The 72089-nt window shown below is 38.4% G+C and overlaps 2 long non-coding RNA genes and 1 pseudogene across 2 annotated transcripts in view; all 3 read right to left on the bottom strand.

The window, feature by feature from the left end:
• The window catches only part of LOC122648842, a 1351-nt gene extending 1137 nt beyond the window's left edge, over positions 1 to 214 (bottom strand). Inside the window, exon 1 of the long non-coding RNA XR_006331136.1 lies at positions 103 to 214. This is a non-coding gene — a long non-coding RNA (uncharacterized LOC122648842). The remainder of the gene's footprint in view (positions 1 to 102) is intronic.
• Positions 215 to 29355: 29141 nt separating this feature from the next.
• On the bottom strand, positions 29356 to 49916 carry LOC122646420. Its single transcript, XR_006330615.1, has 3 exons — positions 49902 to 49916; positions 45678 to 45682; positions 29356 to 29554 (listed from the first exon to the last, which is right to left on the bottom strand). It is a non-coding gene; the product is annotated as an uncharacterized LOC122646420 (long non-coding RNA).
• A 22123-nt stretch (positions 49917 to 72039) lies between these two features.
• LOC122655511 overlaps positions 72040 to 72089 on the bottom strand; it is a 3237-nt pseudogene continuing 3187 nt past the window's right edge.

The raw sequence follows: 72089 nt of genomic DNA, 5'->3' as shown, positions 1-72089 counted from the left end.
GACGATTAAGAGAAAAAAAGATGAGTTCTTGATAAATTTTTTAAAAAAAAAAGAAGCTAAAACCCTAATAAATATACAGAGAGAGAAAGGTAATGGAGCAACCTTTGGAGAAGATGAAACGGAGAAAGTCTTGGCATCGAATGAGAAGATCTCAAGTACAGATGGAGAAGAATCACCGCGCCTCGACTTACCCAAGATCACTAGATGAGCTTTATCGATCTGGCCTTCGAATCCATGAAGCACATGTGACTGAGCCCTTGTGCAAAGGGCTGCCTTCCATGAATCCACTACACACGAACGAAGGCGATACAGAATTGTAGTTGTTGATAAACCAGAAGAAGAAGAGACTCTTTTTCTGAGTTTGAAAATTTGAAATTCTCCTGCAACTGAAATCGAACTACGAATTTGTCGACGAAGAAGACAGCTTTTAAACCTCAATTTAAATTTCAACTAACGAAATTCGATATTAGGGATTGGATTCATCATGATTCATGAATCATGATCATCATATAACAGAAAGGAATATTCTGAAATGATTCCCTTTTATTTTTTGTGGTTTGACTTTTAATTAAATGGGAGAATTAAGAAGAAAAACCCAATCATAACTCATAGAAATGATTCCCTTTTAGTAATTCACTCATTCATATTATCCTTGTATGGATGATCCCTGTAGTTACCAAAAAAAATATATATATATGGATGATCCCCGTAAAAATTTGTCATCTAATTAATATTTTTTCTTCTCTTATCATCAAAAAATTCACTCATTCACAAATCACAAGTTCCGTTCACTTTTAGGGCTAATGCAGAGACTAGTGGGACTGGCCCAGTTTGGATTGGGCCCCTGAGAACTTAGGGTAAATGATTGGAATACCCATTTGAGGAGTGTCTGGTGGGCCTTTGATTGAAAGGTCCAAGCCAATATTTTTGGGAACTGTCTCAATTTTTCCTTGTGTGTTCTATTTTTGTGAGGGTGTCTCTACCCCCCAAAAAAAAAAAAAATCCAAACCGAAAATTGAATCAGAGCCGAATGAGGCCAGATTTGGTATAATTTCAATTTCAAATTGATTTCATGAAATAAACAACAAATAGATTGTTTGTCAAAAAATTGAAATTATTTTGGTTGTTTCAATATGAAATATTTCAAGAATAAAAAAAATCCATTTGGTAGTTCAATTCCTGAGAATAGATTCTCTATATTACTTTGGGAAGGGTGGTGGTGGCGGTGGTGGCAATGGTGACAGTGGGGTGGGGATGGTGAGATCATTTGGATAAAAAGAAATGTGGTGTTTTATTTTTAATATGAAATTACTAGTTTGCCAATCAAATTAACCATATGCTCATTAAAGAGTAAAAGTGAAATAAAATGAAATAGAAATTTTGAAATAGCTCGTTAGCTATTTCAGAATTTTCTATTCTACTTGGTTTCTATTTCATTGAAATAAGGTGCAAAATCAAGCTAAACAATTTTCCAAAATGGAAATCACCCACTGAAATTGAAATAGAAATCGTACCAAATCAGGCCTGATAAAAAATGGACTCGAACCAATATTGAATTGATTATTACTAAGTTTGGTCTGGTTCCGTTTTGAGTTATTTTAAGAATTTTCCTAATTGATTCAGTTCGGTTTTCAACAATAAATTCAATTAACAGATAATAGACTCATTAATGGATTTTTATTAAAATATAAACCCCAATAATATACCTTCATAATTTGGAACTGTTTAATAATCGATTCAATTTCAGATTGAGTTTGTACAGTCGAAATCGATTAGGAACTGAACCAGTTCACAACCTTAGAAATAAGGGTTATGTAACCAAAAAAACTATCTGAGGATTATCTTAGAACTATTATTAGATAATGAACTGTTCATGTGTTCTCCATCATTGTAAGTGCATAGTTAGTGCAAGAGTGGACTCAGAAATTCTCTCCTCGGGTATCCACATTTTTTTTTTGGGTGTAATGGAACCCACTTAAACTGTTAGTGGGGAGGGGGGCAACCTATATTATATAACACAATTTAAGTACTCCTCACATGTTTCCCTTCTTCTTTTTTTTTTTTAAAAAAAAAATCCGTACATGTTATATGTGCGTACTTGTAACTCTTTTGACGATATCTCCAAAAGCAAAGAATACAATTCACTTTTCATGAGAGACATGAATACGCCACTGCCCTGTCCACTACATTTTCTATAGAATTTTCCACTGACTTCAATTCCAAAATTACTTAAAATGAGGGAGCAACATTAAACTATCAATTACCGTGAAGAAGAAAGAACAAGCCCACAATTAGGGAGCAACTTCGAACCTTGGTTCGAAACAAAAACCAGTGAATATCTGAAATGGTTTTATCACTATCACAGGGCACTTCTGTGACCACTTGCACTGCTTCTGGTTCACATCCACCACAAGAAGATTTGGCAATCCATACGACTGTAGGTATATGACATCATCACTTCCACCACTAGCAAATTCATCATCAAACCCAGCAAATTTGAAGATGTGGGGCATCTGCGGATCCACATCCTCTACTTCCAAAGCTCTACTTCCATCCTACTTCCGTGAGCTCCCAGCATGCCACCTGGCCTGAAAACCATCCAACGTTTGTTATTTAAAGAATTCAAATTATTTTGAAATCCAGATGAGATTTATTTGAACCACCTTAAACCCCAAACCAACCCCACCCTACCGGTTCAAAACAAATCAAACCGAACTTATTTCCCTCAAACTAAACCCATTTCACTCATCTGCCTAGGGTTTCAAATTGAACGAAAATTCTCAGCAGAACCTCTCCTGAATCCCTCCCTCTCTCACTCATCCCTCTCACAACTCCTTAGTGGCGACGACGACAACAACAGCGACATCCTCTCTCTCACCCTGCTGTTGCTGCTGCTTTCCGATGTACTCGCCCTAACCTAAATCTTGATCTCCTCTCTCACTCACCCTGGAAATACTCTCTTGTGCCTCCCTCATTCTCTCAGTGTTCCAGACGACTCTTCTACTCTTTACAAACCCTAAGCGAGAAAACTAGTTGTAGCAGATTTCTCATCTTCTTGTTTGATCGGATTCTCTTTCCCTATTTACCGAGATTAGATCGAGGTAGAAGCAAGAGAGATCTACAAAGGAACAAATCGTGTCATCAAATAGGCTTTAACTCAGTAGAGGCGTGGTCGGATCGGTTTGTTCGATATTTTCTTAAGGTTAAGGTGTGGCACTAACTCTTAACAATTTTTCTTTGAAATGGTGTAATAACGTCATTATGAGGTTAGTTGCAAGAGAGGTTGGACCATTGTGCAACGGTTAGTTTAACTAAAACATTACGGGTTAATCTCTAGAAATAGCTTTTTTGTGAAATTGTGAAATAAGTACTAAGCTGTAAATGGATAATTGAAAATTCAAAATTCAATCCGCATCCGTATCCGTTTAGGGGCATTCGTATTCGATTAGAGATATCTGGAAAAAAAATCTGAATAAAAAGATAAAGGGTGAGTGGTAGCGGAACGTCCGTCCCGTGAACTTATTCTTCCGTTCTTTAATACTTACTGTACATTTAATGTGAAATTATTCTCAACCGCTGAAAGATGAACCTAGATTACTGGTTACTTGCTGTTACGGTGACAATTGATTTTAGGTCATCTCCATCAACAATGTGCTTCAAGAGACCGATGGAGAAAAGAAATACAGAGGATGAACCAAAAGCTAAGTTCATTTTTACCCGTTAATGCTTATTTTCGAGAGAGGAAGAAGGCATTTTCTCCGAGATCAGGTTTACTGAGTTTGAATACAAATTGCTTGGATGACATTTTTACGGTCCTTGTTGGCCTGACCAGTGTTGGCACTGGTAGAAGTGGGATTAGGGCCCTCAAATGGAAGATTCAGAGGTAATGATTGAGGAGGTTAACTAGTATCAAGGGGTAATTGAGGTCGTCATGGTTGAGCACCTCACCTGGAATTGTGAACTGAGGACGTGTTTGCTTAATTGCCCTCAAAGATCAACCTCAATGTTCTTGTTTTTTTTTTTTTTTTTCCCTCCTGTTTCCCTTTCCTCTATTTAGAAAATTTCTGTCTCGTCCCTAAATCTTATTGGGTTAATAAACGAAAAAGACTAGTCACTGATGTCTATGGTTTTGGTGCTCACCATATTTTGAAATCTGCAAAAGGGTCTCTTAGGTTCTTTGGATGTCTAAAATCATTTCTACGTTATCTTCATCGAAGTCCAGTACAATTTCAGTTTGAGACGGTTTCTCAAAATTTCTAACTAATAAAAACCCATCCACTGGATCGAGCAAAAAATTCTAATGAGAAAACCATCACATGAACCGATTGATTCTAGGTCTGAATCTAAAGATAATAAATCTTTTTCATCCAGGAACTCAGCTTCTGTACCGACATGCATCTTCCTTACTCTGGAAATGAACTTTAGAATCAACTGAATGTTCCTTTCCAGAAAGCTATTCTTGAGTCACAGTTTCAGGCTATGTTTCCCTTGGTGTACGGTCAATGGAATTCTCCACTATAAATCTTCTTAAACAACTTCCACTTCTGAATTAAGTTTCAGAAGATGACAAGAAACAGAAGTTATTAAAGGATTCATAATTTGAATCCGCATATTGTGATCAACAAATCCCTAAACCTGTCAGAAACCCAAGGGATGAGTCGGTATGGATGTTTACCAAAAAGAAAGATAAAAAAAAAAAAAACAGTATGGGATGGCCGGATGGGTATCGGAGTTGGGATGTGGTTTCACGGAGATGACCTGTTATCACCGTCAAAACTGGGCTGTCACCGTCAAAATGGGTCTCGGTTAGAATGAGAAAAGTGTTTCAACGATTCAGATTATATATGGTTATATCCACGGCTATCTATGAAGAACGCTCTGCAAAAATTATTCTCTCGTACGTACTGTGACTTTTTACCCTCGATAAAAATCCGAATCTGAATATTTAATTACATAAAATTAATTAAAGGCCAAAGGTTTCATACACGGTCGTATAAATCGTGTATGTGAGAGGGTGGGAATTTCAAGGCATTAATTAATGAGTGGGTATTTATGTCTTTTTCAATTTTTTGTGAGAGACTCCCTCTTGTACACGATTTACATGACCGTGTACAAAACCTTTCCCCTTAATTAAATAACGATCTTGAGGATTTTTTAAGATTCAACAAGTTTTAGAATATGAGGAAAAGAGAACTATGATCTAAAACTATGGATTGAGAGTGAATTGTATCCACTAGGGGGAGGAAGGTTCGGGTTTCACAAGACAGAGGTGTAAACGGATGGTCAAAAATATGAATTCAATCCGCATCCGTTTAGAGGTATCCGTATTCGACTTGAAAATATCCGAATCCGATTACATCCGATTCATATCTGAGCCGAATCCAATCCGTTTACAGACCTAGAAATAATGGTAAGATTACATACATTATGATTCTTCCCCAAACCCTGCCTTGATCACATGGTCAAGGAGGGAGGCCTTTATTCTTTTTCAAATCTACGGAATTCACCATAATAGGGAATCTCATGAAGATTGAAATCTTTGATTAATATGAGATAAAAGGTGTCAATCGGTACACTTACGATTTGATATAGGAGATAAAAAGGAGAAATCAAAACCGTACCATAACGAGTCAGTTTGGTCTTGAACTCTTGATACGATTTTTAATCAGTTTTTTAAATGGTTTCTTATTCGGTTTCATAAACCGTGTCTCATATATTATGAGACGCATAATATATATTGAGATACATAATTTATTATTACTATATATAATAAGATTCATATCGAAGCTATACCAATTCAGTTCAGTATGATTTTAAACGGCCAACCAATTTCAGTTTTTGACAAGTCGGTTTCGGTTTCAAGTTGACACCCTTTCCTATGAGAAAGGATATTGTCAACCACCTGCAATGGAAGTTAATTACAAAAAGGGATAGGTTTTTGCACACGGTCATGTATGGTACATGATTGTACTTTCAATCATTAGATGAGCATGATCGTGTATAATATACGGTTTCTCATCCACATCCAATGGTTGATAGTATAATTGTACACCATACACGATCGTATACGAAACCTTTTACCTTACAAAAAATCCAACCATACTCGCATCACCAATGAATAAAAGATCCTGTCTTACCCAAAAATAAAAAATAAAAAAAAAATTAAAAGATCCTCTCTTTACCATGATTGACCACGATTGAAGGAAAAGGATACGCAAACTCTGTTTCTTTGATACGTTATTTAGTTAAACACTTAAACCATCCTTGCAAGTTATCATTGAAACTAGAGTAAATTACTCCCCCCCATCCTTCGATTATGCCCGAATGATAAACCCCCTCCCTTCCATTATTTCCTCTAGTTCTCTGTCCTATTCAGTTCCCCAATTCTTCTAATAGGGGGTGGTGGATCCCACCCGGACAGAGTGTTTGGGTAGGGGTAGGGTGGTCATTCCAGCCCCCTTGTTAGAGGAACTGGTGAACTGAGCCGGACAAAAAACTGGAGGGGATAAAAATCCCCGAGTCTACATGACTCTTGACTAGGTTTTGCAGAATGTTGACTCGACTCGGGTGACGCACCCGAGTCAAAATCTGATTTTCCAACTTTGATTTATCCATGATTTTCCTTAAAAATAGTTTTTTTTTATTTACTATTTTATCCTTTGTCTGTGCCATTTCATTGATACGTTGTTGATCAAGTATCGTATTGATCAACTTCAAAATCGTGCACTATGGGCTGTATCAGGTGATATGATACCAATACCTCAAACCATGGTGTCGATCTTCCTTTGCAGCCATACAAAGAACAATCATGTCTTAATAAATCCATTATTTAAAGAAAAAATTAAATTTGATAACGATGGGGGCAAAATGGGCAGCAAATGGCTATTAGAACATGACATAAGAGTGAGAGAATCCAGAAGGTATCTGGACCGTTGGATGCAGAGGTAGTGATGGGCCAAAATGGGTAGGGGGAGCATGGTTCGTAATCTCTGATCGAATCAGTTCATATCGATCGGATTGGATCGATATGAGCTCCGATCGATATGAGCTATATTTGATCTCTAGATATGATCGATCGTGTCTAGGTATTGTGAATCGATGTCTAAATCGAATAACGAATTAAACATGGAGTTTTTTAGTTACTGTCGATAGTAGATGAGGTTAAAGAGACATAAAAATAGGGATAAATAAGTTCAAGTTAGGAATTAAGCGCGGTTACTATTTTTTTTTTCATATTTTATTTTAATATTTTTGACCGATATTAGCCGATTCTAAGACCTTTCCATCAAAATCAAATTTTTTGCAAATTTTGAGGTTCCGGATCGGTTTCAGCCTTGACCGATCCCCGGATTAAGAACCTTGAGGGGGGGGGGGGGAAGGCGAAAAGGCATGTGGTCAGACGTGTAACGTATTTATGAGTTTATCTAGGATAACATTGTTAGCAGAGGTGTGGGGTCCATCAGACATGGACCTGAAGCAAACGTTTTGTGATCGCTTTTAATATTCAGAAGGTTTTGCTCTGAAAGTGTGTTTTGCTCGTCGGAATTTTCATGCCGGTGACTCATGGCGCCCCACCCACCGTTTTTGGGGAAGGAAATGGCTCCAGCGGTGGTGTCCAGAGGTCGTGGGTAAATCTGCTTCGTGGAGGGAAGGTAAGAGAGAGTGGAGGGGAGATCCCTTACCTTGAACCTTCAATTGTTAATGGGAGAAGAGTGGCACAGTGCCCTGTTGAGGAGTTGGCAGAGGAGAAAGATAGGTGGGAAGCGGCATTGATAGGGTATGTTATTGGCCCAAAGCCAACATATTCTTCCATGCAGTGATTTGTCAAAGAAAAATGGGGGCACGTAGGAGTGGTAGAGGTTTTTGGGTTGGAGAGTGGAATATTTGTTTTCGACTTTTAGGGAAGTGATCTAAGCAGACAAATACTAGATGAGGGACCTTGGACTCTTGGCTCTCGTCCTTTAATTTTGCGGCCATGAACACCTGAAGTCTCTCTTTTAAAGAAGTAGGAATCAGAACTACCACTCTGGGTGAGATTTTATGGTTTAAATTTGCATTACTGGGGAGAGAGGTCATTGGGCCGTATTGCCAGTGTTCTTGGCCGCCCAATATGTGCAGACAAGAGAACAATTCAACATGAACGTCTCTCTTTTGGGAGGCTGTGCGTCTCTGTCAAAGCCTCTGACGGACTGCCCAATACCATTTTAATTGCCCAGGAAGTGGGTCATTGGTGGAGCAATCCATTCACTATGACTGGACTCCGCCTCTGTGTTCTGTTTGTCAAGTGTTTGGCCATGCCGAGAGGTCATGTCCTGTTGCTTCGATGAGTGATGCCCAAGTTGGAAGTGTTCTGCAACCAGAAGCAATGCAAGTCGAGGAAGGTTGGCAACGTCCAAAGGGTAAAAGGGGTCGCAACAGACGCCCATTGCCGTCGGAAAGGGAGTTCACTGCCGCTGCGTCTGGCTCTGGTTCGCAAACAACAGCCTCCGGCCGAGCAGTTCCAGCCCAGCGGTTGGAAATCAATCGACTGATGTAATTCTACGTGGCCAGTCTGAAAAGGATTCTGCAAGTTTGGATGAGACACAAAAAACGGTTAAATTGAAGGAAGTTGAGGCTGCACGTGTCTCATCGATCCAAGCCTTCTACAGGTGCTGTGGTTGAGAAATCAAATGGAGATCGTGTTACACCAGTTGTTAAGAGTGTGGACCGAATGGATGTGGACGTACAAAGGCAAGCAGTTCTTGTGGGAAGCGGCATTGATAGGGTAGTTAAGAATATGCCATTAACTATCAGAGAGGTGAACAAGGGCAGCGCAGTAGTGAAAATAATAACACTTTATCGCATATGATCGAGCAGTGATCGAAGGGAAGGTGAAGTGGTAAATGGCAACCCCAAGCAGCCTGTGGAATTGCACGCTCCAGCGCCTATTATGCCAGTGCCGACTGTAAAGCAAAATAACTCGATGGTTACCATGAAGAGGATTCTGTATCTACAATGAGTCCTGCTACGTTGAATTGTTTTGCAGTGTTGGAAAGAGACATGGCTTCTGATGATGCTGGATCAGTAAATGGGAATGATGAGGGTGCAGCTAATGTGCCTCGTGTACAAGATCGCAGTCCGGTTCGGAGTGCACCAGTGTAACGCTCCGCTACCACTGTGTCTAAATGATTAAATTTGGGGCTTGGAATACTAGGAGTATCAATGACCCTGGTAAGAGACGGGCAGTCATGGACTGGGCCGCTAATAATCAACTTGTGCTTTTTGGATTGATCGCGATGCGTGTTAAGTAGAGTAATTTTTTCAATTGCTCTACAAATGTTTGATAGTCGTTGGAATTGTTTGCATAATTATGAATTTGCAGATTCAGGGACGATATGGGTAATGTGGGATGAAGAATATGTCTCTATTACACCTCTTCTATCTACTTCGCAGCTGGTGCATGTGCAGGTTACTATTAAAGCAACACAACATGTGTTTGGTGCTTCTTTTGTTTAGGGTGCAAATTTTGCACCAAAAAGAGCCAATCTATGGAACATCATTCTTCAAGTTCGATCAATGTCACTCCATCCATGGGTTGTATTGGGAGATTTTAATTCGATTTGTTTTTCCAATGAGAAAGAGGATGGGCGGCCAGTAACATCTAGAATGCTGCAACCCTTATTGGATTGTTTATCTAGAGCTGATCTCTCTGATCTTAATTACTTGGTCTGGCTCCCCACCTAACGTGGAGTAATCGTGGGTGTGGCCAAGACCGTATTGCATCAAAGATTGATCGTGTACTTGTGGACTGTAATTGGATGGACCGGTTTCCAAGATCGTCTGTGGTGTTCCAAAATCCTGGTGTTTCTGATCATTGCCCAATGGTGGTAACGACTGATGTGCATTTCCTCAGGAAGGGAAAGCAATTTTATTTTTACAATCATTGAAGTATGGGAAAGAATGATGGCTAGGTACTTGTGGAGAGGGAATAATGAGACGGGAAAGCACAAGGTGGCTTAGAGTGTTGTTTAATCTTCACCCCAATGTCGGCAGCACGATCACATCCTTTGCAAAGGACAAAAAGAACTCCAACTCGGACTGATTAGGTAAGGACCCTGTATCAAAAAGCTTAATTCTACCATCAATCAAAAAGAAATAGGACCAGCTAGCTGTAGTTAATCCAAACCTAGAGAATCCTGCACAGATAAAAACAGGATAATTAAGAACAGGAATCGTATGTTATGTGCCTAATGGGGCCACTATAGTGTATGGACACTAGATTGGGCCAGCTTAGTATGGGATAGGTTAAAGGACTTGATTTAATGTGTTCCATCAGCTTCGGAACTTTTGACGTATTGGTCAAGTACCTAACTTTTGGTATCAAAGCTGGACACCAGGTCAAGAGTTCGAGTCACGAAAAGGGCTACCTGGAGTAAAGTGAAAGCTGTCAAGAAAGGACTACCTGCCGCCAGGCAAAAACCTTGGAGCAGAGTGAAGCCGCTTGTAGTGAGAGTCGCCGAGGACGACGGCTGCGGAAGCGTGGTGGTCTGTTATGTGCTTAATGGGGCCACTATAGTGTATGGGCACTAGATTGGGCCAGCCTAGTATGGGATAGGTTAAAGGGCTTGATTTAATGCGTTCCATCAGCTTCGGAGCTTTTGGCGTATTGGTCAAGTACCTAACATTTGGTATCAGAGCTGGGCACCAGGTCAAGGGTTCGAGTCACGGAAAGGGCTACCTAGGAGAAGGGCTACCTGGAGTAGAATGAAAGCCGTCAAGAAAGGGCTACCTGCCGCTAGGCAAAAACCTTGGAGCAGAGTGAAGCTGCTTGGAAAGGACTACCTACCACCAGAGTGAAAGCTACCTAGAGTGAGAGCCACCGAGGATGACGGCTGCGGAAGCGTGGTGGTCTGTTATGTGCCTAATGGGGCCACTATAGTGTATGGGCACTAGATTGGGCCAGCCTAGTATGGGATAGGTTAAAGGGCTTGATTTAATGCGTTCCATCAGCTTCGGAGCTTTTGGCGTATTGGTCAAGTACCTAACATTTCTGTTATGTGCCTAATGGGGCCCACTATAGTGTATGGGCACTAGATTGGGTCAGCCTAGTATGGGATAAGTTAAAGGGCTTGATTTAATGCGTTCCATCAGCTTCGGAGCTTTTGGCGTATTGGTCAAGTACCTAACATTTGGTATCAGAGCTGGGCACCAGGTCAAGGGTTCGAGTCACAGAAAGGGCTACCTAGGAGAAGGGCTACTTGGAGTAGAGTGAAAGCCGTCAAGAAAGGGCTACCTGCCGCCAGGCAAAAACCTTGAAGCAGAGTGAAGCCGCTTGGAAAGGGCTACCTACCGCCAGAGTGAAAGCTACCTAGAGTGAGAGCCGCCGAGGACGACGGTTGCGGAAGCGTGGTGGTCTGTTATGTACCTAATGGGGCCCACTATAGTGTATGGGCACTAGATTGGGTCAGCCTAGTATGGAATAGGTTAAAGAGCTTGATTTAATGCGTTCCATCAGCTTCGGAGCTTTTGGCGTATTGGTCAAATACCTAACATCGTAGGATCAGAACATGAGGGTGTAAATGCCTCCACAATATTCATTACATAGTGGACGAAATAGTGGGAGGGGATAACTTTAAGGGATTTTAATCCTCTCTATTTCTTCATCCATTATTTTCTATTATTTCCACTCTGAGAGTGCGACAAATGGCACTCCCAAATCCAACGGTCCACAGTTAAAATCATTAAATTAATCAAGAATTAACCCTGGTTGGTGTAACCGAGGGAGTAACCAGGGTTGGTAACCAAACCCACCCTTAAACCGTGGTTAACTCAAGTTCAAACTCAATCACCCCATCTGTTTCTCTGTCTCCTATTTTTCCTCATTCGGTCAACCCTAACGGAGTACCCTTACGATTTCTGCATTTTTCCGGACGGTCACCTCATCTTACCGCTGAAATTTCAGGGAACGGAATACTCGTACGCATCTGCGTTTTCAGCGACGACACACCCTCTACGCTTTGTCTACTCTTCAGGGAAACCCTCTTCAAAATCTGATCGCTCTCTCTCCGTTGTGGATCTGCAACCTTGCGAGGCCTCTCCAAGTTCGAAGGAAGTCTTGCCTTGCCCTTGAAGAACCTCTGCAACCTTGCTCTCTCACTTTTCGCCTGGCCGGAGGACTCGGCGGAAGTCAGGTTCGAGCCCCCTCTCTCTCTGTTTCCGTTGCTTCACGATGTCTCTCTGTGTTTCCATAGCAGAAGATGTTTTCTGGGCATTTTGTTACTTTCTTAATGGCAGTGGAAGTGATTTGTCCACAGTGGTGGCTCTTCAACACATCTGCTTATCCAGAATAGTTTTTATAGAGCACTGTCCTTGCTGTCAATCTCTTTAAGTGGAGAAAATTTGGAAGTGTTGTTTTATAGGTAGCAAGTATTGAAGTTCTTTGAGGAAGTCTTGATGGAAACTCTATGTAAACATAGATGATTAAGCTGAAAGTATTTAGATGATCTTGCAAGAGGTTTATATTGAGATGAAATTTAGTTGCTGAATTGCATAGAAACAAAAGCTGATTGTAGCCTTTCTACAAAGTAAAGAAGAAACAAAAAAGAAGCAAAGTAGATCGAATTCTCTTTTTTATTTTCCTTTTGTTTCATATATTTTTTTTTGTGGGCTCATAGCTTAATCAATTTCAGTTCATTGGTTCATTTTTTCCATCAACCTACTCTATTAGAATAATCCCACACGTATAGGTCTCCCTTCTCCCCTACATTAATAGTGTCTGCAAACAAAACAAAACATAAGAGAATCCTTACTTGGAATCGGTGAGAATTGGCTTGTACTATGAGTAATGGATGGAAGCAATTAAAGGTTTGAGGATTTCCCATATGGTAGATCACATATATTTTGTTAAAACAGTGATTAGGGTGTAATGTGGTCAGCCTTTGATGAGTACTATTGGTGTGTACTCAAGGATCTAAAACAAAACATAAGAGAATCCTTACTTGGAATCGGTGAGAATTGGCTTGTACTATGAGTAATGGATGGAAGCAATTAAAGGTTTGAGGATTTCCCATATGGTAGATCACATATATTTTGTTAAAACAGTGATTAGGGTGTAATGTGGTCAGCCTTTGATGAGTACTATTGGTGTGTACTCAAGGATCTAAAACAAAACATAAGAGAATCCTTACTTGGAATCGGTGAGAATTGGCTTGTACTATGAGTAATGGATGGAAGCAATTAAAGGTTTGAGGATTTCCCATATGGTAGATCACATATATTTTGTTAAAACAGTGATTAGGGTGTAATGTGGTCAGCCTTTGATGAGTACTATTGGTGTGTACTCAAGGATCTCAAATTTCCCATAAATATCTTCATGATTTTATTTAGGGTTGGGGAGATGATTTAATGAGCCTTCCTTCGATCCTGAACTGATGTTAGCTTTGACCAATATTTCTTCGAATTGTACTGTTCCTGCTACTGTTAGTTTTTGAACAGTACTTGTTTAGCCTATTTTGGTTTAGTTGTGTTGCACTGAAACTATTAGCATTGTCTAAAACAGGTTTCTTGTTGGAGTACACGTGGTGAAATCTTGGGAAATCTTTCCTTCTGAAATGGAGTGAAGAAATTCCAATCGGAAGATAAGCTTGGATTGCCCAACTGATGGTCGACATTTTTGGACAAAGAGGGGATGCTGATATGAAGCAGCTTGTTTTGTTTTTTGGTTCCTGATGGGGAACAAGCAGCTGGTTTTTGTGTGTTTTTTTTTTAAGTGCTACTAGTTAGAAATACTCTTGCTCTGGCATTGAACACCTTTTGGTTACTTTTGTGACACAGTCCTCAAGTGATTATGATTGGAAACATTCATTGTATGGTCTGAATTCTTGGAAAGGATTTGCATTTAGTCTTTGGCTCAGTTTCAAGTCTAAGTTTGAAAATTAAGCTGGCATATTGTTGTCAACAGATTTTGCAATCTCTCATTGTAGAAACATATTTGGAGAGTGTTCTTTCTCTTCCTTACACAGGCATCACTAACCAGCAAACCCAAGTGGTCCTTTTTTTTAATTTTTTTCTGGGTTGAGTTCTTTGTCAAATGATAAAATTTATGCACAAATCTCAATTAATGGGTAGCTGCTGACCCTTGGAACTTGATAGATTGTTATTTTAATCATGCCATCCATTGTAAGCATGTTCCTTCTAAATCATGTGGCCTGTCACACATACCCATTAGTATTCTCATTGTATTACTCAACTGTATCATTTTGCTCGTCTAGCAGCTAGTATGTAGCATCTGGTGTAAGTTTTAGTCCTGTAACCTTATCAGCTTTTTGCTGTGATTCATTTTTCTTCTCAAAATCACAGGTTTCGAAGTCCCATCCCTATCAGACAAAGATACCTGCTCAATTCTAATCCACCAAGGCCATCCATTTTCTAAGGATTGTCTTCTTCATCCTTCCAATGTACCAGATTCTCAACGCCCCATACCCAATTTCTGGTGAAGGTAGCAAACGCCAATTGATATTGGCTAACCTCACAGATTTTGTGAGCCTCACGAGCCTTAAAGCCCAACCAAACTGGAAATGCACCAGAGGATCAAAGTTTTCCATGTTTGAATAGCGCAGATTCATTAGTCTTAAGGGCATGCCCTTCACTGTGCAACAGTTATCATCATACAAATGAACTTTCAAAACAGAGGCAAACTTGCTGGGAAGCATACGATGCCACATGTCCTAGCCAATTTCATTAAGTAAAGAGAACATATAAGATTAATCACCGCCTAACTAGATACATATATATATATATATATTTTATAACCAAATATACAGTTTTAAGGTGTCAAAAATAAATCCCAGAATGGTACACCAATGCTAAAGGGCCCTAACATCCTCGCCATTGCTGTAGTAGTCCTCTGTTTAGTCTCCTACAGTTCTAGGCTACCGAAATTCAAAACTCTGCCGCACAAACTACCATTTACAATAACTGCCTAACCAGATTGATCTTAATGCCCATTGTCATTTCATTAAGTAAAGAGAGCATATCAGTGAACCCCAAGTAAATGCGTGCATAAACTGTTGTTGAAGTTAACAAAAAGGAGGCCTACTGCATGGCATACCTAAAACGTTCAATCCACCATGGTAGCTTTTAAGTCGATGAACCATGAAAGAATATGAAATACAAAGTACTAACATGGGAAATTCAACTTATGGTTTTGCCAAGGTCACAAAAACTGGGCTGATTTTGCTCCAAAGTCAAATACAAAGTTCAAACATCTCTTTCGGTATATCACAAATCCTATAAAAAGGGGTAGGGGTAGGGATAGGGGTAGGGGTAGGGGTGGGGGTAGGGGAGGGGTGGGGGATCAAGTAAGCATTTTCCTTTCAGCCATAATATCATCAATTCACCATAAAGCCCCACAACTACCAAGTGCTACCACCATCAACTAATACCAAAAGCCCAATTTGCTACGGATCAGCAATCAAGTCCACTATAGAAGCAGCGGCTGTAGATGGAAAGACAGTTTAGGAAGTCAACTACATTATCATTCACATACTCATGAAGCAATTAAACATAATAAGAAAGAGAAAATTGTAGTCATACTCATTCATATGAAGATCCTCATATGAAGAGTCAAAACCTAACCCTAGGCAAAAACAATTTGGATCCATTAATATAGGCTACAACTTAATAGTAAGGGTGCAGTACTTGAAACCACAACTCCTAGTCATGCATGGAGATGTACTAGTATTACTTACTTCCTTGTCATATTCTATTTTAAGGTATTAAGATCTGATCCTGTGTGAGCACTAGATTGTTCTGGCCAGTCTGGTTAAGTATTAAGAGGATGGGAATGGCCACTAACTTAGAATTTAAGGTCTAATGCCAACTGGGTTTGAATGAATTTATAGAATTGAAGCTCAGGTGAGCAGGAAGTGAAGTGTTTTGCTTCGTGTTTGGCTTGAATGTTATAAGGATCTCTTCTCCTGAATCATGATGGACCATTCAATCAATCTCTAAAGTGGGTTGTGAGATGTTTAATTGCCTGTACGCTTCATGAGAATTGACTCATGACAAATCAAATCATAGAGGCACGGACCTCCCAATTCCAGCCTGAGTACACGAGTGATGGAATCTCTATGTGTAACAAGTATATAAATATTTAGAGGAACACACACATCATCTTTAGTGCCCAAATTGGAGATTTCCTTTAAATGAACTCAAACACAGAATGGGAAAATGTATTTCAAATGGAAAATTGGACCTTATATGAAAACTATCACGCAAATGAAATATATAATTTTCAGATGGAATTAAAACGCCATTAAACTGCCTCAAGTTTAGAGAAAGGATGGTGAATAAATCAAATAGGCTAGGATTAATGGAAACAGTTATGGTGAAGTTGGCTTCGAGTTTTAAAGGCTGGAATGGTTTCTCTTATTGGTGGATATAGAAACTACAGTGTGGAAAAGACTCTCTTTATATGATCGATGCAAAGAAAAAGAGTGAAGAAATTAGAAAGGATAATTATCAAGTGATGAGCTTAAATGTAGGACTATTAATCAAACAAACTTTTTTTTTTCAGATTCTATTCCACGTTTATGAATACAAGTAGAAAGTGCCCTGACATTGATACACACATCGTCGAGCAACAGAAACACAGAGAGACATCGTGAAGCAACGGAAACAGAGAGAGAGGGGGCTTGAACCTGACTTCCGCTGGGTCCTCCAACAAGGCGAAAAGTGAGAGAGCAAGGTTGCAGAGGTTCTTCAAGGGCAAGGCGAGACTTCCTTCGAACTTGGAGAGGCCTCACAAGGTTGCAGATCCAGAAAGGAGAGAACGGTTAGATTTTGAAGAGGGTTAAGCCTGAAGAGTAGAAAAGCGTAGAGGGTTTGTCGTCGCTTGAAAACGCAGATGCGTACGAGTGTTCCATCTCCTGAAGTTTCAGCGGCAAGATGAGGTAACCGTCACCGGAAAAATGCAGAAATCGTGAGGATTGAGTGAATGAGGAAAAATAGGAGAGAGAGAGAGAGAGAGATGGGGCGATTGATTTTGAACTTAAGTTAACTACAGTTTAAGGGTGGATTTGGCTACCAACCCTGGTTACTCCCTGTGTTACACCAACCTGGGTTAATTCTTGATCAATTTGAGGGTTTTAAATGTGGACCGTCGGATTTGGGAGTGCCACTTGTTGCACTCTCAGGGTGGAAATAATAGGAAATAATCCATTGTTGAACAAGTTTCATAACCCCAGACGGGTCAATCGTATTTTTAGAACCAACTACCATCATATTTCTAGCAATCCAAATAAAATAGCTAGTAACAGAGAAAACACTTAAAACCCAGTTGAGAAGAACTTTATCTGACTTTAACTGCAGGAAAAAGAAAAGACGATCTGATTTCTATGAAATCAGATCTCGGCCCAAGAGGCCCTGCCACCCAAATGTGCTTGGCCCAATCACAATCAAAGAACAAGTGCCATGTAAAGTCGACACCAGTCCCACAAAGGGCGCATGTGGGTGAGTATTTTTCATTCTCTTGCAAAACAAGCATAACTTTAATATCAGGTTTGTAATACATAGATATCAGTAGCTCATGCCTCTTGACAAACCAAATAATTATCCACATGGACTAAATCATAATTTTCTTTTTCAAAGTTTTTAACTTCAAAATTGGAAATAGGACCCGTTACCACTAGTTTCGATTCCAATAGGCTAGGCTCGGAATCATCTTGGCATCTGAGAAATTGGTCAGAATCAGTGGAATACAATTCAATTATTGGGAATTAGACTTAATTGGAATTGGGAGTTTGGGACTGATCAATTTAAATCCAATTGTTCATCCAAGAAAAAATTTAAATCATAAAGGTATTCTACTGAAGGTTTTTTTTTTGGATTTACTACTAACAAGAGATGGAAAGTGGTGGTCTGCAGCTATAGAGTGCGGGTGGAGAGAGAGAGCATTAAATACCTCCTGTTGCCTATGGAACGAAATTACTGTAACGCTCATCTGAAATCACATCAACTGGCCATGATTACTCCTTTAGCCACAGACCACAAAACATCCGTCCTTTTTCTACATCCTACTCCATAAAGTTGATTGCAATAAAATCACAAAGTAGAAGTAATTTATATACATTACATGGACATATTGAGAAATTGAAAATGCCATCTACTCCCGACCCTAAATCATTTTTTCTTGTATCTTTCGCACAAATAAGTGAATCCCCTCTGCAGCATCCAAGCTTCCAATTCTACCAGAGGCATACACAATTCTTCATAATACAAGACATCTGAAGTCTGTCGACAAATAATTCCAATTAAGAATTGAGTCATTCAAAGGTTACCACAAATGAAATGGAAGGACATGAAACCCCCCCCCCCCCCACCCCAAAAAAAAAAGAATCAGTTTCCAGGTTGATGACCAACCTACCTTACCATCGCAGACCAGCATGTCTGATAATTTCTCTACCTCCTGATCCCAAAATGGTCTGGGATATCGCAGAATACCTAAAGATTGATCGCAACTAAGACCAATTTTGGATGAATCATCCACGCCAAGTTTTTCAGCAACTTTTTTAACAACATCATTATATGTGTCATCCAATGACCTACCAATTTCACAAGGAGAAAAGGGAATGAATGAGATAATTTTATACTGAAACAAGTTAAGTTCTCTAACAGTTATAAATAACAATACAAGCAAAAGAAATATTCACTGATACTTACAGCATCAGATAAAAACCACCCTTCCTTGGTCTCTTCGTAGGTATGAATTGCACAAGCTTTAAATCATCAAATTATGTCAAGTCAAGACGTTAGATATTCAGAAATGAATTAACGATAGATAACAAGTAATACGCAATTAAATAGAAAAAACAAAGTGATTAAAGAATGAACTTTTCCCTAATCTACCACTTGAAAGCAACAAGCTTCAAGACATCTGTGCCATAAATTGTTCCTGACAACAAACTAACAAGAAAGCCCAGACCGTCATGACCAGAATAACCAGGAAAGCTGCATAACCATAAAGTAAAACAACAAGAAAAAGAACAACGGCCACTCCTCAAAAAGAGATCACAATCATTGGATCTCTCCAGAACACCATACAGTTTTCCTATGTTGACTTACACATCCGCCAAAAGACAAAACATTCCCACCCATATTAGTCGGACTTAAGTTTAAAATGAGATGCATGCATCTCCAAGGATCACCTCATATGCAGTTCAGCAATTTATGAGCAGGGCGAACTGCCATCAGGCGTCAAGAATAGAATCCACACAGAAGTCTCTGAACCATAATTGCCACCTCCAGCTATGCAGTGATAGTAAATATTCCTATCTTGGTTAGTAGACAATACTTTTCCTGCCGGCCCAGTGTTGCCAAAGACCCCCACTATCTATGTTTAGGTTGAAAGCATTGGGAGGGGGAGACACCCAACATCTGGATCAGAGCAAGACCACCCATAGAGGTTGAAACAGATTGTTGGAGAGAACTAGTATGCCTTCTGCTTGACCACAAACACCCATTTACAACCCACTGGTTTTTTTCCTGGAGGAAGAACTACAACGTATTGTTTTTGTTCAATGCTCTCATTTCTTCCAACATTGCTGCCTTCCACTTCCCATCTGTAGATGCTTCCTGCCAATTTTTAGGAATGGAAACAGAAGAAAGGGAAGAAACAAAAGTACGAAAAGAAGGAGAAAGAGAACTATAAGAAACAAAACGGGAAATAGGATGTAAAGTGCAGGTCCTGGTACCTTTGCGATGTGCGATGGGTAGATCAGAAGAGGAGGGCTCACCAGGAGGATCTGGATCCTGAGGCGGCAACTGGATGGGTATCGGTGCTGCAGTAGACTGATTCTGCCCTCTGTTAGAACATCTCCGGTTATAAGTGAGAATGGTGGAATTGTCAATGGTCCTCTGAAAGTTACGAATGGTCCTCTGTACTGGAGTCAGCTCCCCCTGAGTAGGAACATTACCACCACCTATTTCCAAGGTCTCCCCTTGTATTGGAATCCCCCCAGGTGAAGGGACAGCAGCCTCGGGAGGCTGGACAACAGTTATGGGAGGCTGGTTGGTGGCTATAGGTGATGTTGGGAAGGGAAACCCAAGAGGATGAACCACATCTTCACTAGAGTGCTCCCCCTGAAGAGGCGGGGAAGAATAATAGGAAAGGGTTTCATGGAAAACCACATCCATACTGACCATAGTACGGCGGGTAGGAGGGTGGTAACACTTGTAACCTTTCTGGGTTGGAGAATAACCCAAAAAAATACACCTCAACCCCCGGGGTTCAAGTTTGCCAGGGGAATGAGTATCCCTAGCATAACAAACACAACCAAAGACCTTGGGAGGGACCACAAAAGAGAAATCACCAAGTAAAAGGTTAGCGGGGCTACGGGAATCCAGAACCCGTGAAGGTAACTAATTAATAAGGTAAGCTGCAGTGAGAACAGCATCACCCCAATATTGGGATGGAACATGGCGAGCAAACATTAAAGCCCTGGCCACTTCCAACAGGTGGCGATTCTTTCTTTCAGCCACACCATTTTGGGCTGGGGTATCAACACAACTAGTCTGATGTAGAATCCCATGATCAACAAGGTACTGTTGAAATTGGGATTCTTTATATTCAGTGCCATTATCACTCCGTAAAACCTTAAGAGTGGCCTGGAATTGGGTCTGGATCATTTTATGAAAATGTTGAAAGCAAGAAAAAACTTGGTTTTTAGACCGAAGAAGATAAATCCAAGTATTACGAGAATGACAATCAATAAATGAGACAAACCAACGGTGGCCAGAAATAGAGGTCTTACGACTAGGTCCCCAAACATCCGAATGCACCAAATTAAAACAAGAAGAACTTCTTTTATTTGATAAAGAAAAAGTTGCACGTGTCTGTTTGGCCAGAACACAAGCCTCACAAAAAAAGTTATCCTTATTACATTTGGTGACTAAAGAAGGAAATAAATGTGCTAAAATTCCTAATGGAGGGTGACCTAATCTAGAGTGCCATTGGTAAAGTTCAAAAGAGACCAAGGAGTTCTGATGTAGTGGAGAAGTTACCGGTGGAGAGAGATGACCATCATCAAGCAGATACAACCCACCGTGAACTTTACCCAATCCAATCGTCTTCCCAGATGCCAGATCCTGAAAAACACAATGGGAAGGAAAAAAGGTTACCTTGCAGTTAAGATCACGAGTAATACTACTAATGGAAAGGAGGTTAGTAGTAAAATTAGGGATATGTAAAACAGAAGACAAAGGGAGGTTTGAAGTGCAGTTGATGATCCCTTTTCCAGAGATAGAGGAAAGGGAACCATCAGCCACTTTGACCTTGTCTTTCCCAGAAGTAGGAGAATATCTATAAAATAAGCTAGAAGAGCCAGTCATGTGATCTGTAGCTCCGGAATCAATTATCCAGGGATGGGAAGCTACAGAAGCACAATGACCACCAAAACGGATACCTGACCGGGCAAAATAAGAACCTGAAGGAGCCGAGGAATTGGCAGTAGCAGCGGAAGTAGTAGAGGCCGCAACAGCTGAAGACCTGAGTACACGCAGGAAAGCCTGTAGATCATCCCGGGATAGACCAATGTCCGTAGTTGGGGCTGTAGCAACAGATTCAGATTGATGTGCCGTGCTCTTAGGTTTTTTCTTGGCAGCCCGCTTGGCTTCAAAGTCAGCCGGTTTCCCATGAAGCTTCCAGCATTTGTCCTTGGTGTGATAAGGCTTGTGACAGTGGTCACATGTAATAGGGCTGGAAGTAGAACTACCAACAGATAACGTACCAATAGGGGCAGCAGTCTGGAGAGCTGATCTGTCCGAAACAGGAGGATGTAACATAGCAGCCCTGCGGTTTTCTTCTGAAGAGACCAGGGCATAGGATTGTTCAAGTGTGGGAAAAGGTGAATGGCCTAACACCTGAACACGTATCTGGTCATATTCAACATTCAACCACCAAGAAGTCATAAACCCGAATCTTGTCAACATGCTTCTTATATGCAACTATGTTGGCAGGTATCGGGGTAATAATCGAAAAATGGTCCAATTCTTGCCGAGGCTGCGGAGAGTGGCATAATATTTAGACACGATTAGGTCCCCTTGAGTAGTATGAAGAACCTTCTTGCGAAGCTCATAAACCTGAGCATCATTACCAAGCTGCCCATATGTCTCCTTACATGCTGCCCAAATCTGAGAAGCCGTATCAAGTAAAAGAAAACCCTGTGCAAGATCCGAAGTCATAGAACCAACCAAATAGGACATAAGAAGACCATTGTGGGCTAGCCATTTAGTCCGGGCAGCACCAGGGGTAGTCGGCATAGGAATAATCCCATCAATATAATCAGTGAGGCCACGACCAGCAATAGCAAAAGAGGCTGATCGAGACCATTGAAGATAGTTGCAGCCGTCTAACTTGATAGGGTTAGTGTGGAGATCACGAAAATCAGACTTGTCATTGGTAACCTGATTAGATGTGGCAATGGAGATATCAGTGGAGTCACCCATAGTGCAGAGAGGAGCGGGTCAGTAGAGAAAGCCACTGAAGTAGCCAAACAAGGGATGGAAAACACACCACCCAAAAAAGCAACAGCAAACAAGGAGCCCTCCCCAATATTGATTAAGTTAGGGTTTGGAAGAAACCCAAAAAAAAAGCAATCGATGGGGGAAGAGGAAACCAAAACTATCTTGCAGATGAAGCCAGGTGAATCAGTCCAAGAGCCTGCGAGGTATGCCTTTGATGAAGAATAAAACCAAAAACAAACAGCAATCGTAATCAGCCCTAATCCCAATATCGATAAGGCTCGGGGTTTTGTTGTAGGAAAACCACGAAAATAAGAGATCGAGTGGGAGAAGGGGTCTTCAGTACCAATATGAGGCTGGAAAACAGCAGTCCAGTGTCGCAGAAGTGCTCCAATATAGGGAGAAGCAGTCCCAATAAACTCAAGCCTGATCTGCAATAAAATATGGAAGCTCCAATTTCCGCAAGAGGGAACCAGCAGCAGCCATCGAACAGGAAAATTAGGTCATGAATTAGGAAAAAAAAGAGGTGAGAAGGGGCAGCAACTAGATCATAAGATCACCTCTGTAGTGCTGCCCTTAGGCAAGGAGAAGGAAGAGAAAAGAGATCGAGAGCGAGGGGAAAGAGAAGAGAACTCGATGGGAGGGTGGGGAAAAAAAATTTAGGTTAGATCAATTCGTAGCTTTGATACCATGTAGAAACCGCTTCCTCTAAAAGGCCGACCTTGTAGGAAAGGGAGGAAACAATATGTATATCATACAGGAGCTCTAACACGGCGGACTATCCAAAGGGGGACACGGGTGGATAAATAAATTTTTTAACACCTGCCCGCTCCCAGGGGGACTAGATACCGTGACCCCTGCCTGCTTTGATACCATGTTGGAGAGAACAACTAGTTGATTAATGCTTAAGTGATTAATCCTATCACTTAGCCCTTTATTTATAGTAATAGAATCAAAGAGTACAACTCCCAATCAAAGTAGGAATGCTAATAACAGAAATAGAAACAACTAGGAATGCACACTCCTAGTCAAACTAGGAGTGCTCCCCTTGTCTATTCTAATAGAGATCGACAAGGGGAAAAATACAGAAATAAAAGGCAAATTACAGAATAATAAAAACAGAAAATAAAGAGGGAGAAAGTGGGAGATAAAGTGGGAAAAAGGACCAGAATACCCCTACGGTATTCTGGCCCATATATTCTAACACAGATACTTATTAGCACAAAAAGTAATTGATGGGAATCCCATGAAAGTCCTCCAGGAAAGAAAAAATCTGGCTGTTCTCATAACAGTAATAAGCTACATCCCAACAAGATCAATTCCATCCTCTAAACATCCTTTTGTTCCTTCCTTTTCCTTTCTAAATAATCCATATACCAACTAGAGACAGAGAGCCTAAGCAGCTTTCCTCTCATCCTAGAGCGAACCAATAAACAAAATACCACATTTTACCGCAAAGAATTTTGTCATACACTAGATTCTTAAAGTAGAACCCATACTCATACAGACACGACACAAAAGTGTAGGAGGTGCTGCAGACATATGAGAAACTCAAATCCCACAAGATATTTTTCAACACAATGACGTTATCTTGGCTACATTACGATGCTTTCGAAGAACCACCCAGAAGTTCAAATTTGGCAACTACAGGACACAGAACAGGAAGTCATAACCTGCTTGCACATAACAATGAACAACTTTTACTGTTTAACCTCATGAACTGTAGAATGTTGACTAATGATAAAATATACCACAGAATTAACTGTCTAACCTAATCTCACCATAAAATGTAATTTATGATATAATTTACAATCAGAGTTCACCGATGCCTTCTCACTCTCACAACATTAATTGCCAATGCTACTATTAACACAACTATTATTATGAATAGTACATAATTTTCTGCCAAATGTTGTTTTACCAAAATGACAAGTGAATGCTACAGAAAAGGCTTACCTTCCGAATATGTACATATTCCAAAAATGATTGAACATCAGGATATTGGTTTTGTCCAGAACGAGAAGACTTCTGAAAACAAATAATGTTTCCATCTTCAATCTGTAAACAAAGGAAACAACTTATATAAATCAGCACAGAAAATGCAAGCAACAAACCCAAAAAAAAAAACAATACAATCACCCCTACATAGTAAATACCTTTCTAGATTGAAAAGTGACTTCCTTGTCAATTTGTTCACAAATGACACGAGGCTTAGACATAATTTCCTGATCAGCACAAAAGCATGGGCATGAAACTCATATAAATAAAAAATTCCGGTTGTATGGTACAACAAAAGTAGAGTTCACAAAAACTCGCACACAATTTAAATAAAAAAAAAAGGCCACAATTCCGTAACAGAATAGATGGAATTATTTTCCTTCCAGGAGTGACAGAGAAGAAAGAAAATTGCAATCAAGGACAAGAGATGAACCTCATAAAAATCTATTTCTTCATTAGGGTTAAAGCCAGCCATTTGATTAAGTGTTGTTAGGATATCGACAGGTCTATCAATACCCTTAACAAAAAGCCTTCCAACATACCTGACAAAAATTAAAATTAAAATCAACCAAGTTATTTGATCTACCCAAAAAATTGTCTTTAGAAAAAACAGTAGGAGGGAAAGAAACACTAAGCACCGAATCTCTTTTTTCTCCGGGTCATATAGCTTGAAAAAAAGCAAAATATCGTCTGGTGTCTTCTCCGGTGGAACAATAGGACGCCCACCCTATATGACATTATGGAAAAGCATTGAGAGTGCAAGAATAAATGATTCAAGCAAGCTTGACAATGCATTAAATTAAATTAAAGAAAAGTTACCGGCCCAAGCTCCACTTCCAAAAATAAATCAAGTACTCCATAACTCATTCCATCTGAAACCTCAATTAGTTGTCCAACCTACAAGGAAGATTGCAAAAAGTATACAATGTGTGTCTTCCATGTTCTAGGCAGCAATAACATCAGAGAACCAACCACCCTGTTGATATAAATGCCTAAACAAGAACCAGGAGCACAAATTATAAAGAAAACTAATTGGGTTCCAGCGGGGAAATTGGGATTCTGACAATAATTTCAACCCTTCAATAAAGTTTATTTATCATTACTGGCAGAGCCTAAGCAAACAATTTGAATTCAAACTTAGAACAGAAAAAATTTAATTCAATGTCCAAAATTTACCACCCTTAAGTCCACTACAGCCCGGATTGAATGGAATCCAAATATCCTAGGTAGCTAAACTTCCAAAAATAAGAAGATTACATATCATCCTAATTAAGAAAATATATACCTTATTATCCTACTAGACCAAAATTGCAATTCGGCCCCGGTTCTTGATCGGCGCGGTTCAACAAAGTGCTCCTAAATCACCCCAACATTGAAAGGAAAAACATCCAAGAAAGCTTTGCATTGTCTAAGAACAATGCGTTCCAAAACAGAAGCGCAGCACCAAGATAAACAACAATCAAGTGCCTTTCTACTAAATGACATCACGAAGGGCATATTGATCATTGATTGTCGATTTTCATATTGCATATTTCAGAAGGCGAAACATTTTTACACAGTAAAGAATAGTTCTCTGAAGGGAATGGCTCCCCTCACAAAACGAAACAAGGGATTAAAATAATTACAACCCTAGCTCAGAAGTTGGAACGGGATAAGTGGAAAAAAAAAATTAGCTTTCTCATCAATGCTCTAGTCTATACTCAAAACCCTTTTTCTGGAATTTGCATTCTCCTCTTCAAGTTGAGGAGAACTAACCAAATCAATGAATCTAATTAATTTAACACCTACAGTATGCATATCCCAGCCGAAGGACACACACAAAAGGGCCCCATCAACAAAAATCAAGATGACAATTACAGTGTAATATCACTTTGAATGTAAAGTGGAGGAGTAGGTTACCTGCCTTTTAGTTCTTTAATAGAGAGCACCAAGAAGTAAAGCAATGCATCTATAGATGGATTCATGATAACTTATTTTTGGAGGGTAAAAGCAGCAAGGAATAAAGGAATGCATGTAGTTGGAGATTCACGATAACTTCTGAATATATGTGCTGAAAACTAATGAAAACAAATAAGATATGGCAATGGAAGTACTTACAGATTGTTCCTCTTCCTGAGAAGTCAATGGCCTTCTTGGACGATAGGTGTTGTTATGACGCTTGGCCCACAGCCAAAAGCGCTGGAACTGCACTGGAATGTCAAACTTTTCAGCAACCATTTCCTGTAAACCACTTCAATAGTTAGATAAACAGAACTCAACGGAAAAATAAGAACTTGATTATTGCAAGTTCTCTGCATGCATGAAACAGACCCCAGCACCACACATCACAAAGGCTCTCTATGGTTGGATTTCTATTTCTATTTCTATTTCTATTTCAGATTGGTTTATTAAAATAAGTCCGCAAGTATGTTTTTGGTCAAGAAATTGAAACTGTGTGGTTGCATCAATTGAAAATAATTGAAGAATAAGAATTGAACTGACGAGAGCCTTGTTAAAATGAACATTTTTTTTATGAACCAAGTCGACAAAAAAAACCAAAGACGATACACACAACAAGATAAATAAATAAATGAAACCACTAATTTCCCAACAGCAACAAAATAAATGATTCATATGAAGAGTGGACCCAGTTGCTAAAGTGTACAAGTAATACCAATTGCAAAGATTGGCAGCAAAATTGCACCACATGGAAACCGGTTCTCCACCCTCGTATGTTAGGAACTCTAAAAGATAAACCTTGAGGAAAAAATTTTACCCTCAAGGATTTTGAAGGGAAAAAAATCCACCTTGGGAATTCTCTCTCTGTCACTTCAAAAATGTAAACATGTTGAGAAAATTAAGGAATACATTAATCCTTCAATCTAAAAGTAAAGTGCAACTATGGAACAATTCAACACCATTTTGTACCATCTGGAAAATTAGTGTGGCAATTCAAGAACTTGCATAGAAAACACATTGTAGGATAAGCCACATGCACGCCTACGCAACTCCGATCACTAATATTAACTCTTCCATTGTACAAGATTTTTCAAAGCTCTATTTTGACACTTTACAAGCTCCAATTGGGCTGAAGATTGACATGTGAGATGGGGGGCCAATGGTTTTCTTCCCCCAACAATATTTGAGCCCCTTCTAATCTGCCACATGGCAGATTTCTAGGGCCATATAATTTATTTATCTTGTTATGTCTAGGACACCTTTACCCTATTAATATTTAGGGAAAATTTCATGTACCCCCTCTGGTACTCGCCCGAATGTCAAGTCACACCTACGATTTTTAAAAACTACAACTGCACCCCCACTTTTAAGCAATAACGTCATGGAGGTCCACTCCGTTAGTTGATTCCTGTTAAGTGATGATGCCATAAGGTTAGATTTTAATAAATGGCCAAACTACCCTTGAGAAAGGGCAAACTTACCATTTTACCTTTTATGCAAAATCCCCAAACCGCAATGGAGACAATTTAGGGTTGAGGTTTATTCTCTGCAAACCCTTTCTTCTCCGTCAAAGGCGACTTCCTGAGGCCATTAATCTCCTACAAAGTCCTACCGGAAACGGAGTGGAGCCCCAAGAGTACTCTCCGACAATGGTGATGATTCCTCCTCCTCCTATACTGGCCTTATGTGCATCCGCAACTCCAATGCGTTAATTAAACAGATTGTAGTTGCATCAGAGACTTCAACGCTGAAAACTCCTTTCATGAGGTCAACGCCAATGCATTGAAGGATGATTGCCATGTTCCGCTGCATAACCTTACCCTCAATGGCACTCCTGATTGGCATGTTCCCCTACATAATCTTATCCTTGATGGAACTCCATTCAGCATCGACCATAAATCTGTCAATCCCTTCTTCTATAATTGCACAAGATCGATTTCTTCCGTGTATTCTATCTCGGTTACTTGTTCGAGTAAGGACACTAGGGAACACTCGTCCACCGTATTCTAGCACCATTTGGATTTGTTGTACAATACATATTCTCCCAATCAGACATGCAACCATTTGGATTTGTTGTACAATTAAATTAACACCTTTCTTGCTTTGCAAAACTTCAATACCAAGGCCATATGTTACCATGTAACAGATTGCACAACTAGAAAACCAGAACCGAGAGAAGAAGAGAAGAAAAGAGGAGAGTTGCTAAGAACCATCGAGCTTAACAGCCTCCCTCACACTGCCTTTATTTATATGAACTAGATAACAATCAAAGGGAAGAACACTGTTAAGTGATGACGTCGGCCTTTAAATATTCATTTAAATCCCAAAATACCCTTCTATAGGTGACATTTCAAAATTGCCCTCCCTAATAATAAGAGACCTAAGTGAAATAAAGGAAGAAGTGCTCATCTTCTTCGTTCTCTAATGTGCAAACCCAGCTCAAACCTCCAAACTCCATGGCTGCCTTTAACCGAACCCTCTTCTTCATCTCTGCTTCTTTTCTTTTTCTTCTTCTCTAACTTGTTTTTTTATATCCACACTGTAACCCAGTCCCAAATTTGTATACATGCATTATTGATGAACCAACTTTAGCTTTTCCTACCATTCTCTCTCTCTTAACCGGCGGTAACCTTCCGCTGCTCCTCCAACGGAAATATCAAGTTGGTTCACTTTTTACCTTTTTTCCTACCGCTCGTGTTGGAGGATCTCTTGAATTATTTCATCCAGAAACCACAACACAGGGAGTTTTTTTTTTTTTTTTTGGATAGGTAGGCCCCAAGAAGATTTGAACTCATGACCTCTTAATTGGAGGTGTTGGACTTTGCCAAGTGAGCTACCCCCTTGGGAAACATTTCTGTTTTATTAAGTTTTAAAGGGAAGGGGGAGGGAGGTGGGGAGAAGAAACAGTTTACAGGGAGTGTTGATCGCCTTCTGGAAACACAGTTCTTGATGAAGTCTCTGATGATCAGTGTCTAGTTGGATTTCTCGCTTGTATATAAATCTAGTGAGTAAACTCACACTCAATGTAAGCAACAAAAGCAGCAAATGCCTCCATGAGAACACCGAAAAAACTAGCTTAACTTTATCCATTCTTGGATCACACCGTATCTCTATTTCTCTACTAACAACTCCAGATATTTTCTCTTCACTGAGTTCTAACTAAACACATTAATGGTGTATTTTTTTTTTCAAAACAAGATCTAAACAATAGTTCCACTTTTCACCATCTGTAAGTCCTTCTCCATTCTGAACTTTTGAGTTCCTTTGTTTCTGCTTCCTGAAAGCGATCAGTTAATGAAAAAAAACCAGAAATCTTGCACTTTTTTCAAAGGCATGGTGAACCAGGAAGTGATTCTAGGAATCCACTGATACTCGTTTTCCAATTCATCTCTATGATTCTTTCTTCCTTTCCTTCAGTATCTTAGTTCCTCAACATATCATCGTCTCTCAGAAGATTCAGCTGCTCGTTGTGATTTCGAGCATCCGAAGATCATTCATCACGCCACACAACAATACTTATCATCCACATGAGACTAAATATCGAATTTTTTCAAGAGCTGTGGTTAATTCCAAGGGGGGAGTTCTCCTTATACAGGTGAGAGAATACGAGTTGCAGGTCCTTGCCAAAGAGTGGCAATGGCGGTTTCAGAAGAAAGAAAGAAGGGTATGACCTTAGAGATGAGGGTATTATTGTCTTTTTCTTTGCATTTCTAACACCATCAGCCAATATGGGTATGGCTGATAATATTTGTGCATTTTAGGGGAGGGGACTATCATTAGTCAATATGCAGGGGGGAGGGGAGTGCCTTTCAAGAAAAGTACAGGGGAGCGGAGTGTATAATATTGCATTTTGCAATGCAAGATAACATATTTGCTCATCCACACCCCTTCCCCATGAGGAAAGAAAAACTACAGATATTACATCAGCAATTTGCCTCTTTTTCCATCCACTCATCAAGTAATATGTCAACTGCACACCTCCCAATCTGCGCAAAGAGATCCTCATCGGCAAAAACTACAGAACCACTTTATGTGGAAATAGCCCCCAAAAATAATTTCAACAAGAACCAGTATATCAACTCAAGTCAACAAAGCCTTGTTCCTAAAGGCTAAACTTAATGAGATGCAATGCAAACACTTACTGTGTACCTTGAAAAGGGAAAAAGGACTTGTAGTCTTAATACAGAAGTACTCGACTTTATCATGATCCACAAGATCATAATAAATATACCTCCCAATCAGCGCAAAGAAATCCTCATTTCGTGCAACCTAAATGGTACAAAACAACTACTTTAGTTAGAGAAGCAAGTGGTTCACCAATCTACCTCTGGTTAGACAATCAATGATTCAAAAAGCCATGCTGCATATATTTACCTTTATGACTGTAACACTAGGCAAGGATGGAGGATCCTCGATTGGCTGGTTCTCAACCGTACAGGCAGTTCCCGCTTGCGCAACTACTAGTAAGTAGCAAAGTAATAAGAAAAGAGAAAACATTGAAACCGTCACTGTGCCTAAGGAGGCAACTATAACTCCCAAATCAATATAAAAAATAAATTTGGTCCATGTCCAACGAATCAAGCTAACCAAATCCAAGAGAACTATAAATAATATGTCACAATATTAACAGCTCAAGCTCTCAAAAAAAAAAAAAAAAACTGAAAGAATCACCTTCCATTGGCTGGGGACCATCTGCAGAAGCCGAATCAGGGGTCGACATAGTCCCATATTCCTGTTGCAAAAAGAAGCATGAATCAGAGCTTGTATCCAGTAAAAATCAAACCCTGTCAATTGAGTGAAAACCCTAAATATCAAATAAAACTAAAATGAAATAGCAAATTGCGACTGAGGTAGATTCAGAACCTCCTGATCGAAAGCAAAACCCTAGGACGTTAAATCGATGAAAGTAAACAACAGGACGGAGAGAACTAACGATAGATTGATTGATCATAAAAGCAAAATACGCCAGATCGAAACCAAGTTAGGGTTTTAAATATTGAAATTAGAACGTTTAATGCTTTGAAACAGAAAAATAAGGAGATGAAAAAGGCATAAACCAAATGTGAATGAAGACAGCGCAAAACAAAACCCTAATCGTTAACGAATGATAGAGAGCGAAAAGCACCGCTGAAGCGAGCGGAACACTTCTCTTGTTTGTTCTATGACTTTCTGTAGCCAGACCATCGTCTTCCTTATTCAAAGTCTGTCTTCTTTTCATGCCCTTATTAAATCCCTCCTGATCCATGAGAACTGTAATCGGAAAAGAGAGAGAGCTGGAGAAATGTGCACGTGTGTTATCGGCGGAGATTATAAAAGAATTTCTTGAGGCGAGACAGATTGTGTTCCGAATAACAAGATTGGGAGAGGTATTTGTAAAAGGCAGTGTGTCCCTTACACCAGCGTATTGGCCAATACAAGCGGTGAAGCATCGCCCTTGATGTTGCCCAGACATGGGGCAGGGGAGTGTTTTGGGTTGTAGGCGTATGGGCTACGCTAGAAACACTGCCTGCACTGATCTTTTTCCCCACATGTTTTTTCTAATAACTTTTGGGGAAAAAGTTCGGTTCGGAGTGTTTGTCTATCTTTCTCATTCTCATATGAAAAGACACATCTGTCCCCTTATTTTTAAGGAAGAGAAATAGACGCATGGGAGTACTAGCATAGGCCACACTCTCGTACAAAAAATTGCTTCCCTAAATTTTATTCTTAGTTACAGAAGTTATTGAAATGCCTCCCAGCATCTCGATGATCGCATACAAATATTTTTTAATAGGCAAAATTATGGTTACCACCTCTGTAGTTTGAATTTATTCCATCTACCACCTCTGTAGTTTAATCTATTTCAAAAACCTCCCCTATATTTTGGAAAAACCTCACAATCGTACCTTTACCATTAGATTAGAACAGTTAAGTGATGACATCATCGCCCAATTTTAATCTAAATACCCATTCTAACTTTTATAAAACCTCATTCCTTATTTATTCCCACTTGAAATAAGTGATTTTATTTTTTTTACCCCTAAATGAAAAAATAAACAAAATGAGAGAGGAACTTCATCGCCTCTGAACTTTCATCCCATCTTCGACCAACCGACGCTACCATCGTCGTTGCCATCACCATCGTGAAGGTTTGTCATCACCGTCATCGAGGATTTTAGGCCTTAAAGATATCTAAGGGTTGTAACACCCTATTATTTAGGTGATTTTAACTCTGAAATACCAATTCAGATGGGCTAACAACTAGTGAGTTCAGCAAGTTTTCTTCAACTCAACAACGTTAACAACAATAACAGAAGGGAAAAGGAAGATTATACCTGAGACGAGTGAGAGAGAGAGAGAGAGAATATGAGAGGAGGGAGAAAAAAACCTACTCACAGAGTAAACCCTTTTTCAGTCAATTTAAAAAATCCATCCCAAATCTTTGGGTTACAAACCATTACATATAGAATTAAACAAAAAGTCCTCTAATCCTACATTGTCTTGTGAGTCATATCAAGGGTGAGGGCTGGTGGATTTCGACGACTCCCTGCATCTTGTAGATCGAAAGGCCCTTCTTCTTCTTCAATCATGCTTCCTCAACTTGCTACTATTACAAATCTACAGATCTGCAGATCCAGTGAGTTGTTTGTTAATTTTTTATTTTGTTTGAGTTACTTAACCCTGAATCACTCACAGCCCCATTCCCCATCAATTCCATCGATTCCCCCAAAACCCTAATCCATCTAAAATCTGTCCAGCCATAACTAGCCATCAGAACCAACCCCAATCCTAGTCGATCTACCCTCTCATTGTCCCCAATACTTGATCCAAAACCCTGCCCTAAATTCCCATTAGAAATCCTAAATTCAATCTATTTCCTAATTCCTAAAACCCGAAACCCTAATCCTAATTCTGCAGATTTTTCAAACTTAAGCAAATCCAATTATTTTTATCCCAAAATAATCTCCTAGACCTGCATATTAAAGCCATATAAGACCCATTCCCAAATTTACATCCTCAACCCTAAAATAAACCTAAATCTTAGTGATGTCCATTCAAACCAGCAACCCCTTTTGCTATTGATCCTGTTATCTGATTCCTAGTAGGTCTCCTACCGATCTAAGACTACATTAATCTTCTTTTGAGGGAATTATGATCTTTCAAAATCCTCTAGATAGATGCGGGAGTTTTGTTTTCAATGAAAAGTGAAATTGCAATGACTTTTACTTTGTACCTTAACGGATATAACAGATAAAAGCCTAGTGAAGTAGCTACAGTTGATTCAAAGAGAAACATTGTATTGTGATTTGTTGTCCTTTCACTCATTAATCAAAGAAGCTGTCTGTAAGTTTTTATCATAAAATTCAAAAGGACGATCATGATCATATGACATAGAACGGTTGTTGGATAGAGACCTATGAGGTAAAAGGTTCATGATCTTCATTTAGACACATCTGATCTGTGAGAAAGGAGAAGTTAGAAAGCATATTTTGATTAAATCACTTACACAAAGAAGGGGAATCCATGAACTGGGTGTCTAAGCAGTTTGATCTCTATGCTTACTGTTTCAAGCTGTGACCCATAACCAATTTTCTGGTTTTGGGTGGAGTTGTTAGTGGCTTCATGTGAGATGTACAAGGGTAGGGTCCACGCATCTGATAGCAAGCTGGGGGGTAAGGTTTTTGAAATAGATTTATCTCTCTTTTTATGGTAAAAATCAAATAAAGGGTATCTCTATAGAATAATTATCTATGTAATATACCAAAATGATGTATTTGCCTTATGTCTGAGACACAGTGTGTGCTGTGTGACCCATCAAGGACCCAGTGTAGGAAATGAGAATAATTTTTAAAGCTTCTTATTGTAGTGATCTTAATTGAAACAGTTGTTAGGTGTGATCAAGGTTGATATGGATCAATTGTATCGGTCTCTGGTTATTTAATAAAGACCATTGTTTACTTGAGTTTGCTCTGTTTTTGTCTTTTCCTTCTATTGGTAGAAATAATTTAGTAGAGGAAACAAGGAACTCACCACATAGCCATCTGGGGTCCAAGACATTATATCCCATTTGATTGTTATGTTCCCATTGGGTCTAAGGGATCATATGCAGCTAATATTCACAAATCAAAAACAAAATAAAATCAGTACAGAAGATAACAACAAGGCGAGAATGTTTGTGAAACAGAAATATTGAAATTGTTGTCAATTTCAGATTTCCAAGTCTTGATAGCTTCTTTACACCTCACCCACAATAAGCCTTGATGGTTTCATGTTTTTGTAAATTCCAATCCCTACTTGATGGGTCTTTAGCTTAAATTGGTATAGCACTTAGAACATGAGAATGTTCCAAGGGTATGGTGGTTCGAATCCACCAAGGCCCAAACTCCTTTGCTATAAAATATTGAGACCATTTCTTATATTAAAGGATTCTTTTTAATTATATTTTATTCATGTAATGGATGACAATGACAGTTACTGGATATGAACTCTATTAACTATCATTTTAATTCAAGTTTAATCATTAGTTGCATGCAAATTTCTTCATATTTATTTTATTTTTATAGCTATAGAGTAGCCAATGTATTGATAGATCTATTTGAACCAAACAGTTTTTCATACAGATTCAATCTGAGTCCAACTAACATAATCAAGGAAACCAAACAGTTTTTCATATAAATCAAAGTAGAATCTAATTGACAGACTCAGGATAACCAAACAGTTTTTTCAAGAAGATTCAACTAATTGACTCATGGTAACCAAATAGTTAATCTGTTAGAACAACGGATCCATTGGTGCACCACCAATTGGTTTCTCACCAATATCAATATCAATGTAACCACCAGTTGGTTTGCCGAACCAAACACGTCCTAATCAATTCCAACTTGGACTCAACACTAAGCACAAGTACCACATAGTCCGGCCAAGGATGATCGCTAACTCAAGTTGTGTTTGATTGATGATATGCATTCTAGGTCAATATTGTATCTTCAAATGATAAAAATAGTTGTTTTTATCGCAGAATGCGAAATCAACCTAGAATGCGATCAAGGAATTTATACCAAACACAACCTCGGATTTTGATTGATGTATGATTGATTGCCTTCTAAAAATTAGGGTGAGGGAACGTTTGAGTTGATTCCTATGGATTCCTCATTGATCCTAAACCTATTTAAATTGGAATCGGTTGTGGACTCATCAAGACCTTATTTCTAATTGATTTCGCTCGGCCAATCTTCTTCCAAAAACTAGGGTTAAGGCATATTTGGGTCGATTCTTTGTCGACTTTAACATATCTAATCCAAAATGGATCAGAATTGGTTTTGGACTGATCCAAACAAGTTTTGAGGTATTTGTATTGTATCACTCGTATCGAACGATATGTACCGGTTTTGCAAGTAACTAATCTTGATATTGTGCTGATACCGTATTAGATGCACGGTACGGACAAGGACTAAAATGATTTTTTTTTTTTAAATCCATTTTTAAAGGAGATTTAAAGGTAAATTACTAAATATGTTCAGTACAACTAATCCATTTTTATACCACATTAGTATCATATCGATATAACGGTACCACGTTACAATTTATTTTTTTTGGGTAAAACCAATAGGTTTTTTTCTAGATTGGGAAAATTGTCGAGTCAAAACAGACTTTGATGTGTCAAGGTTTTGTGGCACCTAGTACCTAAGGATCTTTATCACCTCCAGTTTTTTGCCCGGCCCAGTTCCTCAGATCCTCTAAGAAGGGAGGCTGGAATGACCATCCTACCCCTGTCCAAACACTTTACCCGGGTGAGATCCACACCCCACCTCCTTATTAGAGGAACTGGACGGGGCAGGTCACTCTGGAGGAGATGATTTTCCTAATACCTAGAGGCTTGAGGAAAAGTGTCTACTAAAATCTTGGCTGGGATGGTTTTGTACAGGCTTTGTTACTTGTGAGTACCGGTAAATGCCATCTTACGTAGTCAACAAAGTTGGTATGGATTCTCAAAAGCTAAACCTTTTATTCAGGTTTCAACGTGGTTCAAGTAAACGGAATCGGGAAACAGAATCAATCTCCATGGATTCTCAATTCTAATCTAACCGGAATTGGCTGAGATTAAATGTAATTGACCAAAACCCTAGTAGAAGAATTCAAATTGACCAATTCCGATCCGATTGGAATCGGACTCGCAATTTGTTTATTCCAATCCGATTTGATTGAAATTGGACTCATAATTGCCGTATTTTAATTCAATTCGATTGGAAAAGAGAGTTTTCTTGTATAGTATCAGTCATCACCGATACTAATACTGATACTCGTACTGATTTGCCCCTCAAAATGTCAATTTGGAGTTTTTGGACCATTTTGCCCTCCCCTATTCCGATATGGCTTGAACTCAATAAGGATTTGAATTGGCCAATTCTGATTTGATTTCATTCAAATCAAACTCGGAATCTGCTTATTTGGATCCGATTCGATTGGGATCGGACTCGTAATTGGTCTATTCCGATTCAATTTAACTGAAAACTAGGATTTTATTGCACAATATCGATTGCCACCGATTTGCCCTCAAAATATTGATACAAATTTTTGGGAACCATTTTGCTCTCCCTAGTTCCAAATATCATCAATATGGTATAGGTCAAGTATCGACATCAGCCATGGCCGTTATTGATACAACCGACATGATCTGAAACCTAAAACTGTGCCCATTATCAAGTTGTGTTAGTATACATTCTCAAAATAGAAAATGCATACCAGACTAGAGAAAGCCTCAATCTTTTGGAGAGAAACAAAAAACAAAAATTAAAATGGCCTTCTAAGTTCCATACATGTATATATATATATATAAGTAAAAATACCCGTGCATTTCATTTGTTAAGTGTTTCGAGAGCAAATTATTTTGGTTTTATAAGGTAATGAGACTTTCTCAATGTGCAAAATAGTATCAAGTAGTTGACTTTTTTTCAATAAATATTGATGCATATCATAAAGCATTATGGTATAGAAAAATGAGAGATAGTAGAAATGAGTACAAATACATACACACTGAAGGAGCAGTGGTAGATAGCTTTGTCGTTTGAAGTAATTGATTTTACGGACTTGGGAGAAAGAAATGGTTATTGAGTTAACACGAGATTAAAGCATTTAAAATATCATGAAGATTTTGTATCCATTGAAGACTGTATTCTTAAAATGGGTCTAGGTATTTTAGTAGAAGAGAAATTAGCTAAACTTTTTTTTTTTTAAATGGAAACTATGGGTTGAAAGAGAGAAAGATGTATATTTCAAAACTTTCATAAATGTTCTAAAATAACGTAAAATGAGAACCTTCATCATTTCCTTTTGAACTATTTATTTATTGAGATATTTATTGTTCTAATATGATATAATTCTTCAATTCTTTATAGATATTTTAGCTGTCCAAAAATAGAAAACATTATGTGTTTTAGTATGATAGAAGTTGAAGATTTTTTATGTGTTAATCCCTAATATTCTTCTTTTATCCTTCTCTTATATGATTTGGTGTTGAAGTTTTCTATACACTCTGACATGTCTCCCTGAAGACTTAAATACTCAAAGTGAATAAATATAGGAGTTAATTCCTTTATGATGTTAAAAGACCTTCAAAATTAATTCATTTAGAGCTTCCAAGCAGAATTTACACTTCATGAAAACTACCATATATTGATTGAGCTTTGTTCCTATGTTTTATAAGAATGTCTTGTTTTAGTTTCTTTTCTTAGGTTTATTATGTTCTTTGTTCCTATGTTTTATAAGAATGTCTTGTTTTAGTTTCTTTTCTTAGGTTTATTATGTTTATTGTGCAACTGTTATCAGTTTCCGAAGTTTGTTCATTGTCACCTTAAAATAAGCTCTCCATAAGAGGAATGTCAATTTTAAAAACATCTGTTTTCCATATATGTAAGGGAATGCAACATGTCTTCAACCCAAATTATAAGTTATTTCAACATCGATCGATCAAACTCTTTCACATCTAATTCATATTTCACATTCAAATACCTCAATTGATGAACCCAAAGTCTCCATCACCAGTCTCTCTGAAACTACTATAATAGGGGCATAAGAGATAGATAGGTAGACCTGTCAAGTTTCAACATTGAAACCTGTAATATTTACTTTCATGAAGCTGTTCATTGATTTAAACAACATGGTGGAAGTACAGTTTAAGGAAACTTCCTTCATCCACCTCACTAAATACCTAACATCCACCAACCTCTGCAGTTCACAACAAGAACAGTAAAAGTTTCCAATAACAACAAAATATAAACACGACCCATCATCTTAATTCTCACATACATTATGACAAATGGATAAGCTACTAAGTTATTCTCCTTCAGTTCTTCATGGGAAGGAACTCGAAAAACTGGTATGGAGTGAAGTCTCTATTCATTGATTGAATACTCAGCTTGGTCTCCTTTTTTGCATCATCATCACAAGGGAAGAGCTGAAGTGTGTTAGAATCTCCACATTCCTCATTGTCTTCCCGAAGACTCTCTTTGGTTATGAGATGTGGGTTTATTGTTGTTATTGGTTCTGTATAAGATCTGGTTATGGTGTTTGTGAGGTGGGTAGGAGGAGGAGAACAAGATAAATGCATCATCTGCCACGTGGCATGGGTTTCTGCAGAGCTTGGCCTCTGCTGTAATTCTCCTTCCTCAAACTGAATCCATACATCCACTCTACTTTTTGCTACGGTGCTCTTTGCATTGAAACAGATTCCTGGAAAAGAAGAAAAATAAATAAGAAGTAAAGAAGAAAGAGTGAACTAACACAAGGCACAAAAGTCCAAAGCCACTGCTCAGTTTCATAACAAGAAGCCTGACAGAAAAGGAGGAGTGCAGCTTTTAAGGGATTTGGCTCCTGTCCTGCAGTGGCGGGAGCTGGAGCATCCATCCCATGGAAACCACCTAAAAACAGGGCCAAAGCTGGGCTCCACATGTGAAATGACCACCCCTGTTTTTTCTATCGTTTAGTTGGGTGGACGCTCCAACTGCCGCCACTGTAGGACAGGAGCCAAATCCGCTTTTAAGCCCTTTTAGTTTCCCAACATACAAAACTTTGGCCTTTTGTTACTCTTATGTGTTCCTTCCTTTTCATGATTTCATATAAGCCTCTTTGTGAACTTTAGTTAGTCTTTCCATTAGCTCTTCATATCAAGTATAATTACTTCTAATCATTGCTTTTAGATGTTTTTTCTTAGCTAAAACTGTTAGACAATGGAGATGTATAGAAGACCTCTGCAAATGTATTGCAGTTTGTAGGGAGAACCCAGTTCCTATTCTGTTCTACTTCAAAGCCTGACCCTGCACAGGAAGAGAAAAATAAAACCCATTAAGATTTGCATCAAAGCACAAATTAAACAAAACCAAGCAAACCCTCAGAGGGATTTAGAAACGAAACCCTAGTAAGAAATTTTTTTGGGAGATTATAAAATTACACGAGGGCTTATCAGTGGAGCTTGAAGTCTTAAAATCATTTGGCTTATACTCAGGTAGATCAACGTTTCATTTGGGTCGTCTACCTGATCCATTTGATCATCAATTACCTCTTTCGGAGTGTGTCATGGTAGAGAAAAGGAGTCGTGAGAGAGTTGTGAGATCAGTAATGAGGGAGAGAGAGAGTCGGGAATGAGAGGGAGAGAGAGAGATTTGGAGAGGAGTAGAGAGGGTGTTATGGATAATTATAGAGGGAGAGAGAGAGTCTAAGAATTAAAATGAACAACTTACAAAATCCTTACTTTCATTCCCTCATTATAACAAGTACTGTACCAAAACTTCAAGCTAATCACATTATTGACGTTAGAGTTCATAATCAGTAGCAAAGTTAGGTACGTTTAATTCTCTTTCTCCTATTTGGCTTTAACAGGCTTATATGTATTTTAGTCATCACCCTTTTTTTTCCTTCATCAAAACAGCTCATATCTATTTTAACTATGCTATTTCTTGATCATCAATGCTACTGTAGATTATTGCTCTTTCTTGAGTTAGATCTTATAGCTACTAAGCTGAAATGGCTCATTCTAAGTACACTATGCTATAATTTAGTACACAAACTTGATTTCCTAAGTTAAACAACAGGCAAGATGGTCATTATTATAGTTTGAACTGTCAACTAGTGACTTCATAAACACAAAAGAGTTTGAATTTCCCAACAAAACAATAGGCAACTGGGAGAAAGAAGTCCATGATATTGTCTCCAGCTATACCTTTGGACCCAAATTTTTTAATCCAATTCTTAAATAATAAAGAAAAACACAGAAACTTGGACCACAAGTAGTTGATGTATCCCTATGACACAATAAAGAGATCAAACTTAAATAAAATTAAGTTATATTTAATAACTAACACCTCATAATCTGCATAGCCACATAAAAATACAGACGGGTACTTCACAATTGGAGTTCTCTTAAAATATTTACCATGGAAAGAAAAGAAAATGAGAAGAAGGATACAAGCTTGTATCACAAACAAATGTACTTACAGTTAGAAGTAGAGATTCCTTGGCAGAAAGCTTCGTCATTGCTTTGGCATAAGCTGCATAATCTCCCTGCACTGTCTGTTGAACCATTGCCCTAAAAGAACAGAAAAGTTCCTTGTTAAATTTGAAAGAAAAATAGTAAAATATGAATTGTCCACAACTAAATCTAAATGTATGTTTCTTCAGCCATTCCTTTTTCCATTGTAAGGGGCTTCATATGGGAGTACACATGAAAGATACTTTTCCCCTCTCTGGGACCATATTTGCAGGTTCAGCAATTATGTATGCACTTTGGGGATATGAACTTGACACTTAGAGGGTAAGAAAGCGCTAAGCACATCCTATAATGGGTGTAGCCAAGGCTAGTAAATGGAGTCTAAAAACTCTACATTTCAGAAACCATTTGCACAGTAGCAATCAAGGAATAAACTGCTTGCTTACTCAAGCAATTGTAAGCAATTATGTGCATTTCCTTTTAAGCTTGGAAGCTCTGAGGTATTAATGTACAAGATGTTTCCACACATAGCTGAAATAGTTGAAACTGAAAAAGGAAGATGGGATCCAGTAAGGCGGTAAAAAAATGTTCTCTATTACAATGAAAGAAGAATAGCCAAGGAAAAATTACTGAAGACAAATCATATCCTCTCCTTGAAAAATTACTGAAGAAAAAGAAAAATAAACTTTGTGGCAAAAATTGCTAAAGAGGAGGATTAAACCACACCCAAACAGAGACAGGGGAGGCGGAGAACAGTTAAATCTATAACCGAGGAAACTAAGAACCCATCTCACCTTAAAATAAAAGGATAAGAGCGGTTAAAATGAATTAAAAATGCAAAAGGACAAAATAGAAAAACAATTATAATGGCAAGAAGGAAAAAAAAAATAAAAAAGAAAGAACACTTAAACCAATAAAAGAAAATCCATTAAATTCATAATCTTGCAGCATACAATGTATACCAAAAAAATTGAAAAGGAAAAAGTAGTAAGATCAGATCATAAATTACCTGCTAAATTACATAGCAAGGAAACAATAGTAAAAAAGAAGAAATATAAAATAAAGACAAACAAAACAGGGAAACACTTACTGTGGAACAAAGGACAGAATTTAAGAAAACATTAAAATTTCCATACTATATTACAGCATACAATCTCCACCACAAGAATAATCAAAACTACTTACCTTGAGAGGAGAGACAGTATGAGATTTGAAAGAAGAGAGAGAGAGAGAGAGAGAGAGAGAGAGAGAGAGAGGGGGATGTGTGCTAGAGAGATGATAGAAAAAGGGAAGACAGATACATTGGATGGATGATATAGTTACCTAATGAAATAAGTTTCCCATCTTAAGAAATGGGATAATTAAAAGGAAATTATAGAATGAATCTAGTACAACTAAAATTAATACAGAAGAAAAATTTTAAACTAATACCAAATCTTAGAGTTCTGTTAAAATTCATAACTTACTCTAGATTTCCAAAGAAAATAACAGTCTTAACAATAATCAAGTGAAAGAAGAACAATTTTGTATATATCAACCCTAGAAAAAAAGAACACACTTTGAGTTTAACCTGAAATCTAGTCAAGAAAATAATGAGAACAAAATTTTTCTAGAACAATGACATAAGAAAATAAAGGATAGGGGGTAAGGAAGAGAGACATTGTGAAAGAACATTCTTTGATTGAAAAAACAAAACGTTAAAAGCAAATGGAGAATATGCATGTTGAAACCGTTACCTAATGTTTTTTCTATCTCCATATGAAAGGAAAAAAAAAAAAACTTACCTAATTCCTTCAAAATGTTCCTATTGTTTGGATGGAAAGAGGAGAACGAATCACAAGTAATGGACTTGTTCCAAAAATTCTGGTTCCTTGCACATTTCTCTCCTGCAAATTCAAAGCCAAAAAAAAAAAAAAAAAAACAAAGAAGATCAAGAAGCAACCATTTCCTTACACAAGAATTGAAGGGGGAAAAGGGTGTGAGAATGGGGGAGTGAGAAAGAGAGAGACACCGGACCTGAATAAGATGAGAAGTGTAATTATCTTTCAACATTCGTTTGGTATCATCTTCAAATAAGGTAATTGTTTGCAATCAAATTCTATAAGTTTTAGAAATCTCAGGGTTTCAAATTATACATACCATCAGACTTCGACACGATTGAAGTGCACACATGGTCGAATTGTCTGAAAATTCCCATCCTAAGCCAATAGGAAGGGAGAAAAAAAATTCCATCAGAACAGGATTCCGAGCAACTAATAAGAAGGAAATAATCTATAAAACAAATTATGCCTTGTAGTCTATAAAACAAATGCACAAACCTGAAGTACACATTGTCGTCACTATCTACTTCGAGAAATGGGTAAGATCGTTAGTGAGGGGGACAGAGGGAAAAGGTCGTGAAAGAGAGTGGGAGCCAGGGTAGAGAGAGATATTGATGGGAGAGGGAGTGAAAATACAGGATGGAAGAGCGGATAGGGGCAGTGAGTCACCTTTCAGCAGTTGCAATTGTCGATGGAGTTCAACAATCTGAAGTAGTGGAGTTTCAATCATCCTGGAATGGAGACTGAGAACAAGGGGACAAGGTGGTTTCGTATTGTGAAATAGGATAGGGATTTGGGTGTCAGGGGTTTAGTTAGGGTAAAGGAAACCAATCGATTATCTTGTAGAAAACGAACAGTTTTTAAATATTAATATTAATTAAAAATTAAAAACAATTATTAATACTAAGGGTACCCTACATTAACAAATTATAAAAAGAAATTACATGAAGATTAAGAATATAAAGTTGAAACTTTAGATAAGAATGAAGGGTAAAATAATTAAATGAAAGATTCACCATAACATGCTCTTATATAATAGTATGATAGTATGATATGATATATATATATAATGCTCATAGAAAATTTATAGTTTAATACATGGTGATCACGTTAATAAGTATAATTTAGGTAGAGCTCGCAGGTCCTATAGTGGAGGATGGAGGTAATAGGACAAGAAAAATATTCCTCACTCATTGGCTCCGATGCTTGTGTAGAGATCATGCGACCAAGTATCTCTTGCCCTGTATGTGTGTATTATCTTTAAATTATGAGTATATAGGACAGGTAAGGTATAGTAATGGAGTGAGTATTATGGTATTAATATGTATAATACCCATTAATAAATGACTTAAACAACAAAAAAGAAATTTATAGAGTTTCTTTATTTTTAGCATATAATCCGACGGTTTGTTCGTTATTTTGTTTTTTTTAAGGAAAATTATCAGCGCCATCCCCTGACGTTTGCCTATATTTTAAAGCACACCCACTAACTACCATAATATCAACGCCACCCTTTGCTTTACCAAACTAATTCCACACAGGCTTCCTACTGTTAGGTAAGAACTGTTAAGTGGTGATGTCAGCAATATAATATTTTTTAAAAGACAATTCTACCCTTCTTAGTGGGCGAAGTTCCTAATCTATCGTTTCAATTAAAACACCCCAAACCCTTCTTCTTCCTCACACTCACGGACAGCCTCCCTACGGAACACTATCATCATCAAGATCAAATCGACACCCATCTCCATGATCAACACAGTGTTATGTTTGAGAATTTGAAACAAAACGACCATTCAATGCAATTTATCAATTTATATATGGCTAGATTAAAGGGGGTAGTTTTCTCGGTCCAACGTACTCCAAAATGCCATTAGAGGACCTTATTCTTGTAGCAGAGGATCTTGACGCGCATTCCATGCTTTTTCAGTCGAACCACCGCCACGTTCGTCAATCTCTTCTACCCTATGGCCTGCACCAATGACCTCGACATCTTTTGGTCTCTCTTGCTCTCTCTCTCACTCCGAGTCTTTGACGCAAGGAAAAACTATCACGAGTGTTGTTCCGAAGTTCCAAAACCTTTAGTAGATTTCTAATGGTTTGATTTCTTCTATAGTTGGTGAGTTTGGATTGAGCAACATTAGTACTGAGGGCAATTATTTAGCATCAAAAGTAAAATCTAAGAAGATTGAGGGGTGTTGGTTGGCCTTTGATGATCCCCAAATTGATTTAGGGTCAAAGTTTGGTGCTGCTAGTGGCTTTGAAGATAGAGCTGATGGGACAATGGAAATTAAACTGCTTGAAGATGACAGCTTGATCACACTAGCTGATTCGATGACCCCCCAAAATGCCATATTTATACCTACTTTCAATGCAACTAAAGACAATTTGTTAACCTAGCATGGTGGTGGGTTCGATTGCAACAAGGGGTAGGGGCAGGTGGATGGTTTGAAGAAGAAGAAGAGGAGGAGGAGGGGGCCGGTATGGTGGTTTGAGTTGCAGCAAGGTGCAAGGCTGGTAAGGTAGTTTGGGTGTGATTGCAGGAAGAAGAAGAAGAAGAAGAGAGAATGGTTTGGTTGCAGCAAGAAGAAGAGAAGTTGTTGCTGGTATTATCTCATTTCCTCTTTTTCTCTTTTAAGTGAGAAATAAGAAAGAGATATTGGCAAAGCTAGGAAAAGAAATAAAAAAATAAAGAGTATTTTGGTCAAAAGAATTTGAAAGGTTAACACTCTTAACAAATAGGTAATGGTTGATATTATGATAGTTAATGGTTATGCTTTAAATTATAGGCAAACATCAGGGGCAATGCTGATAATTTCCTTTTTTTAATAACAAGTCTGTTTTGAGTCTTTTGACTCGTTATTAATGGATGGTATAACATGGAATATATCCACATCCTCTACTTCCGCCTACCCCTACTTTCATGTGCATCCTACACACAACGGGGTGTGCAAAGACTGCCTTACCCCCGCTTGGGCAAGGCGCTCGGGTAGAGGTAAAGCGGTCTTTACACGTTCTGTTGTTTGTAAGGTGCACATGAAAGTACGAACTCATGAAAATAGAGGATCCAGACTCAAGCTTGGAAAACATGCACGTGAGAGAGAATATGAGTGTGAGTGAAATAGGTTTTAAATAAGTCAAATAATCCACGTCTGCTAACTCGGATCAAATGATTCCATTTTGTTGACCATATTGTATTTTTGCGTCTAATAACTACTTTTTTTCTTTTAATTATTGACTATTACAAAAGAGGTTGGGAGGAAAGATGCTAATGCTACTATGGGTTCCCACACTGGTTGGCCCGACTGGTTAAAGCCGAGCCGCGGATTTGTCTAGTTAGTAAAGGGTCTGGCTCAAGCTTAATTACTAACTGATTCGTAACAGTGTTTGGTTGTAGCTTAACTGAGATCGATTGACACTGTTAATCCACTGTTAATGGATCTTTTAATTCACGTGGAATTACGAGAGCCATAATATATTTTCGGAAACGTCAACTAGTACTGTACATGATGTCCAATTAATTCATTTATTGGACCCAACTTGGGGTCAAATTTGCACGGGGTGTATCGAGCCTCTAACGTGTGACTTAGGAATCTTAGTATACTATTTTATTTTTCTATATTATGTTTATGTTTTTCTTTCTTTTGTAATCCGACCTTCTTATCTAAGGATCATTTTGAACAAAATAAAATTATCTTGAAACTTATAATCTAATTGTTTTGCTTCCTCCTCTTTGATATTGGAATTAAGGTTTTCGTTACTTGATGATTCAAAGGGTTGTCAGTACTAAAACATTATCTAACTCTCATTCTTCCTACTATGACAAAAAAGGATTTTATCTGTCAGAATCCGGCAGAAGTCTCTAATGAAAAAAGGACCCATTTGGAGTTGGTCACAGTATACACAAATCCTAAAATCCTACACTACCACAATTCTTCAAACGAAATTGACTGGTAACCGTGGAGATGGATCTCGTCGGAAAAAAAAAATGTAATGCCATTCTAACCCAAGATTCTACAGAAAATGATTTTATTTATATTTTTACCCTTAGTCAATTTCCTTGAATCAATATTATATCTGTCACAACTCACGAATCACAAATTATTACCCGAAAAAAAAAAACAAACTCCACGGTTCACAGATCACAAATCGGTCTCCATCGATACCAATACAAATGACCTATCAAGATGTGCCAATTTCATCCAAGCCCTAATTCTTGGTTTTCATAATTCAACTGCCATACAGCTTCGTTTTAGAGATTAGATGCACTGGATTTTATAAGCATCAAAGAGTCAACTTGGATACTTTGTTGAAGCTTTCACTCTTTGAGGCCATAGCCATCCTCTTGAAGAAAATTAAAGATATACAGCTCCAGCAGATACGTTTCTTCAATATTGGCAGAGCATATGCCAAATATGCCATGAAATGGGAAAGTCTGGGCTGATAATATGTCTAATATGCTTAATTTTTCTGATAAATCAGATGGTTGTAATGGTTATTGAAGTGGGAAGTCGATTAATAATAGGTTTACTATGCTTCGTGTGTCTGGTAAAATCAGATAGTTGCAATGGTTGTAAACCTTGTATTTGAATAAAGGCCAAAAATTTCTCTCTAACAATAGGAAGACAAAATGCTTATAAGTTTTTTTTTTTTTTTTTTTTTTTTGGGGGGGGTGTGGTGGTGGTGGCACTGAATTGTGCGCAGTTTTTTGAAATTTCTGACTGGTGGAGGTGATTTCAAACCCTGGGAGGACATAAATATTTTGTCAATTTTACCATATTCTGCTCAAACTTCTGGCAATTCCACCAATTTTACCAGATTTTGACACTTAGAGGAAGAAAAATATTTCACTACTTTTTACAAGTTTTCCTTAAAATTTCGAACATTGGTTGATTCTTGATGATTGAACAATTCAAGAGAATGCAACAATGCACATGATCCTTGGAATTATGGACCATCGACAAATAAGAATAAAAAATTCAAAACACAGATCCTCTTTTAACAGACATTTTGATCCTCACATAATAATCTGGTACAAAATACCCAGGCTTTTCATATCCATTCCAGATGAATTCGAAGATTCAAATCCAAAGTTACTATTTGAACTAAGTTGATTGTTATTTTATTTTACAACTATGAAAACCTGAGAGTTCCGTACGTCCCAAGTAACAATGGAAACTGGAGCGAAAAACAATCTTGTCAATAAAATAAGGGTTGTTATTAGTGTAACCAGGGTGGGTTATTTTTCCAAATGTAACAAAAGGATGAAAAGACTGGTAAATAATAAAGAATAAAATATTTAAGTGTCAATTAGATAGGATAGTTTAGACATTTCATTTTCTTTGTTAAAAGCTAATATTTATATTATAAAATAACATATTAAATGGCATTTCTGTCATTTCATAACATACATTAGATGATTGACACGGTTATTTTTTAAGTGAAAAGTTTTTTCACTTTTCCCTAACGTCCACCCTCTCTTTCCCCGGCCTCTTTCCCGCACTTCTATGTCTTTCTCCAGTCCTCCCACTTTCAATCTAAATCCGTTAAAAAATCTGACACCCTACAATCCACTCTCAGAATTGGAGGATATAAAATTTGGTGCAAAACCAGTACGATACTTTGAACCATGGTTTTTTTCTCCCTTTGACTTCAATTTCGAGATAAGAATGATACGAGAGAGCGATTGATATTGAGATTGAGATTATTTATTTAACGAATTTAGATTGAGATTATTTAAACAAAATTATATTACGATTTTAACGGATTTAGATTGAGATTATTTAACAATTTTTATCTCCTCCAATCCCCTACACACTGCCTGAACACACTGCCCAAAGTGGTCATTTTAGCTCCTATGTGAGGGATTGTAGGAAAGTGGAGGGTGTCAGAATTGTAGGTGATAATGATCCGTTTTGCACTTTGCCGATACAATATTCCGATATCGTACCAATGACACGGTATGGACAAGGGGTAAACCTGTCAAAAAATCTATTTTTAAAGGAAGATCAAGGACAAATTTGTCCAATATGGCCGATCCTTGTACATACCGATCAAATACCATATTAATTTCCAAGTTAACCAATAAAAAACCGACCGTTTGATAAATGAATCAGTTATGGTTTCAACATTGAGTCCGTTTAATTAAACGATTTAAATCAAACCGGACCGCTTAACACTCTTGTACATATATAAATGTGCCAAATCAAACGAAAACTGTTTAAACCGAAACCACGAAACTGTTTAATAAATGGTTCGATTATTGTTTCAACATTGAGACCGTTTAATTAAACGATTTAAATCGAACCGGACCGTTTAACACTCTTAGATGTACATAAATGTGTCAAAATCAAACAAAAACCATTTATCGAAACCAAACCGAACCATTAAAAATGAAACCGTGATAACATTTAATAAACGGTTCGATTATGGTTTCAAAATTGAGACCATTTAATTAAATGATTTAAATCGAACCGGATTGTTTACCACTCTTAGATGTACATAAATGTGTCGAAATCAAACAAAAACCGTTTGCCGAAACCAAACCAAACAATTAAAATCGAAACCGTGAAAACATTTAATAAACGATTTGATTATTTTTTCAACATTGAGACCGTTTAATTAAATGGTTTAAACTGAACCGGACCGTTTAACACTCTTAGATGTACATAAATGTGTCAAAATCAAACAAAAATCGTTTATCGAAACCAACCCGAACCATTAAAATTGAAGCCATAAAAATATTTAATAAACGGTTCGATTATGGGTTAAAAAATGAGATCGTTTAATTAAACGATTTAAATCAAACCGGATTGTTTAACACTCTTAGATGTACATAAATGTGACAATGTGACGAAATCAAACAAAACCCGTTTACCGAAACCAAATCGAACCATTAAAAATGAAACCGTGAAACCATATATATATCATACCCAGGAATAGGATTTACTTGAAAGAAAACACAGCTGAAAATCCTATAGACCTATACCCTATACCCTTATAACCCTAGAGTATAAGGGTTATCGATCCGAAAAGTCGACCTTGATGGGTCCATTTGATTAGAGTGTAGGGTTTTACCAAGTGTCATGAGTGATGATGTGCCAACCCCGAAAGGTGGGTTGGGGTTACAGGGTAGGGTAGGGTTGTAGGGGATGAGATGGATTTTTATCTGTTTATTATCTTTCCTGTACTCTCTCTCTCTCTCGATCTCTCGATCAACACATAAACATATTCAACCTAAAATTGAGAAAGTGAAAAAAATAAATAGAGAATAACACTTCAAAAGGGGAAACAAAGAAACTAAGAACAGAACTTCATATACCCAGACTTTACGGATAGGATATGGATGGAGGATTGCCGAAAAAATAGTACCGTTATACCACCAAAACCCTAAATCGTAAAATTTCGTTCCACGATTCCAAAACCAGAGATCGCATCAAGCTTCGTCCCACGATTCCAAAGCCAGAGATGGCACCAACCTTCGTTCCGCGATTCAACCAACCCTCTCTTCCAAAACTTCGTTCAACAATTCCAAAATCAGAGATCACCCCAGCCTTCGTTCAACGATTCAACTTTTTTTTTCCCTCCAAAATGTCGATTTCACCGGTATAGGGTATTTTTTGTCAAATAATAATTTTTCTATCCAATAAATGGAACTTTATTTAGTCGGTTAACATTTCATTGATCTCAACGGTTAAGATTGAAACATTAAATCTCAACGGTTCACATTTAATCGTTGCATTTTAGGATCCACATCCTCTACTTCCATCAACTGTACTTCTATCGTACTTCCACGAGTTCTCAGCACGCCACCTGTTTTTATGACCATCCAACGACTGTATTTTAATTAATTCAAACTTTTTTGAATTAATGATGGGACCTGTCTGAACCACTATAAACCCCAAAACAACCCAACCCACTCGATTCAATCTCACTCAAACCTAACCCACTTCTAACCTATCTCCATTTCACTCATCCCCATTTCACTTCGAACGAGAAACTCTAAAACTGAGTTGCAGAGCTTCTCTACCGCTCCACATCTGAGAGAACCTCTCTATCGCCCCATTTCAGTTCAGTCAAACTCACACTCAGCTAGGGTTTCAAATCGATTTGGAGCCATCATCGTCTTCTTTCTCCCTCTCTAGTTTCCCTTAATAAAAACCTGGTTACTCTTCCCATAGACTCTAACCCACAGACTAAGGGGTTGATACGGTTAGTGAACCAGAGTAGAATAGTTCACACCCACTCCTGAAATGTTATGGAGAAGTTGTAGGAAGAGGAAGAAGGAGAAGAAGAGTAATCAGAATAGTTTGAGAGAGAGAAGATTGTTGGCCAAACAACGGTCCAGGGATCAAACCATGGTTCCCTAGGGAGACCAAGATATTTATCTTTAGGGTTTTGCACGCCCTGGGTTAGCCCATGGTGTCCAATTTTAATTTGAGGGTTTCCCATGGTCGCCCATGGGAACCCTGGTGCATCCCTATTAGGGTTTTTCCTTCCCTATTGCATTCCATAAAATTAATTATCACAATAGGGACGGAGAAACTCGTCTCTAGTCCATCACATGGCAAGAGGGATCCATCCCATACTCGAATGCGCAGCGGAAAATAATCGATTCGAGTGTCTTTCGCATCCCATAAATATTAATAATCACTACAACAAATATGGTTTTTTGCTACGGAAAATTTCCGTCGTAAAAACTCTTTTTCGTCGCAAATGTTTCATATCCGACGGTAAATTTCCGTTGCACATCCGTCGGATGGACTTCCGTCGTATCCAAATATGACAATAAAATAGCCACTGTCGGTTCTGTGAGTTTTTACGACGTATACAAAATTCCGTGGCATAAAATAAAGTATATACGACAATAACAAAATACCATCGTTTAAAATTAAATATATACAATGGATATAAAATACTGTTGCTTATAATGAAGTGTATACATTATAGTATTATACTAGTGTTTATATGACAGAAATAAATTTCCATCGTTAATAGTATGACATTTTTAAAAAAAATTTGAATTTGCAAAATAAATTCCTATAAATACATCTGCTGAAGAAAGGGAGATAAATTTCACTAAAGCCCAACATCCATTAACATCCATATTACTCATGCCAACATCTACTAACATTTATTTCACTACTATCCAACATCAAGCCAATATGAAGTAACAACAAAATGACAATCCATTTCACAAAACATTTTTTTCATTATGAAGAAGACTATAGCACTAGAACAAGGGGAGAGTAGCATCCTACAAAGTAATTGAAAAATATATACACTTGCAAATTAGATGTTCCTTCAATTAGTAATTTCATCGTTGCTGAACGCTAAGATTCACAAGGCTTCACTCTTGCAACAACAAAGTTGAAGAATTTTAAGTCATACCTGCAACAATATTTCATTTTCTATTAGATAAGCTCACTCACATAGTTAAAGAGCAAAGTGCATGTTGCCATGCTGTTTCTCAACCGGCACAACTCAAATGAAAAGAAACACCAACTACAATGTCGTGTTAAATTTGGATCCCCTACATTCCATAACTTGCTCTATTTCAGTCTCAGTGAAGTCACAACATTCAAAATTCAATCTAACATCAAACTGCATTAGAGAACTCTTTTAGCTTTAAATAAAAGTCCAAGCTCCATCAGATTTTCTGATAACTTCTATATTACGAAATTCAAGGTGTAGAGAAGTTTACCTGTACAAATAGACTTAAAAAATATAAGCCAAAGAGTCTACAATTGCTTCAATTATCAGCTGCCCAATAAATAGAGAGAAAAATGAGTATATAGAGTACTTCAGTAAACAAACCAACAAAGTTTAATAATTTTCTAACTTGGTTGATTTGCATCATAACCCAGTCAAAACCTCCATTCATCATGCAGGGCCACAACAGAAATTTTGGAACTCGTAGCTGCATACATTGTCAAATTTCTTCCTAAAGTGGTAAAACGAGTAGGTTGCACCATCAAGGTTCCCTAGTTGTCGAATATAGAATAACTAATGAGTCAATAACAAAAAAAGAAACTACAAGGAAACAAGTCTTCTCCATAAACAACATTAAATCCATAAATAGACAACTTTATTCCTTAATGCAGGAGAAGAGAGCAGGAGAAACAATATTTTATTTTTCTCGTAGAATAATGTTAAAGCAACAAGCAAACATAGTTTCCCTAACTTAAAAATCAGAAAAGCACTGAAGAAGAAGCCAACAGCAGGAGAAATTTTTTTTTGTTTGTTGTAAAACTCAATTATAAAACTAAGAATGCCGGAACATACTTAATGTCCTTTATATAGACATCTAAAACTTAAAAATTCCATTAGAACCCAAACTATCTAAAAGACAATTTAGAAATCTGTGACTAAATTACAAACCAAATAAGTCAATAGGAGTAAGAACACACACGCACATAGAGGCTTTACCCTTTCTTTCACAGAGAGTCTGTTTTTAGACTTGAACCCGTGACCACTTGGTCACAATGGGCTATTGAGCAACCTTATCGTAGCACCAAGGCCCACCCTTGAGGACGAAAATCTCAATCCAACTAGGAATTTCAATAGGAACTCTAAATCTGTTTTTTAGAGCTTGATTCTAGTTGGGACTAATCTGGAATGGGAATCCGTCTCTTTTCTTTATTTTGTGTTTTTAGGTAGGTACAGACATGTTATTAAGCTGCAATCTCTTATCCATCCATAATAGCTGCTGTATCGAAAACATCATGTCCTCTATGGACGATGTGATCATCCATGGGGATTACCATTGTTGCAGGATCAATCGTGATTCCACCAAAGATGCTGGAGTACATAGGCAAGAAAAGCTGCCTTTTCTGTTCTCATGGTTTGCTTTTTTTTAACCTTTCCATAACCTTAGAATACATAAAATTAATGATATTTCAGATAATCAATGGTGATAGATGAAAGCTGAAGAGGATTAAAATGTGAAAGATAGGGGTGGGGGGGGGGGGAGAAGAAGATAAATAGAAAACAAAAAAATTAAAGACAATGGAGCACATGGAAGATATATTAACTCAAGGAACTTAGTCAATGAACCCAAAAACAGCGGAATAAATAGAAAGCAAAAAACTTAAAGACAGAGATTTGTTTAACAAGAGAACAAGTGAGATCTTACCGAAGGTGTTTCATTGCTACTAGGAACCATATTGATTCCTGAGAAGAGTACCCAGCTGTGGCTGCAACGGTTGCTAATTGGAGGATACAAAACAGCCCCTTGTGATTCAAAAAATCCAAGGAGCTTGCTGAGATTTTTTTTCATCCTCTTTGATCTGCATATCCACCAAACAGTTGCTGCTGATTTTTTAATGCTTAATCAACTCAACAACCCCTTCCTGTGATGGTGTTTTGGTGCTGATCCAACAGTTGAGTTCTCCAATATTACTTAGTTACTAGTTCTGAATCCTACTTTCTAATTCCATGACTTGTTTATATCTAAGCATCTAACCACTAACTTTTGCTGAGATATTGAAGACTGTTTTATTCCCTTACTACCTACCTTCAACCAATGTATATGATCCCAACTAGGAAGTCTAGTTTCTATTTTGGTGGTTGGTTATTTCTGTCAAAAGTTCACTCTAAAACTATTAACCGACAGTCAAGTTCTAGCATTGTTAATGTTCTATTTTGGTGGTTGGTTATTTTTCCCCCCTTCTATTTTGGATCCCACATCGTCCCTAAGATACACTCCTGCATTTGAAAATTGAATGAAAACAACCAGTGATTTCTCCATCTCGGAGATATGACAACTGACCAAATTCCATTTTCCCTCTATCACCCTCTAGAGGGAAAAAATTGGCTTTTAAACAATGAAGCCTTCTAATTAAGTTTTAACCCAATTTAAGGTCCTAATTAGGATTGATAAAAATTGTCATTTGAAAATAACTTGCCATTCAATCAATTAATCAGATAATTACCACACACCACCAGATGGAAATGAAATAACAAATTGGTAAAGTTGGGTGTATATACATTGTGGATTACTACTCCATTTGTTGGATATAATCCTTTTTGAACTATGGTCTACTTGTTCTGTTCTTTCCTTTTCTTATTATAGTAAGTCCTTTCTCTCTCATTCTCTATGGAAAAATTGAGAGGAAATAGGAAATGCGTTTTGCTCTGTGTCTTTGTACAGGAGCAACCCACTTGTTGTATTTATGATTCAATGCATCTGTTTAAATATACAATTGTGTTTGGTATGTGCTAGCCTAGGTTAGAAAATCCACCTATGCCAATACATATGGTTATCAGATAATTTAAATTGGTTTTGGTTTGCTTTGAAACCGATTGTTTTTCGAGGATCGATTAGAGATTGAACCGATATTCCTTTCTTCCTTACCTCTGCTTTCTTCTTGTCTCAAGTAGGAGGTTTAACTGCTAATTACAATTGGATTACCTTGAGGCCACCTAGTATTGGTGATTGGTGACCATTACCTTCCCATAAGGCCTTATTACTAAAAGACAATATACGATGAGAGAGAAAGGGAACTAATACCAAGCACTTGTAAACTATAGCAGTGTTAGAGTGAAGGTAACAAGTTTGTCTACATCGAAGTTTCAAAACTCACAGATATTCACTACGAAATCAAAGCTATCTTCTCGGATGCAATGCATCGAATGAACAAATATTTCAATGCAGCAACAGTCAAATTCAATGAATCTCAGATACAAATATTCAAAAACAAATTAACAGAAGATATCTTGCCTCAGAGCATCTCAGATTCAACATTATAAAATGGGGAAAAAAATAAATAAAGTGCAAACATCCCTATTATCCCACGCTATTCAAAGAGCAATGCAACACCATAGGAATTTCAATATATAGGAACTCTAAATCTGTTTTCCATGGTGAGGGATGCAATTCCTCAATTTCATAGGAAATTATCAAATCCATTTCCAAAAGTACCTTTTAAATGCCTTTCAGAAACGCATGATTGGGTTGGCAAAGCATAGATTCCCATATCCTATTCAGATAACCGAACCCTTTTCCACATTCTAGTTGAATCCTCCACGGACAGAAACAATGACTTCAAGTTTGAATTTGATAAAAACTTAAAATTAAAGACTTCGCTTTGAATATAAGGAATTAATCTTTTCCTATATACAACTATGACGTATGGAGTGTATTAAAATTTCCCCAACCTCACTTGAAGAAAAAACATAAAGGGGCCACAGTTTTTGGAAAGAAATTACAAAAATACCTAGAATGGCTTTTCTTCCTCAACATCCAAAGAGAATGACACCTCCACCATTGTTCTGTGACTGTAAGAAGAAACAATGTAAGCAAAGAATGAAGTGCCAAGTAGAAATTTCCTAAAATAAAAAGAGAAGGAAATAAAACACTAGTAAGGGACGTACCCAGTGCACAAGGCCCCCGCCACTACATGGTCTAGGGAGGGTCATAATTTACGCAGCCTTACCCCTGCTTTCACAGAGAGGCTGTTTCTAGATTCGAATCTGTAACTACTTGGTCACAATGGAGCAACCTTGCCATTTCACCAAGGCTTGCCCTTAAAACAGTGTTGTTTTTTAGTCAAAACGAAATTGATTTGTATACATTCAACAAGGGCCAAGTGGTGAAGGCGGGACTTGATCCCCAATCTCAGCTACGACAAGCCCAAGACTTTACCAGTTGAAACAGAGTTTAAGTCACAGCTCTTATGTACATATAAGTTTTAGATGGATGCTTGAAATTTTCAGATCTTTAAAAATTTTCTCAAGGAGATTAATTTTCTACACACAGCACAATCTCCTTGAGAAAATTTTGAGTGAATACTAAAAACACAAGCATACTTGAGCAAATTAGTAAATACCAAGATTTGAAACCCTACAAAGAAAGGAGGGGGGGGGGGGAAGAAGAAGACAAAGAGGAGAAACAGAAACAAGAATCCACTTCATTGACTTAAAATACTTTCCACCACTTGAGCAAAGAGGTGTTGACTACTAAGCACTGTGGTCTCAATAAGGTATGAAAATGTCAAACTGTCAAAATAAAAGAGGATTAAACTGAAAGTAGTACATACGTGATTGGACTTATCACAATTTTCATGAGCAACATCTCCAACTGTAAGAAAATCACTGAAATATTCCAATTCCACAAGTTATTCTAACAATTTAACATGCAGAACACACATAGTATACATAAAGATAAATGTAGAGATATGGATAAATGCAATTATAATGCGCATAGGCCTTTGTAGACATGATAGAAATGTTACTGACACCTGACTAACCTGGATACCTTCTTTGGAGGAGTGTAGGCTCCAGCTTGCAGTAGAGTGACATGTACACTTAACTCAACAAGCAACGCATGAAAAGTATCAAAATGAATCAGGGCAATATGAATGCAAACCCAGAAGGCCTTAGGGAGGAATCCGGAAGTCATGGATGGAAGTGGGAAGTGCGTCCAAGGATGGGAAAAGGAAGCCTAGTAAGTTGCTTCAAAGATCAACCTTTAGGTACTCAAGAACTGTTTTTTTTTTTTTTCTTTGAGAAGCAACCCAATAGCTTGATCTTCAACCCTCTTTGATCTTTTTCTCTTTCAATCATATTAACAGGGGACTTGCCTTCTACTCCGGAAGCAACAAGAACACACATATGTAGAAGACATTAAACGGTTGAATCCCTAGTTAAAAAAAAGGGGGGGTTAAGAAAAAGAAAACAAGGGATAACAAAAGAATAGGAAGAAGGAGAGCTATGGAGGCAGTAACTAAGTTCAGAGGAAGAAAACAGAATAAAATATGTTAAGATAAAAAGGAAACAATCACATTCAAAAATAGCATACCTTCTTTAAATCACCAGAACCGCTTTTGTTTTTCTAAGCTATTCTCCTCAACGATCTCTTTGGAAACCCATAGAGAAGGAGAGAGAGATATATTGACCGTGAGAATATAAGCGGGGGGGGAGAGAGAGAGAGAGTTAACAGAGAGATTGAGATTAAGAGAGCAACCAGAGGTAGATTGAGGGTGAGGGCGAGGACGAGAGAGAGATGAGAGGAGTTCGTTAGGGCGCGAGAGAGAGTGAGCGAAAGACTGAAACGGAAAAAAAAAGGTAGGAAAATTCAAATGTTAGAGGGTGGAGCGAGATTTTTATACCAAAAAATACAGGAAAACCAAAAGACAAAAGGGCAAAAGGATTACGACGGTAGCAAAAAAAATCCGTCATATCATAGCATATTAATAGGACGGAAACAGAGTTCGGTGGTAAAAAATGTTAAACACGATTACACACATATAAAATTATTAACAACGGTATTACTTTACTGTCGTAAAAAATGTATGTTTAACGACAGAATATTAATATCCATCATTTCAAATCATTTTTTACTATGGTAATTTATTTCTGTCGTTTTAAACTAAAAATTTACAACAGAAAATGAAATATCTGTCGTTTCTTATTCTTGTACTACGGTAATATCATATCGTCGTTAATTACTGGACTTTTAGCCATAGAATTAAATTTTCGTTGTAAATAAGTCTTTTTACGAGAGAAAAAAAATTCTATTGTAAAAATACTGTCGTAAATGACCATTTTTGTTGTAGTGAATCAATGAACAGAAGGAATTAATAAAGAACTGCTAACCTGGTGAGCCTCAAGTGTTGCTCCTCCAATAGATAGTGGTTCTTCCTCCAATGAGCGCTCCAAGCAAACAGATTTGAACCTCCAATGGTGCTACCAAGGTTCTACACGCCAATCCCAGATGCCCTCAAACTCCTCAGCACAGATCTAGGGTTTCACAAACCCTAACTCTCAAACACAGGTGAGAGAAGCAAGAAGAAGAAGAGAGATCACAAGAGGGAGAGAGAAAAACCAAAAACGCATGAGAGAGAGTGTCTGCTCCAAAAACGTGGAGAGCTTCTTTTCTGTGTATTTTTGGTCCCCTATTTATAATAATAGGGTTTAATTAAATCCTAAATAGATTTAATAGAGCCCTAGTGAGAGTCCGACTCTCTCTCTCTCGTCTGGCGCTTCTGTTTAAACTCAAAGTGCTACACAGGTGAAGAAGCAGAATCTAATAGGGAAAGTATTAATTAGATTCTTTATTTAATTATTAATGGATAATTACAATTAGCACCAAATCCATTAATTAAATAAAGAGCCAATTAAATTAGCAAATTCCAAATAACTCCCTATATGATAACAATTTATCATATACAACCCCCCCACTAATCAACACCATCCTTATGGAATCTAAGGCATGTACACATGTACTGCCAAACCCCAATCCATAGTACATGTCCATATAAGAGCGTCTGTGCATCCGATCGGGTCTCGCAAAACTCGATAAAATACTTTATTTGAAATAACTATAAATAATGTATCATTTTATGTAAAATAAATTTTGCAAAACCATTTCCAAAACGGTACTGGATCCAGATTCTGATCCGACCATGCGCAGACAGTCTCTATCTTGGTGTTCCCCAATCGGGAAGTGGTGACCGTGTTGGATAACTCCTTCACTCACAAAGTATTCACGCATTCCCAGAACACCGGCTTTGACTCGCTTGAGTCTCAGTCATTGATGAACCAAAGAATGCGATCACACTTTGCAGTGACAGGGTTCCCTCAGGTACAGGGTGTCGGTGACACATGTCTATCCCTTCCTACATCCGGCAAGAATACATGAGGGAATCGACAAAGTAGATTCTTCGCCAATGCATACATCAAACATGTGAGCACTCGCATTCGCACCTCGACATCACATGTCTAGGCATACCCAATGCGACGACCATATGATAAGGGTGCCCACCAAACCCTAGTCGTGACTACCATTTTAAGTATAACTTACTGACACATAATGCTCAAAAAGTTTATATCGCATGTGACAATATTAAACTAAAATGTATAAATGTTCAATACAAAGGTGAACCGGGTTGAACCGGACCGAACCGGGTTTGATGGACACACACTTGTCCAACAATCTCCCACTTGTACATCAAAGCCAATTCCTCATACATTTTAAACCCATGCCCTCCATGTGTTTCTCAAACACTCCTGGTGACAAACCCTTTGTCATGGCATCAGACACATTTTCAGTTGTGTCCACTTTGGAGATACTCACGTCACCCTACTGGATAATCTCTCTGATGAGGTGATACTTCAGCTGCACGTGCTTGTTCCTCTGATGAGCCCTAGGCTCCTTAGCTTGTGCAATGGCCCCTCTGTTGTCACATAACAGGGGAATGGGGCCCTTGACAAGATCAGGAACTACTCCAAAAATGTTAGGAACTTCCTAACCCAAACACCTTATTAGTCGCATCACATGATGCAAGGTGTTCATAAAAATAGGGATCGGCTGTAGATTTCTATTTTGTACTCCTCTATACAATGGCACCTCCACTCATTAGACTCGTAACGACTCACAATACCTACTGTATAGCAAACGTCTGACCTCGTACGCAACATAGCGTACATTAGACTTCCTACTGCTGAGGCATAGAGAATCTTCTTCATCTCTTCAATGTCCGTCTGAAACTGAGGACATTGAGATATGGAAAGACTGACTCCATGTCTAAAGGGAACACTTCCCCTCTTGGAGTTCTCCATACTAAATCTGGCCAGGACTTTGTCTATATAGGTAGCCTGTGACAAGCCTAGCATCCTTTTCTGGCGATCTCTTACGAGTTTGATCCCAAGGATATAGCTAGCTTCACCAAGGTCTTTCATCGAAAATGTTGTGGATAACCACTGTTTTACTGATGAAAGGAATCCTACATCGTTACCAATCAACAATATGTCATCTACGTATAAAACAAGAAAACATACTGCCCTCCCACTGATCTTCTTGTAAACGCATGGTTCATCCATGTTTTGATCAAAATCAAATGATTTGATTGATTGATCAAACCGATGTTCCACTCCTGAAGCCTGCTTCAGCCCATAAATGGACCTCTCGCAATTTGCACACCTTTCTTTCTTCCTCCAAGGAAGAGAACCCTCTGGCTGTTCCATGTAGATTTCCTCTTGAAGGAACCCATTTAGAAATGCGATCGCACATCCATCCGCGATCTCATAATCAAAGTGTGTCATGATACCAATAAAATCTCGATGGATTTCATCATCGCTATCGGTGAAAAGGTTTCCTCATAGTCTATACCCTCTTTCTCGGGTATAACCCTTTGCCACCGGTCCCGCTTTGAATCTCTCAACCTTTCCATCTGCGCCCTTCTTCCTCTTGAAGATCCATTTACATCCAATCGGCTTGACACCAAGTGGTGGATCGACTAGAGTCCGAGACCTTGTTGGAATGCATCGAATCGATTTCGAGCGCATTGCTTCCAGCCACCTAGTGGCATCAACATCCTTTAGAGCCTCGAGTATGTCATCGGATCATCATCCGATTCAACCGATACCATGTGGAACTCTTCCACTGTTTCCTCTTCGGTTAGAAGAGTTAGCCTGGTGGGTGGTCTAACAGTCCTCCCACTGCCGAGGTTCCTCGTGTTGGTATTTCAGCGGGTATGTCGCTTGGTCTCATTTCCGAAGTGACGTTTCGAGCCATCCGATAGCTCTTTATGACTACTGGTTCGGACCTCTGGGTCATCATTTCTTCCTCCAAAAATGTGACATGTTTACTTACAATGACATTTTGGTCAACTGGGACATAGAAATAATAGCCTATCGTGCCTTTGGGGTAGCCTTAGAAATAGCATCTCGAAGTCCTGGATTCTAACTTGTCTGTCTGTTGCTTTCGCACATGTGCTATGCAACCCCATACCCTAAGGTGTTGAATACTGGGCTTTCGCCCTTTCCACAACTCAAAGGGTGTCTTGGCTACAGACTTAGATGGAACCCTATTCAAGATATATATCGTCGTCTCTAAAGCGTACCCCCAGAAAGAAAGAGGCAGCTCACTATAAGTGAGCATCGTCCTGACCATATCCAATAGGGTCCGATTGCGTCGCTCGGATACACCATTTTGTTGTGGTGTGCCTGGATTAGTTAGTTGACTAACTATCCTTTGGGATATGAGATGTTCTTTAAACTCATCCGATAGATACTCCCCTCCACGATCTGATCGTAAGGACTTGACGCGTTTATCGAGCTGTCTTTCGACCTCGGCTTGGAATTCTTTGAATTTATCAAAGGCTTCCGATTTCCTACGCATCAAGTATATGTAACCATATCTAGAGTAATCATCGATAAACGTGATAAAGTACTCATACCATATCTTGCTTGTATGTTTATGGGTCCACACACGTCAGTGTGTATCAACTCCAACAGATCTGTGGCTCTAGCACCTTTATTGCTAAAGGATTTCTTGGTCATTTTGCCCTGAAGGCATGACTCACATGTGGGGAATGGTTCCACCCTCAGACTCTCTAAGGGCCCATCCCTCACCAATCTACTGATTCGGTCCACATTAATGTGACCCAATCTTAAATGCCACAGATATGTTGAGTTCACTGGAGCTGCTTTCCGTTTCAAATCAACATTTGAAACAACATTCGTTCTAATAGGGCAATCTAGAAAATACAAACCACTTTGCATATATCCGGATGCCACAAAGGAATTATTAAAACGAATAATCAAATTTAGAATTAAAGGAAAAACTATATCCATCCAAAACAAGTTTTGAAACTGAAATTATCTTCCTCTTGAAAGAGGGTACATAATAGCAATCCTTTAAAACTAAACTAGCAGAACTAAAATTTAAAATAAAAGTTCCCACAGCCAACGCCATGGTCTCAACTTCAGTGCCCATCCGAAGACGCACTTCATTTCTTTCCAGGTTTCTTGTCTCCTTGAACCCCTGCAAATCATTGCAAATGTGAACAGTGGATCCACTATCCACCAACCAAGAATTGGTCGGTTCAAAAGACAAATTAGACTCATAAAGAACGTAAACATCACATGTACCTTCTTTACCAGCCTCTGTTTCATCCGGCTTCTTGTCTTTCAAATTTGCCAGGTAAGCACGACAGTTTCTTTTCCAGTGACCCTCCTTCTTGCAATAGAAGCACTTGCCTTTGCCTTTATTGCCAGACTTCCCACCCTTGGCTTTCAGGGTCTTGCCCTTACTTCCCTTTTTCTTCTTCTTCCCATTTGAAGAAGGCTTTGCCTCGCTTGCATTGACCTCACCTTGTCCTTTTTCAAGGACGCTTCACCTCTACCATGCATTAGCAAGCTCGGTGAGCTCCATCTCCTTCTCGGACATCTTGTAGGACATCCTAAAAGGTGCGTAGGCGAAAGTGAGTGACGCTAAGATCACATCGCTCTTGTATCGCAGTTGAAATCAGTCCCCATGGATTCCAATTTTTCAAACAGTTGATCATTTTCATTACATGATCCATCACTAGAGTCCCCCGAGACATCTTGGAGTTATGGATTTGACTCACCGCATCGAATGTGCGTGTGTCAACCGCCTGTTGAACAATTCAACAAGCTTATCCATTTTACCCCAGCAGGCGTATATCCTTGACCGAGTCTACAACTGATTTTTCCAACGATCCTAGGATATAGAGTGATGCCTTGGAATCCCTCATGAGGAACCCTTGCATCTCTTCATTTGCCTCAAAATCGTTCGGGTCGGGTTGAGGAGGAACTTGTTCATCTAAAACTGTGTACAGTCCTTCAGCAGTCAGGAGCAACTTAATGCTCCGGTACCAATCGACATAGTTTGTACCATTAAGTTTGTATTCGCTAATGAGTGTTAACAGGTTTGAATTAACGGCAGCCATCGTATATTAATCTACACATGCACAAGTAAATAACCACATGCTAATTAATGACCATTGAAAATAATAAATTGAGCACACATACATCAATGGTCTTTCATGATTTGGGTTTCCCTCATAACCCAAAAGATGAATTGGATACCTACAACCCTTGCATGCATAACTTACCCTGTCGGGAGTCATTATACACACCATGGTAGTGTGGACTAAGCTGTCCGCCTCATGGGCTTCCAATATTTTCGGCCACCTGGGTGTCATGTCCAGATCCTGTCGGCTGACATACACCCAAGTCATGTACTTACCTATCGCATTAGTTAGGATCATGGAATCATGAAAGATGGCCCACTGTCGCAGTGCCCTCTCACTATCCATACCCTAACTTATCTAGATGGAGGTAAATATAGATAAATGCGTGACAGAGGTCCTGGCAATGTCCTGTCGGCTTATGCGGGGTCATGTCACACATTTTCTACATTTATCTTCAATAGGAGGCCATTGACATGTCTATCGATTAAGACTAGTCCATATCATACATGTATTGTGAATAAAGAGGGATTAATTAACTCTCACATACATGGATAGATTTAAACAACATAATTAATCAACATTAATTAAAAGTGATTATGGAATGGCGGCATTTTTATCAGAAGCAATTAAAGAACCCTCCCAATAAAAATAAAACTAATAACTTTGGGTGCATTTATCATGCCATGGATGCCACGCCTCGATCATCTCCTCCGCCCGATCACGTCTTCAAAGTAGGTGACTTGCATCTCCATAAGCTTTGAGCACCACATGTGGATCACCATCTACATGCCCTGGGAGTCCTAACTCCTCTAAAATTACAATGGAAACCTAGAAAAATTCTATACACTTTCCTTTTCATAATAATAAAGAAACCCCGCATGGAGAAACCAACCCACCATTTGGGTTGCCCATGGGGTGGAGTACATTTGTTTATAAAAAAGAAAGGGGGAGAGAGAGAAAGAGAGAGAAGCATCACATCCACCCATAACCCCATGTATCACATACATAAACAATCCATCCATTTATTAGAATGCCATTCCCATAATCACATCATAATATAATTTCATGCATGGGCATTAAAGCAAGTGAACCAAAAATTAAAATATGGATTCCTTCAATTATTGAACCACCACATCGCATGTGATATCATGTATCCAAGCACATAAAATTAAAATCGCATTTTAATTGCAAGTGGGTAAAGAGGAAATCTCTTCACCCATCATTATTCTCCAAAAACAAAACAAAATAATAAAATTCTGTTTTGAAAAATCTGTTTTTTATTTTTTTTATTTTTGTTAAACTGGAGGGAAAACAAGGGGGTGCATGCAGCCCACTTGCGTAGGCTGCAGGCACTCCCTGCGCAACCCATAGGCACAGGGCCCACGGACAGCAGCCTTGGGCTATAGGCCGCAGCCTCGCGCCCATAGGCTAAAGCCCACGGACAGCAGCTGCAGCCCGCAGCCCGCAAGCTTGTTGCCCGCAGCAGCAGCCCACAAGGGGATGCGCACAAGGGTAGGTTCATGGGGAAGGGCGTGCATAGAGGCTTGGCAGCGTGCGCTCCCCCACACATATAGAACATGATTAAAAAATTTTAAAATAAAAATTAGTAATCACAACCTAATTGGATACATGCTTCAATAATTGGAATAAACAAAACAAACCAAATCCATCATCACATGGGTAGGTTGTTACACTAACAACCTTGTAACTACCCATGTGCACATGGGAAGGTTGTTACAACAACCATATCCTAACCACCCATGTGCCAACTTGCATCCCACTCATGATAATCATATTAACCATTAATTATCTAATATTCATGGGTGGGAAAGGTGTCTCTGATACCACACTGTTGGCCAAACAACGGTCCAGGGATCAAACCATGGTTCCCTAGGGAGACCAAGATATATATCTTTAGGGTTTTGCACGCCCTGGGTTAGCCCATGGTGTCCCATTTTAATTTTAGGGTTTCCCATGGTCGCCCATGGGAACCCTGGTGCATCCCTATTAGGGTTTCTCCTTCCCTATTGCATTCCATAAAATTAATTATCACAATAGGGACAGAGAAACTCGTCTCTAGTCCATCACATGGCAAGAGGGATCCATCCCATACTCGAATGCGCAGCGAAAAATAATCGATTCGAGTTTCTTTCGCATCCCATAAATATTAATAATCAATGAACAGAAGGAATTAATAAAGAACTGCTAACCTGGTGAGCCTCAAGTGTTGCTCCTCCAATAGATAGTGGTTCTTCCTCCAATGAGCGCTCCAAGCAAACAGATCTGAACCTCCAATGGTGCTACCAAGGTTCTACACGCCAATCCCAGATGCCCTCAAACTCCTCAGCACAGATCTAGGGTTTTACAAACCCTAACTCTCAAACATAGGTGAGAGAAGCAAGAAGAAGAAGAGAGATCACAAGAGGGAGAGAGAAAAACCAAAAACGCAGGAGAGAGAGTGTCTGCTCCAAAAACGTGGAGAGCTTCTTTTCTGCGTATTTTTGGTCCCCTATTTATAATAATAGGATTTAATTAAATCCTAAATAGATTTAATAGAGCCCTAGTGAGAGTCCGACTCTCTCTCTCTCTCATCGCATCTGCTTAAACTCAAAGTGCTACACAGAAGAAGCAGAATCTAATAGGAAAGTATTAATTAGATTCTTTATTTAATTATTAATGGATAATTAAAATTAGCACCAAATCCATTAATTAAATAAAGAGCCAATTAAATTAGCAAATTCCAAATAACTCCCTATATGATAACAATTTATCATATACAACCCCCCCACTAATCAACACCATCCTTATGGAATCTAAGGCATGTACACATGTACTGCCAAACCCCAATCCATAGTACATGTCCATATAAGAGCGTCTGTGCATCCGATCGGGTCCCGCAAAACTCAATAAAATACTTTATTTGAAATAACTATAAATAATGTATCATTTTATGTAAAATAAATTTTGCAAAACCATTTCCAAAACGGCATCGATCCGCATTCGATCCGACCATGCGCAGCAGCCTCTATCTTGGTGTTCCCCAATCGGGCAAGGTGACCGTGTTGGATAACTCCTTCACTCACATAGTGTTCACGCATTCCCGAACACCGGCTTTGACTCGCTTGAGTCTCGCCATTGATGAACCAAAGAATGCGATCACACTTTGCAAGGACAGGGTTCCCTCAGTGCATGTGTCGGTGACACATGTCTATCCCTTCCTACATCCGGCAAGAATACATGAGGGAATCGACAAAGTAGATTCTTCGCCAATGCACACATCAAACATGTGAGCACTCGCATTCGTACCCTGACATCACATGTCTAGGCATACCCAATGCGATGACCATATGATAAGGGTGCCCAACCCAAACCCTAGTTGTGACTACCATTTTAAGTATAACTTACGGACACATAATGCTCAAAAAGTTTATATCGCATGTGACAATATTAAACTAAAATGTATAAATGTTCAATACAAAGGTGAACCGGATTGAACCGGACCGAACCGGGTTTGATGGACACACACTTGTCCAACAAAGATTTTCTACGAACGAATCCCGTGAGGTGGTACAAATGTTACAGGAAATTCTCTTAAATCGAAATTGGAGAACTTTGAAAAGTTTTGGCTTTCAAATTCTCCTGACATTCATCCACGTGAACCTAAAATTTAAATCTTGATTCTCTTATAATTTTGTTTAAAATTATATGACTTCACTACTCAAAATCAAAATCAGCTTCTGTAAAATACATATATTCATCATCTTCCATTACAAATTGAATCAGCTATCACAGTGTACATATTTTTTCCACATCTAACCTGCATTTCAACCAAACAATTCATCACAGATATGACCAATTCTTGCAACTAGAATTTACAAATCCATCTGCAAGAGAAGCCCACACCTTCGATGTTTAGCGAATCATCTATAGCACAGGATGCAAAAAGAACCTCCCCCACTCCATTTGTTAAATCCTCTTTAAGAATAATCATCCAACATCATCGTCATTTGCAGGAGGAAGAGGAAAAATAATAGAAATCAACATTAATCAAGACCCACAAAATCCCAGTCCTTAAAAGTTGAAAAAGTCTCTAATATTACTTCTCACAGCAGCTCCTCTGTTTTTAGCAAGTGAAAAAAGAACAAAAACCCGCCCTTACTCAGTTTGTTTCAGTTTTCATCGATAGAAGATAAATCAAGAATCCATCTCTACCATAGTTCACAGCCACTCCTTAAACGTTATGGAGTAGTTGGAGGAAGAGGAGGAAGGAGAAGGAGAGTAATCAGAGTAGCTTGAGAAAGGATTTTTATCCTCCAAATGACAAATAGAGCTACCTTGGTTAGGGTTCTCAGAGCAACGACGAATAGAGCTTCACGACAAACATGAAGAAGAGGGCATCAATGATAGTTAGAGTTCAATGTTAGAGAGGAAGATAGCTTAGAGTTCAGAAGTAGGAGAGAATCGAGTCTTCAGTGGAGGAGAGCTACGTTAAGCCGGATCAAGAGAGCTCCCGTCTTTAGCATCCAATGGAGGGAGGAAGAAAACGATGATGGCCCCAAATCAATTTGAAACAGTTTGAGTGAAATGGGTTTGGGTTGATGAGTTGAACCAATCGGGTGGGTTTGATTGGATTTTTATCTCCTCCAATTCTGACATCCTCCAATTCTGACATCCTCCAATTTCTCCAATTCGTCCACCGATGATCGCCACGTGGACAAAACTAATCCTACTGTCCGTTTTAAAAATCACTATTTACATTTCCCAAAAGCAAACTTTTCGTTTACTGTGCTCTTTCCCGCTATTCTCTCTCTCCTCTCTACCTCTGCTACCTGCGTGCGAGAGGGACTTCGAGCCTGCCGGAGTTCAAAACCTATGTGCGAGAGGGACTTCGAACTAGCCGGAGTTCAAAAATCTGTGTACGAGAGGGACTTTGAACTTGCCGGAGTTCAAAACCTGTGTTCGAAAGGGACTTCGAGCCTGCCGGAGTTCACAACCTCTTCAAAATCGGACCGCGCTCTCTCCTCTCTGGATCTGCAACCTTGCGAGGCCTCTCCAGGTTCGAGACTCTCACCTTTCCCTTGAAGAACCACTGCAATCTCTTCGTCTCACTTGTCGCCTTGCCGGAGGACCCAACGGAAGTCAGGTTCGATCCTCTCTTTCTCTATGTTTCCGTTGCTTCACTTTTCACATCCTCATTCTTCTTTCTTTCTTCCTTATTTGTTATTCTTTTCTGTTGTTGACAGTACTATTGGATTGAAAACAAAATCTTAGATCTCAGTTAAACACTTAAACGTACACGGTTTGGATTGAGATTTTGGAAACTGTTGTTTCCTTAAATTCTCTGCATTTTCATCTTCTCCTTTTCCTCATGTTCCTTCCCATTTACTAGCAAACTGGAATTACTCAGCAGAATCTAAAATCTCTAATCCAGCAGAGACCAGATGTTATCCTCATGGCTAACCTGAAAATCCCAAAGCAGGGAAATGACCCCAACCCAGCTTGGCGTTAAGAATTTCCATTAAAAATGGTACAAAACTTAGAAAACAAATCAAATTTACTAAACAATCTGTCTCTACTAAGAAAGCTTAATGGTGGTACAATCTAAAGTAAAGTTCAGACTCCGGATGTCATATAGATTCCACAACTTTAAAAGGCCACAGAAACACTTGCACTAGTTAACCTCATCTCTCTCACAAGACATTTCCTTTCCTGATATAATTTTTCCATTCACATCTCTGCAGTACCCATTAGTGCACTTGCAACTCATTATGGTACCCAGAAGAGAAGAACTAGAAAAGCAATGTGTCCATGCCAAAACCCATAAAGTAGGTTTCACTTCTTTATAGAAAATGACATCTTCACTCACAGTATTCAGATTACACTATCCATAAGCGAGATGAAATCTGAAAAAGATATAATAATAAATAATAATAAAACTTCAATGTGTGAAGAAGTTCCAATCTAAAGATAAGCTTGGATTGCCCAACTGATGGTCGACATTTTTGGACAAAGAGGGGATGCTGATATGAATAAGCTTGGTTTGTTTGTTTTTTTTTCCCTGATGAGGAACAAGTTGGTGTTGCTTGAAGTCTTGCTGGCCTTAAATTTTCAAGTGAGGGTTTGCATCATGAACCAACCCAAGACTTCCACCAACCTTAATTGGATTTCTTTGTTTTTTTTTTCTTTGGTAAACAATTTAATTTCTTTGTTGAAAATTTGATGCAGATACAGTTTTTGACTGCTTGATTGGGTGAAGAAGTTCCAATCTAAAGATAAGCTTGGATTGCCCAACTGATGGTTGACATTTTTGGACAAAGAGGGGATGCTGATATGAATAAGCTTGGTTATTTTTTTCTCCTGATGAGGAACAAGTTGGTGTTGCTTTGTGTGGATGAATGGAAATATTGGTTAATGGTTATGTAATGTGTTGACTAGTATTGTTGTTGTATATTTTTCTCAAACAGGACTTGAAAGTGTGTTCTAATTTGGATTTGGATTTTGGGTTTTCATGGAGTGTGGGATTCATCTATTCCATGTTTCTGCAAATACTGATTTTGCCTTCTTTCATCTCTTCTCTTCTTCATAGTTTTTGGGTGAAAAAAACTGCCAGCAATTCAACCACATACCTATTATGATCTCACATCTTTTTTCAAGGTTTCTACTCATCAAAGATTTTGCCAGCTCTCTTGCATCCTGAATCACAGATTTAAATGATGATGAATCCTCCTCCTTTAACTTATGCCAATCAAGCACTACCTCATTCACGTATGATGGGATGGCTTTAGGGTGATTCTCTACTTACTGTTCCACTTTTATTACTTCCTTCTTTCCAATTGACTCAAGACCACCCGAATGCAGATACCAATTGACCAGTTGATAATTAAATGTTCCAATCCATAGTAATTACCCAATTTTTATTTGTACCTGCATTAGGATGTGGAATTACAGATTAGTTTAGTTGGTGTTGTAGATCCAATATTATCTTGTTACACTATTAACTTTCCATTTATATTTATTAAGGTTACATCCAATCTGAGATCAGCACTGCCCTCAAAACTTCTTTTCTTCTAGTAACCTGGAATTTTTTAGACTTCACATGCTGCAAATCAATAACTGGCATATTATCAAAGCCTTAAGATGGCAGATGCTGAATATATTAACTCATTTTCCAACTCTAAAATGAATTGAAATGGCATGGATAAGTAGTGCATTTAAAATCCAAAAAACTAAAGTCTTCTCATGCCTATGGTAGGTATGATTGAAAGTTTACATAATTTAAATGTAAACCTTCAAGGAAGCAATCAAGCAGCTGTTTCCAATTACCAATCAGTAGAAAAGAATTCTCTTATCGGTGAGGGTGCTTCAAGAAGCTTTAAGCAATATTGTGGAAAGGCAATTTATAATTTTCAAAACTAGTTTGCATGATACCTCCATTGGAAGTTGTAGAACTCAATAATGTAACAAAGCAGATATGGAAGTTACAGAACAGCAGACTGAGAGCTCATAGTCGTCAAGCCTATGATTAATTAACTCATTTGAGCTTGTTAAACATGGTTGACCATAAATTATTTTCATTTTTTCTTTGGGGGAGGAGGGGGAGTGAAATAAAAAACATGCCTTTCAAGCAACAACAATTGGTTACAATAAAAAACATGCCTTTCACCCTTCGATATCCCACAGTTGTGCCACTTAATGCTGTCTTCCAGTCATCTTCTTCAGTATGAATATCAAGATGGAACTCAATGATCCACTGGCCAATGTGGATGGGCTCTTGAACTTGCAACACATTATATGATAAAGATTACCCAAAGTCAACATTTATTTCTTAATCAGATTGATACTCTTTGGGTGCCCAGTAAGTGAAAATGCCTTCTTCAAGGACATGGAGTGGGTCAAACTGAGAATCACTAATGCCTCCTCGTTTGCTGCTAGCAGTTAGAATGACATTCTTGGCCAAATTACGGCAGAATATGGTATGTCGAATTTTGTTGAATTCTTCAAGCACTTGAATGTCCTCGTCTGATATCAGACCTGATGAAGGTAACAAACTGGAGATGAGACTTCCTGATGTAATCCCACAAAGTCATGGACAGATCCCCAAAAGATTGAGAACTCATGCCACTCCTGCATATATATGACACTCATAAAATCAAGGATAGTTCATAAAAAGCCAGATCATTTCATGGGTATATTCATCCATCGAATAAAAATAAAATAGCCAGATCATGGGTATATTCACCCATTCCTCCAGTACAATTTGTCAAGCTGCCAAGTTCTTGGGAGTCAATGGGAAATTATCAAGTTAAGCTGTGATTTTGTGGTTTCATAATAAGCTTTAGGAGTATATTTTCATCACCACATTATAATTCAAAAGCACATAATATGATATGCTGAAGTTCATGAATAGAAGACTGAAATCCGAACAATCTGCACTTCCAAATTCCAATGGGGGATATGCAGGGGAAAGAGAAATACATGGCAGGCCATAACTAATAGAAATTGCTGGACTCTCATCACAGTGTTCAAGTACAATAAAACCAATGAAGACTTAAGACACAACCATCACATTAATTTGAAGTGGGAAGAGGGGTTAACTCACTGGGATAGGTATCTAGTCCAATTTACCAAAACTCAAAAAACAAAAAGGAGATGAACTGG

Source organism: Telopea speciosissima, chromosome 1 (assembly GCF_018873765.1).
Source record: "Telopea speciosissima isolate NSW1024214 ecotype Mountain lineage chromosome 1, Tspe_v1, whole genome shotgun sequence".
NCBI lineage: Eukaryota > Viridiplantae > Streptophyta > Magnoliopsida > Proteales > Proteaceae > Telopea > Telopea speciosissima.
This window is presented reverse-complemented; position numbering and strand designations above follow the sequence as displayed.